Here is a 51,699-nt window from a genome sequence, read left to right as displayed (position 1 = left end):
AAATTTTATAAAAGCTAACGAAAATTATTTTCACAGAAAGTGAAAATTTTATTTTAAAATGTTAATCAGAATGACAGATCAAATCGTCATAAAATACGTGTTACCAAAGAGTAATGTCTACGAAAGAAGATTTCGTTTTAAAAAACTATTCATTTGCGATTAAATTGTGTTTTATCATAAAAATGATTCACATTTTGGAAAAAAAAAATTGTCTACAAATGAATTAAATTTCATCCTACAAAGAACATATTTGATAACAAAATTTTTCGTTTTTAATTGTGCGGTAAATGTACGACAAGCTTGGCTAAGACGTACAAATGTCTGAGCAAGCTTGAAAATATGATTTTAAGGGAAACTTAACACATGCATGTATATGTGCCCATGTTAATTACACATATTATTATGCATAAAAAACATAACTTTGACTCAAAATCAAACATGCAAGGAGCCTAAAATGGTTTTAGTACAATTTGTAAAATTATAAGATGATGATGATGAAGAAAAGCACATGCATGCATGGTGAAAAGGTGAATCAACAACATTCAAAAAGAAATGAAGGAAAGGTAGAAATTCTACCTTCTCTAAGCTATTTTCTTTGAAGTAGATGATGGAACAGAGCACCTCACTTGTGATGTCTCTAAAATCTACACCAAACCAAACTAAAATGGCCCTTGGCGAAAATTTAGAGAGAGAAATAAGGTGAAAGAAAGCTTTTTAGCAAAATGAGTTCTTAACCCCAAAAATGAACTAACTTTGTCTTTACATATTGATGGACTTAATTAGCAATTTATTAATTCTTGCATCACCCCTTACAAAGTTCTCTAGTTACGTAACAGTTGTGCATGTATATATTATATATATACATTAGCTATCCTAATTTTATCTCATAAACATTTTAACTTTTAAAAATGTCACTTTCACATTTATATAACACTTTATATAATGTTACATTTAGTACCCTTCAAAAAGTGCTAGGTAACCCTGGATAGCTAGTTCTCCCTCTGAAACAGTTGATTTATTGGTGTGACCATCTAAGTTCACCTGTGAGTCCTTTCTAGATGATTGAAAAAACATATCTGGAGACATAACAACTTTGGTAAACATTTATCAATGTGTTATAGTCCTTAAACCACAATAAAGACATTCCATCAAACTTATTTTGTGATTGTACATTCCATGTAGATAAAATTTTTCCATTGTCAAATCTTGATCGAGTATAGGTTTATGGTTTGTCAAAAACCTAGTCTAAATACTTCTCCAAATCATTGATCAATATATTTGGAACATGTCATCATGAACATTTTTTGTATGACTTACATTATACTTTAGTTAAAGATTTTGTTTCCAATATTTATTGATGTTCATATAAGAACTCGAAACCAAATAATTCCTGAGTTAGTGGATACTTTGAATCTAATAACTCTGAGTCAACGAATCCCCTCTTGATTATCATTCATTTTCGTATACGAATAATATATGACTAACTTAGCTTTATCATACAAAACATGACTAAATTTGAATTTATATGTCATATGAACTATACATATTTGTATTAGACCTAACAATGATATCTCAGGTTAAATGATTACTTCGTATATTAGTATAACTATACAATAAGCTATTGACTATATTGTAATGTTCATGTGATTTATTATAATTGGTTACATTCAAAAAATAGTTCATTAATTGTTAATTCACATTAATGCCCTAGTGACATGACCGTCATTTTTATCTGCACTAATATCATTTTATGATATTTAATAAAATCATTAAGTATATTTATTATATGATATTATTATCCAATTAATATCACATGCATAAAAAACAATTTGGTAATCTTGTTTTACTTATTAAATAAATTATCTAGACAGTTTACATATATATTTTATATTTAAACCAATAAAAAAAGCATTTTACATATATAAATGAAAGAACACTTTTTTTTATTAATCAATCATAATTACATAGATACAAGATGAAATGTCATGAAATCGATAATAAAAATGGTTCCTAGAGTAGCACTAATAGTAGGTGTCATTTATCGAAGCTATACCTTTTGCCTTCTCCAAGGTTGAATTTGACTTTCTTTCATTTGCAATCAATCTTAGCTCTATATTTCCTGAGGAAATTTGTCCCCATTCTTTTACCATCACTTGTATTCCCTAATTACTTTCTCTCATTATCTAAAGTTTGTCTTATCTCTAATTTGGATAACATGAACACGTTATCTACTACTTATATAATCTCTTTATCAATTTTTGATATCATTATTCTATATTGATCGAAACTGATGCAGGGATTCTATCCTTAGGGGCAAGTGACTCATCTCTAAGGCTACCTCATCACCCTATCTACGAATATCAACCTATGTCACTCATGTTCCTTCACAACAACACTTTTTCTAACACATCCAATTCTTTTCATGTTCCCTGGCAGACAACTCTCTTCTTCACATACACTCTTGGGGTATTTAGGTCTCACGTGCTTCACTGGTCACTCGGAACCATTGTTCTACTAATTTATGTTTTTCACATGATGGGCATTTTCGTCAAGTGCTAAAGTTATGGGGACAGCGGTGGAATTGAAAAGAAAGATTTGAATTTGAAGATTTTAACTTCTGAAATTTTTGCAGAAAAAAACATAAATATGTATCGGACAAGATGACGAAAAACTAGGAATATTAATTTAACATTAAATTAAATTCATACAAATTTCTCAATTCCAAGAACCATTTGAATTCTGCCATCTTCCCATTTTTTGTTATCATCTTCTTCACCTTTATAAAAGTTGATTCATTTTTGTTTCTTAATCTACGTTTGCTTGGTGAAGTTCAACGGACTGAGAGTTTGAAGAGGTGGGTCTTTTTGTTTGTTTATGTTTTGATTTATTTTTTAGCTTAAAGTTAATTCTTTTGAGGTTTTGTTGAGAAATCTTGTTTGTGTGTGTGTGAATGTGTTTTCTTTTAGAGTCCTTTGAGTTCTGGCTGGTAAATTATTGTTTTCCCAGTTTAAATTCTTGCGGCATTTTTTTTTTTAATTTAATTTTATGTTGTTTAGATCAGAATCTAGGCACATTTTGTCTTTTGGCTGCTTGTTTTGCTTTGTTTGGTTTACCGAAAGTAAGAACTTTTGAGTTCTTGTTTTGTTTTCATCTGCACGTTGATTTTGATGCGTTATTTCAGCAAATAAACAATCTTAGATGCCAAATGAGTATTTTTACTTCTCTTAGATTTTTTTTTTCTTAGAAAGTAAAAACCTTATTGAGTTCTGGTTTGAGATTTGTGTTTTGGATTTAACACTGATTTGGAGCTCCTTTGCCTCTTTTTTTGTTTTTTTTTTTTCTAATTTTGCTGGAATTTTCCTCATTTAAAACTGTTTGGTTTCTCGGCAATGTAGAAGGGAAGAATATAGTTTCAGCTCTTATAATTTTAGCTGAATTTGATTGCTTGACTTGAACAGAATTTTAGTTAGTCTTCTTTTCAGTCCTTGGATAATAGGGTATATGGATTACTGTTGAAATTATCTTTAGTTCTCTCTTAATGTTCTTGCTTTTGGTTATCAAATGACCCATTTTCTTGATTGGGTTTAGGTAACCATGGGTAGATGTCTTAGTCCGATACTGCGTCGGGAGTTGGCAAATCTTGACAAAGATGCTGATAGTCGTAAATCAGCAATGAAAGCCCTGAAGTCATATGTTAAAGACCTGGACTCTAAGGCAATTCCTGTCTTTCTTGCCCAAGTCTCTGAAACCAAAGAAAATGGATGTGTGTCCGGGGAATACACAATTTCATTATATGAAATTCTTGCCCGTAATCATGGTGTCAATATAGTTCCTCAGATAGACAGCATTATGGCGACTATTCTCAAGACATTGGCTTCAAGCGCAGGGTCTTTCCCTCTTCAACAGGCGTGCTCAAGGGTGGTTCCAGCAATTGCGAGGTATGGAATGGATCCAACCACCCCGGAGGAGAAAAAGAGGCATATAATTCACTCTCTCTGCCAGCCTCTCTCGGATGCTCTCTTGGGTTCACAAGAGGGCCTGACTGCAGGGGCTGCCCTTTGCTTGAAGGCTCTTGTGGACTCTGATAATTGGCGTTTTTGTTCAGATGAGATGGTGAATAAGGTTTGCCAGAATGTGGCTGCAGCTTTGGAGGAGAATTTAACTCAGACCCATTCACATATGGGCTTGGTTATGGCTCTGGCAGAGCATAATGCAGTAATTGTTGAAGCATATGCGAGATTGCTAATACATTCTGGATTGGGAATTCTAAATGCTGGTGCTGGGGAGGCCAATTCTCAGAAACGGTTGTTGGCTATACAAATGATGAACTTTTTGATGAGAACGTTAGATCACAGGAGTGTATTCTCTGAACTCGAGTTGATAATTGAGGGAATGGAGAAGTGTCAATCTGATCAGATGGCTTATGTTAGAGGGGCTTCTCTTGAAGCCTTGCAAACTGCAAAGAGAATAGCTGCATTTAAAGAGTTGAAGTCTGATAAGGGTTCAGCTTCTGTTGCAGCATCAAATTTTGGGAGAAGAGACCATAACTGTAGGAGAAATGTGTTGCCTGTGGGTTATAGATCTCCAACACCCGTGTCACCTGAATCACAAACCCTTGACTCTTTCGTGGAATATGATTCGATGGTTGAGTCACCAATTTCTGTAACTCAGCAATCTTGTGACACTGAATATGATTGTAGGAGTGTGAGTCGGAAGCTCTGGTCTTTTGAGAATGTAGGAGTGGATGTATCTCTGAAGGATGGTTTGTTTTCGGAGACGGTTTTAGGAAGTCCTATCTATAGTAATACGTATTCTGATCATCATGACCTTTCTGACAATGGAGTAGATTACATGGATAAATTTGTGGGGTTCTATCAGAGAAGCCCTCGAGACAGAGGATCAAGAAGCACTACTCCAAGTCCACAGGTAAAATACTCACACTTGCTTCAGAAACTTTTTACTGGAAATTCTTGCTTTTAATTGTAGCTCAAATATATCACATTGTGTCAACATTGCAATATAGCTATTTGCATATATATATTTGTGTTGTTGATTCTGGATGCTGATATAAACTGCATTTGCCTCTCTCTTTTGTGCTTCAGAGATCTCGCTCTCTCATTAATGTTAAAAATATTAGCTTTTTCACAACTCCTAGGAAGCTCATTCGATCTCTTCAAGATGTTGATGTTAACTCAGACTTCTCTGAGAAACAGTCTAGAAAGTATTTAAGTCCAGCCTCTGTCAAATTTGAGCAGAGCCCTACTCCAAGAAGAAAAGGCTTTTCACGTGAAGTATTCTATGATGACAAACCATATGGGAACTCATGTACTGTAGTTGAGCAAGTTCAACGTGTCTCTGAATCAGTGTCATCAACAGATGATCTTGCTGGTGCTGACATCCAAGTGGCTCAAGAGGTGGTTCCCGAAAATAAAACCGAAATGCATAACTGCTGTTCTAAGAAAACTCATCTGAAGACAGCTTCTAGAATAGTATTGGGCCTATTCTTGTTTCTACTTGTAGTTTTTTCTTTGCTTATGCGAAATGATGATCAGAATCAAGGCAATCATCTTGTACCAACTTAACTCAGCTAGTCATATGGCTGTACCAAAATCTTTAGATGTAATTGAGTTAGGTTTAAATAAGTCAAAACATTTCTGAAAAGAATTCATCATGGCAGTCTTTGGTATTCTGAACAATTTATAGTATTAAATGATCCAACCATGAGTTGGTTGTCTAGCTCTATAGAATTAAAGTTTCTGTTTCTGATGATCCTGTCTCATCCCTTCCACAATTACTTTTTGCAATTTCATTATAGAGATCCCGAAGTTTTGTCTATAACAATGCTTTGGATGTCTTATGCAGGATGCTTTCTTTGTGTTAACTAATGTCAGGATTATCATCTCTCCTGTTTTAGAATTAGTATCTCAATTGCAAATCATACTGCCTTTACTGGTAAGTGTTTCAAACACATGCATTTGCATAAACTCACAAGTAACAGTGTTTATATATCTTCTGAATATATTTTGGAATTTGCAATTTTTAACGCCCTCCGGAAATACCAGGCAGACGATGATACAAGATGGGAAAGACACATGCCTAAACTTTATTTACATATTTGGGTTGTGTAAACTTTATTTGCATATTTGGGTTACTCATTTCCTTAACTTTCAAGCCATATTTAGAGTTTTCTACTTTCAAAATGTTAACAGGTCACTATACTGCAAATATCTTGATTATGGATCCCTTTTATCCCTTTTTATCCAAAGAGAATCTGTCACACAATAAGAGCAAGTTTTTACTATCCTCTATGTTGAATGAAAAGACATTTCCTACCGAGCAGTCGCTTAAAAGGTGGGATTGATGACTTTAAAAGTCCCAAAACTTTGCTCCATCTCATACTTTTAATGACTGTAATAGTCCAAAACGAATATAAAACAAGTAAATAAACTAACAACTAAGCAATACCAGTCAAGTATCAATGGCATCAGAATCAACGTCCTTCAGTCCAGTGAAACGCAGGAATTAGAGAGGCTTTAGAGCCCTTTTCAGGGGCATCATTGATGACCAAACCAATCCTACCTTTGCCCTTGGCAGTGTCAGCTCCAACTGTAAAAAGAACTTCCCGAAAGCCATCATCTTTCCAATAGACTTTAGGCTTATATGAAGTGACACGAACACCAGGAATACTTAACGTCACAGAACTAACACTTTCTTACAGTCAATTCAACCATGGAAATGTTGTTGGAATCCAAGAACTTGATGCCTTTTCGGACAAATTTCTCATCAAGATTCTCAGGAATCAAAAGGGTACTTGCAGGAGCAGAAATTGAAATTGAAGTTGAAGCTTTGATAATGTTCGGTTAGGGAAGAGTGAAAGAAAGACGAGAAGCCATGGGTGGATGATGTTATGCCTGATCCCCAAACTTCTATAAATATTAGTTATTAATAAAAAGCAGAAACCTAATCACCTATAAGTTGAACAGAAAATGACAAACTTAAATTTAAATTTAAATTTTCTATTGATAAATATTCATTTTCAGAATTATTGAGTTTTGAAGGTGTATATAACCCATTCGATATAATAACTTAACCATATATCTTGCAACACGAAACTCCCTGCAAAAACAGTTAACTTAGCATCAAAACTGCAAATGCTCATAAAACTTGCAAGAAATTAGAAACCACACTCTAATGGGTGAACCCAAGGCCCCAGGGTTTAAGAATAAATATAATCTTAAGCCAGATGGGGAAAATATCTAAGATTTAAGGAGGGGTCGGGGAAGAGTTAGTTAAACCAAGAATTAATGCCATATATCCCAGATTATGACCACCATCGACAACAATCTTCACACTAAGTGGCATAAACAAACACTTTTCGTGTTTCTTCCTTGTAACTTCTTGGAGCCAAAATTTCAGAACCTGAATGAAAACCGAATATCCCTGGCCAAATTTCAGTTTCAGAGGGTACAAAGATATAATCAATCATCAATATTACAACTACTCCTCGACCATTCCAGCAGCAGCAGCAGCAGCTTGATCTCTCCTTGGGCCACCAGCTGGTTTAGCCATTATAATCTACAACATAGAATAGCAATGCACAGTCAAGAGAATATTCCTCAGAAGAGGGAAATGAATGCTGCAAACAATATCCAGCTTCAGTTTCATAGCTTATGGTCCCTAATTTTGTAAGCACAACACACAAGCGGCAAATATATACTTATATAAACAATCATGAAGCATCAAGTCCTTATGGTTTTAGACCAGAGTGCAGCACTGGCATTTAATTAGTTGGCTTTTTGAGGATGGATTTCCAATGCTTTTGAACTTCATCTGTTTTATAAGAAACTTCTCAATCCCTACAACAACTTGCAATGATTTTAATCTTGATATACTATTTTTCCTGTGAAATATAATTAAATTGCAAGCGCTAACATGCAAAGCAAGCAATGACGTTTAATCACCCTTACAAGTGTTGTTAGTTTTCCTGAAATCTCATTTGAGCCATCCCCATTAAAAAAATGAAAAGAAGAGTATTTTGACTATAATCCCTCACCTTAAATAAGCTGTTTACAAATCAATACACTACCAGATTTATGAGAATCAACAATTAAGACAAGACACACAAGTCACACAAGTCAACAGAGACAATTAATCAATCAACGACTAATTACCTGGTCTACCCTTAATACAGTGCAGGCAGCATCTGCAGCATATTTGAGAGCAAAGAATCTGTATACGAATGCAAGAAAAAAAGTTGCGGTCATCTCATCTTACAAATCAATTGTTGGTATAAACTATCGACTCCAGCTAAAATCAAAAGATTCCCTACACACTCTTTCACAGATTGAAGAAGCATCTCTAAAACTCATGCATATAAAAAAAAAGCAACATTCCAATTTTGTACATAAATTAGAAAACAATTACAAAAGCAACATACTTGGTCACATAGAGATCCCAAACATTTGTGGTTGAAATATCCTTACAAACACCTTCCTGTAAGTCAATGCCCACTTTGGTATTTCCAGATGCATGTTCAGCATAGAGAGAAGATATGATCTCCATTGCATTTAGTCCAGCATTTTCAGCCAGAGTTCTAGGAATCATCTCAAAACTTTCAGCAAATTTTGCAATAGCATACTGATCCAATCTGCACTACCCATAAAAATTTAATATCAATAGCTACTTCTACTAGTACTTAAACAAAATGATAGCATATATACTAAGAAAATGTTATCATTAACTGCCATACATTATCTCTATTTTTATTATTCTTTTTCTATCTACAACCAAATTGTGGAGGAAAAGACACTCATTGAACATTGCTTGCTCCTTAAATGGTAGGGGTTAAACCACAACTAATACTAATTAAAATCAATAAACAAACTAAACAAAATAATTACCCTGTTTCTTTAAAAGAGAAATCCTTCAGTCTTCTAGCCAACTCGATTTCAGTAGCTGCAGCTCCAGGTACAATGCGACTGTCCCTGCACATTGCCTAAAAAAAAAAAAAGTATCAAATGAGATATCATATCATTTGATTCAATTCTTCTAAAGGGGGGCAACAAGCATTTCAACATGCAAAATATTGACATTGCTTATACAGGCAAACAAACCACATATCAAAATTATGAAATGAAGTCAAGATATTAAACAGGAATCACCTTGTATGTATTCACTCCATCATCAACAGCTCTTTCAAGATCATCTAATATACTATCAGTACTTCCTCGCAAAACCACAGTGGAAACGCAATTTCCACCTTCATCATTTCTCACTATAGTGACCTACATTGATCAAAGAAGTAATAAGCAACATGTTACAAAATAATATATAAATAAATACATGACAAAAAGTGAGTGAGAGACGAAATCTTTCAAGCATACCCTGGAACCGCCAATTTCCTCAACCGAAACAGAATCTACATATCCCAAGTCATCTGGGTTTGGTTGGCTAAGCTTCAACTGTATGAGGAATGAAAAGTTGATTAGGAATCAAATAAACAAGTTTCTTGCATGATCAAATATGTGTGAATTGTATACTTACAATAGCGACAGATCCCGTTGTACGGCAGAATCGTCTCAATTCAAACTTTGAGCTGATTTTCAAAACCATGAGCCTGCAATCAAGAACATTGAAGTTTGAACAACAGGACAGGTTGAGAAGGCCACACAATAAAAACTTAAGGCCCCTAAATGATGGGAGTCTGTAACACAGGGTACATATAGTATTATGGTCCAAATTTGGGCAACAATGTACAAATTAATTAATATGGATCAAGTTAGGAAAATGGAAATAACAGGCTATAGAGACTAAATGTACTTGTAACGTTCACAGAAATGTAATGCCATTTCTCCAACTGCAGCTCCACTAACAATTACTTTGGCACCTGAATCAGCAACAGCTTTGATGAGCTCCTCTACTTTTGCTTCTTCAGTTTTTGCATAATTCTCTAGCTACAAAAGGACACCAAGGTGGAAAAAAGGTTTAGCTTTACAACATGTATAGGATCTTAAAATAAGGTAATATGACATGATAAAGAAAGGGCAGTACCAAAAGAAGACCCTTAGTTAACAAATTATTGCCTTTTGCAATAACTATCAAGAAAGTACTTGCTACTACAAACACAGGAAGGCTAAGAAACCACCAATTTCAGAAACATCTCACTGAATCTTTAAAATAAAACAAAAAAAGAATTCTCTATCATCATCAACCTCCAGATTGCTGATCAGCACCTAATATACCAAAGTTTACAGCGCATCATAGGGATATCCAAGGCACTTATTGACTAAAGATATTTCTTTCAACCACAATTCCTCACTTTGTCAAGATAAATCACAAAGGAAATTAAATACCATCTGTCCTTCCATTCAAAATCACTCATAAATAAATGGTTTCATACTGAGTAAGCCACATGAGAGATTATTTTAAGCATATACAGATACATAATACTTTCAAAGGTGATAAACAAATAGCTATCTGAAAGAGAACTTCATCAAGATTTACCTGTTCAGCATTCTGGATAAGGACAGTTCCTTTAGTTTCAGTAGCAGAGGTATCAACACCGCCAGCAAACACAGCAACCTGAAACCATACAAAATGCAAATACAAAAGCCCTGAGTGACAGAGGATTTCCACTTTACAGACACCTTCAAATTATAACTATTTGTACAGAAAGATCAGGCATATAAAAAAAGCTTAAGTAACAAACCAAGAATACATACATAAAAGTACATAACTAATACAAACAGAATCTTCTTAAATAAGAGTTACAGCGAGGAAAAAAAAACATTAGAAGAGAAATTGAATATTGAACAGAAGCCACTTTAATATCACTTTATAATATAAAAAATTAAAGGTGCATCTAAACATCAATCACTAGAATCTAAGTAAATAAAATTATCACATTTACAAAATCAAGAGAAAGTATGAAACACAAATAACAGACCTAGAAACAATGTAGATTAAAAAATCTGAAAAGAAACAGAAAATTAAGGGCTAACCTTCGCTTTCTCCATTCTCTTAATACTTCCCACAGCATCACTCTTCAAGATCATACCCCGAACAACTGTGCTATTGTGCAAACCTCCCCCCAAAAGTTTTGCAACACGAACATTATCTACATTAAAGTTTGCTGGGTTTTTGGGGCATACTTGGATGCATGCCTACAACAAAAAGAAGTTAATGCACATCTTTCACAAAAGGAGCTAACAAGGTCAAGCAAAAAACAACAAACAAGGTAGGAAAAATAATTACATCAGCAACAAGAGAACACAAAATGTCTTCTAGTCCAAATTGCTTGCTAGCAACAGCAGCTTTCATTCGACAAACAACTTGCTCCTTATCTCTCACATCCATGTTCTCAGAACCTTTCTCCACCAGTTCATCTAAGACTTCAATTGTCTAACAATTAATTAATAAAAAATAAGAAGAGTAAATCAGAATGTTATTCTATATAAGAAAAGCTGGTTATCCAAGCCACTTGAAAAAGCATATGAAAACCTTGTTGATAGCTTTACTATATCCACTGATGATTTCGCTTGGGTGTAACCCCATCCTGATAAGTTCCTCAGCACCCTGAAGAATTTCCCCAGCGAAAGAGATAGCCAGATTAGCTCCATCACCAATTTCTTCTTGTTGAGCCTTGCCAGCTAGGACCAAAATCTTGGCTGCAGGATGCTGAACCTCAAGTTCATTCACAATAGTGGCAGCATCATTTGTAATAAATAGCTTGTCCAAGTGATTTATAACCATCTTATTCATACCTGATGATTAAGTACATAAGAAATTATATAGTTCGAAAGATAAGTTAAATATTTACAGAATTGGCATTTAAGCAAAGATCTGCTATATTAATATAGAAAGACGTCTTTGCAAAGTCAATAGCTGACTACTTTTCCATCATAAATAGATGAAATTTCATTTATTTGCTGATATCAACCCTCCAATAAATAAGCGGTGGAAATTATCATAAACAGATCATCAAAAATCTATATTGTTCAGTTTCCTCAGAGGTCAGCATTATTTCTTCAAAGATCATTCGATTTCATTCTCCATAAAGCTTGTGACTAGATTTTAAAAAGAAAGAGAAAAAATAAAATAAATGTATGTTAGCATTTTAGGGGAAATGATCAATGACTCAAAAATGCTAGTTAGAGTCCCTCTACCTACCACTTAAGTCTATTAAACAATACAGCTTCATAACAGTAATCATAAGACAACTAAGTCATCAATCAGCTCCATCCATACAAATTTGGCATCCAACATTGTGCCTCTTGATCTGAGTTTTTCCAAGACAATAAATTAACAGGAAAGCAATCTAAACCGAATCTTCTTAAGGGAATGAACTCATCCACGAGTTTCCACCATACATTTCTCAGTCACCCCCAAGTGAATTGAGTTTTTTTCAACACAATAAGCACCTACTAGCAATCTAAACCAAATCTTCTTCAAAAGAAAAATACCTAAATCATCACAACCATATGCATCCAAAGTACACTTCTGAAGCCTCCCAATCTTTAATCTATATTTGCAAGTACTTACTTAAAATGGTTAGTAAGATTGATTTATTTCACTTAAAATTATCATCGCGCAACTCATTTCTTCAGCTCTCATAATGGAACTCCTAATTCCCATTTCCCATTTCTGCGCTGACCTAAAAATATGCCATCATCACAAATTTCATAAATTACCAACCAACCAACTGCTAAACTTGAAAATACAATGAAAAACTCCTTATTCAGAATTCGCATCACAACACACAAAAGAAAGGATGAAAAAGAAAAATCCCGCAAAGCAAACACGCATACAGTGAATTCCCATTTGAAAAAACCGGGAGATAAAGAGTCCAAATTGAAGAAAATGTACCATTAGGTCCCAGAGAAGTGCGAGTGATAGTAGAAAGTTGCTTGCAAGCATCGATATTTTTCAGAACAGCTTCGTCGAGACCTGAGAGATGTTTGTGCCCTTCTTTGAGCATAGATTGTACTCCGTACGGTTGCATTGAGAATCCCATTTCCTGAATTTCTTATTGCGTTTTCTGATACAAAGAGAAACCCTAATTCTCGAGACTCTTCCTTCTGTCTCTTCAGAGTGTAGTGACTCTGTGTTTAAACTTGAAAGGAACGCCCTAGAACTTAAATGAGAAACGACGTTGTTTTATATGGGCCTTTAAAAATAGCGAGGAAGGGTCTGGGCGCTCATTTCTTCGTTCAATTATTTATTTCATTTTGAATAATTCAACAGTATGGATTGCTTTGAAGAAAATACATTTAAAGTTTTAAAGTTAATTATATATTTTAAAAAATTATTGTATTGGTTGAATTATTTTCTTGTTTTAGGTTTGAAGTGATTTCAAAATTTGACATTATGTTTCGAATTTAAATATTCGTTATTAACTGAGAGTTTCCCACAATTGATGTGCACATATCATCACGTGATTGAACAATTTTAAATTAAAAACAATATAATTTGCACTTAGTTAGTGCATTTTATAGTGCTACTCATTTTAGTGTTATTATTTATAGCCAAAAATTAACAAAACTAATAAAACATTCAAATTTTCAGACGACAGATTTGAGTTCGAATTTCTGTCACACTTACAAAACCTTTAAAAAATTTGCGTGAAAAAATAAAACACTTAGAAGTGGATTAAACTATGAGTCCCCAAACACTCAACTCTGTAAAATAAAGCAAAAATAATATGTTGAAAATATTGAAGAAACATATATTCTATCATATTCACCATGAAACTACCATCTGGAAGATCTTTCTTTATTATGAGGAAACTTGAATTTATACTAAAATTTAACAACTGAACAACTGAAACAGCAAGAACAAAATGGTTTCCAAATAGAAAAGAAAAAACATACTATGTGATTGTTAGGTTTTGGAGCACTCTTCCTTTCTCACAATAACTATGTATAAGAAAGCTGAGGAGCCTACAACCCTTATGAAACAACAGCTAACTTGTAAATCATGTCATGGAATTAACCAACTCAAATTCTATCCTAATTCAAAGAAACAGTCCAAGGAAACAATTAGCAAGCGCTTGCTACCCCGTTTGGAGAACCTGTCTTGCCACACGATGTAACAGCTGATTTAGAACCTTTGTTAGCTGCGTCTTCAACTGCTGCAACAGATTTGTCCTCTTCTAACTTAGTCATCTTTCCATTTGCCGCCTCCACTGGTGTTGCTGTTGTAACCACTGTGTCCTTTATCGATGCTTCATCTACAGACTTTTGCACGTTATCTTTTACTATTACAACTTTGTCAGGTTTTCCATCTAATACCTGCTCCGGACAATAGAAGTTTTGTAAAGAAAATGAGACACGAAAAATAAAGTCCAATATACAATGCAACTCCAATTTTGCAAAATGGGAAACATTAAAAATGCAAAAGGAAACTCCTAAGAATAACTAGGACATAAATCAATGAACAGGGTTTTTGGTAACTGCTTGCCTCTTTTGGTAACTGGTTTTGCTTGGCTTTTTTCTCCTGCAGAATCTTCTCACGAGATTCATAAAACCCAAAATCATCCAAGATGCATCTCTTGCTCAAATGAGACTTAAAAATTTTCAGAATTTCAATGCCTTGCTCAAAATTAACCTAATAGAAGCCAACGTACATTTACATTTGGGTAAAATAATAGAACAACAAAGTCAGAATAAACTAATAAAATATCAACAAACGATTAAATATGAGTATACATACCTCCTGAGTGTCCCTACTATTAGTAACAGGCTTGTTCTCATTATTTTCAAGTGTTATGTGTCTCAATGAACTATTTGGTATATCCTTAATGATATGCCACTTCAGAGGGAAGCAACCAATCCACTTATCCTGTTGCCAGTACTCCACAGTTTTGTCAAAATCAACAGGACCAGCCATCTCTGCTAAACCAACAAATTGCCCACTGGCATTGACCTGAGACGGAAAAACACTACAACATTCAGTTAAACTGATAAAATTTCAGCACTAGCCAACTTAGCTGAAGAGATGGTACCAAACTACTCGCACTCACAGAAAAAAGGAGAAATACTGGACAGTCACTGGACTTCTCCTTTGCTTCACGATATGCCGCATCAAGCTTTTTATTGCCGTTGGGTGTGCTGGTCCACATATTATATTTAACGCTTTTATGAACATCATCCTCACTGTAGGATTTTATTACATAGAATTTTGCATCTACATAACTCTCAACAGGAAAATCCTCTCCATTGTATTTCTCCTTGTCCAGAACAACAGGTGGACTATCCTTTACCTTGCTCTGAGTAGATGTAAGGTTCTGTCCTTTAACTGCTAGTGTAATGGGATCAAACCCCTCTTGGTTCTTAAAGCCCTTGGCCCTTGGTCCCTTATTCAGTTCATTTAAACCATCCCCATTTTCTTTACCTGAGCCAGATGCACCATAAGTACAGCCCCTAGGTTTGTACTTACTGTCGACAGTATACCATCCACGCCCTCCCATCCATGAATCATAGCCAAAGGATCCAAAACCAGAGCCAGTTCTATATGTGTTTCCATAATGGCCATACATTGTGTTGTTTACAAACAATGGATTCATATAATCATATGTTTCACTGAAGCCTGATGTTGGTCTTGCATGGTGCAGATTCTGTGTTAGTTGTTAAAACAGATGGTCAATAAATTTGTCTCAATACAATTAAAAAAAGTTATAAAAATTTTGTTTTACATATGTATATGAACAGGAAATAACTGTTAATAAAAGAAGCAAGTGTGACATACTATATGTTTACACTAAAGCCAACATAACGACATAGTGGCACTGTCAATGACAGATCAAGCACTAAAATATTCATAATAGTTCTAGGGAGCCCATATTTTACGTGCATAAATAAGCTAGATAGCAACTTTTTTTCTTTCCAAAGGAAAATTTATAAGTAACAAAGACCTTCAGGCTTCAGTTCATGTTTGCCACAGAAAAAGACAAAAATGCCAAGAGTCCATAAACAAACACCCTTAACATACCGTTAGATGTAGTTGAGAATGATGATTCTGATTCCTCCCACCGTTGGAATGAGATGGATTAAACCCAGCATTTGCAGCATGTTTGGACTGAACACCAGATGAAAATACCAAGGAATCATACCAAGCAGTTGGGGAATGAATTCCGTCAAAACTATATCTAGGATCATGATAACTTGAAGGAACTGCTGTTGACAAGCCTCCCCTTCTATAAGAACCATTTGGATCTATATTTGAGTTCTGGTAACTTGGCTTTAGTGGCTTTGACCCATTATTCCCATTAACACTGGAACCGTTTGCTACAGCACCAAAGCTCCCTTTATTTGTTTCAGCCGTCACTGAGGTTGAACCCACACCCTGAGGAGCATAAGGTGGGTAATAAGGACTTGGATACTGATATTGCTGGAGCCCTTGCAATTGACCATCACCTGCTGAGGGATATATTCCACATGGTGAATAACCATAGCCTTGGTGGTACATGTGAGCAGCATTATCACCATAATGACCCTGAAAGTAAACAATGACATATCAGATACGATCCTCAGCCTGAAAAGGTTACAATTTGAATTAACCACAAGCCTAGCATGCATGACAACTAACAACCCCTATAATCAACTAAATACCGATAAAAACATGGGTCATAACTCAACCACTAACTCTATTGACAAGTCCAGAACAGCTTAATGAGGAATTACCTCTCCTTATAAGCCAATAATGAGATTTTTCCCACTTTGTCATTGGAGACAGTGGGAAAAAATTAAGCTTCTGTGCTAATTATTCATTTCTTTCGGACACGTTGAGAATGACTCTAATCTAGATCATATCTCCTTAGAAGTAGAAGCAACTCTAGCAGGATCCTCACAAACAGTAAACATTTGAGTCACTTGGATGATAATGAGTTACATTGACATATCTACTTCAACATGTACTGCTATTGCCGACAAATAAAGGAAACAATAACTGACTTTCACACTTTCTGGAACAAGGTTAAGAAAAAAACTATCCCAAAGGTTGAAAGTAAGAGATTAAGCCACCATCACTTCATCTTGAACCTGAGAATTATGAGTTCACAAACATATTAAAATAAGTACTTGTATCAGCCACGTCAACCTCATCACAAGTTACATATTCAAAGAAGTTGTTCCACTCATTACCCTACCCACCACAATCTGAAGAAGAATGAACACTGTGCAAAAGAATTTACTTTTTGCATAATACCCAAAAAAGATGCAAATTAAGCCTTAATTAAACCAAAAACCTCTTAAATTTCAGAAAGGATACACCTAAAAAACCACAAATCTCCTCAAAATTCGCATCTCTGTAACAGTAAGAACTTGATAGTAAGAACTTGATGATACCCACTGGACAATAGCTTGCATTAAGATTTAGATGATTAGGGGGTTGTAGACAGATTCAAAGACTTGCTGCATTCGTAGCCAAGTCAGTGGAATTAATTGGCCCAGAATTAATAGAAGAAAGCTATAAGAACAAATCAACAGTATAAATAGAGTAGGCAAAATACTTTAAGTGATGATATAAATCCACAGTAGTACCTTGTTAGCATAGTCGCAAGCTTTTGCAGTCTCGTTTGCAGCATCTAATGACAAATTTTGCAGCAAGTCTGCAGTTTCTGTGAAGATATACGTAAAGGAATTCAACTAGTAAAACAAGATTTTGATTATATTAATTTGATAACTTTCACGATTATTCTAATTTATACCTTACTCACACCACCTAAAGCAAACAAAAAACTGGACAATGAAAAATCATATTAAATAAAGCAAAATTAACAGTATAAAATATAACATGCACAAAAATAAAAATATGAACCAAATTCATTAACATGAGAGGCTTGAAACCATCCACTTGATAAATTTATCATTATCTGGCATAAAAAGCATGGCAAAAATCCCACAAAAAAAATACATCAAATACTCTAATAAAGCAAAATTCAATCACTTAATACATTAATGAACAAACAGATACTCTAAAAAATTTAAAAGGAATAAAAATAAATAAACCCCATTTAAAAACCCATCGAAACTTAACAATATATAATACACCACCTAAAACAAACCCTATACCACACCTAAAACAAAATGATTTAAACTTGACATAACACCCAAGACTAACAAGAACACGAATTCTTGTACGCTAAATGAACCCTATCAAAAACTCACATAAACGAAATCTTTAAATACACGAATAAGAGTTCAAAACGCAATCTTTAATCATTTCACACACCAAACAACAAAGGAGACCACACAGAAGCTGAAGCCATGAACAAGCATGTAAGTTTATATATGAAGAAACAAAGCAATACACGGATAAGGGAACCCAGAAAGGATACGATCAGAGGAGGAAGGGACGGTTGCCATGCTCAAATTAATGGCCTTGATTTAGAAAAAGAGAAAGAAACCCTAGAGAGAGATGAAATTAGAAGAGAAGAGGAAGCTTGAAAAACATAGGAGGTAGCCGCCAAAACTCAATTCTTGGGTTTAAGAGACGGGCAATTTTCATTTATTTATTATATTTATTTACTAATTTTAATTACAAAATTTTGCTATTATTTTTGTTAGTGATTCAAACAGTTCCACGAGATACAAATTCAAGATATTTTTATTTTTATTTTTTTTTTGAAATAAATATAAAAAAATCTTGTTTTTGTATTAGATTTACTAGGTTTTCTAGCTTCTTCTTTTGGAGGGTTAACTTATGTCATTTTCATCATGGGATATTCATTGGACAGTTTAAAATAGGGTTTGGATATTGAACTTATGCCGCCTTCATTTATGAAAAAATACAAAATGCAATTACTTGTAATTATAGTATGGTTTGGGATACTATCAGCTACTTCATGATTGGAATATAAGTAAAGGAACAGCAATTAATTTTCATTGGGGTATTAATATTATAGTTTTTCAAATTATAAGTCTAACCATTTCGTTAAATTTACTTCACTCACTCTTGGTTAGTGATGAACATTGGATTTATATCACACTAAATCATGAGCGTTTATTAGAATAATAGTATGATCAATTGATTACAAATGTTAGAAATCTGATTAGAGATAAATCGGGCTTTTGGCTTATCCTTTTTTATTAAAAAAGAGAATTCTCTAATATTAATACGCATAGAGATAATTAGAAACGTTAGAAATCTGATTAGAGATAAATCTGGCTTTTGGCTTATCCCAAAAAAAGAGAATTCTCTAATATCAATAGGCATAGAGATAATTAAAATCCTCACATTTAAGGATAAGTCATTTTTCTTGACTTATCTTTTCACCTTTGTATTACTTAAAACCTTATATATTTAATTATTTTTTACAAGTTTTTAATTATTATAATATATCATAATATTTTATAAATATTCAATTATTTTTTTAACGAGAATGAGATAGAAAAAATGTGAGAAATTTTCTTAGCCAAGTTGAGAGGGAAAGGGGAGATAAATTTTTCCAAAAGAAAGGATAGAGACAAAGATCCCCCATCATACCCATGTTGGGGATAGGTCGAGATAGATAAATGTTTTCCTATGGTAATGGAGACAGAGATTAAAGTATTCAACCCCTATCCGCCCTGTTATCATCTCTAGTCTGCTGCCTAACGGAATTTTCAGAAGTTTGATGCACTGGCTGGAACCATACATGGACAAACATGGCGTTGCAACATTTAATCATCTTTCCACAGCATTATTTTTCATGAGTAACTACATAACATCACTTTAATAAGATTTATTTTTTGGTTATTCAGACATTTCTTACTTGCTTTGAAAACCCAAGTTCTAAAGTGGAGCTCCAGCTGACCCATTTTCAAACTCAAGTCCGCCCAGCCTTACAATCTTTGATAACAAGAAACAATAACCTTTGACTACATAGGTGCCCCATGAGGGGCTCCTTAAAGCCACAATCAGTAAATTTTTACCAGTATTTGCATTGTCAATGACCCTGTAAGCCATCCCGCTTATAGAATTAGTATAACAGGAAATTCCAAATAGACTCACCAGAATGAGAATCTTCCTTGAAACGATGATAAATTCTATTTTCTTTTCTGATAATATGATTTAGGAAACTGTTCCGATTATAATTAGTTCACAGCTACCTCTCTCAAAACTTTAGCAGCATCTTCTGGGAAAACAGGATTTATGTAGCACCCTGTTCCGATTTCAAACCCGGCAACACCAATTAATTTAGGAACTATCTGTAGATACCAGTGACTGTATGGTAATTGAGCCTCAGTGACCTCAAGTGGAGAACTGTGGATCATGAAATTGAAAGGTGGGTTATTCAATTGCATAGACATCTTCCTAAGCATGAGTTTCAGTAATCCTCCAAGATCAGTGGCCTGCAGAATTCACATAAGGATAGGCGTAAGTATGAAATCATGCAAACGAAGTGCGAAACAAGGGTGAAAATAACAATCGGGATACAAAGCTAATTTGCATACAATTCAAAGACACAAAATCATCCAGCATATATTATTAGCAGCATCAAAACAAAGTTTCTAAAGCAAAGAAGCACACTTTTATATGCTAAAGTTTCCAAAGCACCTATTTCAAATTATATTCCTCTTGCTATAATAATTATAAAGGCCACAACCTTATGTGATAATATCCTCAAGCACACATTAATTGGAGCTAGCTCTCTATGAACCATTATGCTTAAAATTGATAGTATAGCCATGCAGCCAAACCTTTTAGAATCAATATTCAGACATCACATTAACTACATTACTGAAACAAAACGTTAATGCAAATAAGAAAACAAGATTTTCTTCACCTCCTACTTATTCAACATTAATCAAGTCATGGCTTGGAAAGCTCTTAATATGCCTTCCCATCCACGCACAACTTCAGCCAGACATTGCAGTATGATCACTGCCAACAAGAGCAAACTCATCCGCAAACAAAACTTCCAAGGTTTTATGAAAAAGTGCAACAATGCAATTTCCTCTAGCATTCTGACTCTAGGGACACTTTTTTGGAACAACAAATGCTTCACTTTTTTACCAAAAGACAAATCATACTATTTGTTTCATACTGAAATAAAGAAAATAAGAATTGTCTAAATGAGATCAGAAACCACAGTAACGTTCGTTTCAAATGACAACATGAGAACTGACAATCATCTCAATCAGAAGCAAAATCCATTAACTGGTACAGCAACATGAACAAAAATATAAGAAGCCTATAACTTACTTTCTCACTATCTAGGTCGTGGAAATGTGAAGAGTGATATCGAGGAATAATCCATATCTCGAAAGGAAAAGTAGCAGCAAAAGGAGCAATTGAAGTGAAATAAGAAGTTTCATCAATTAGGAGGTCTTTTGGCTGAACTTCACAAAGGCCACATTTTCCTGTCTGATCAAAATACTCCTTCAGACTGTAAAGTCGTGCAGAGACAGTAGGAGGAACAACTGGAAGAGCCAATATCTGACTGTGAGAATGACTCAAGGATGCTCCAGCTGATGGACCATGATTTTTAAATACCTAATGCATAAAACAAACATCAGTTGGAATTCCCTTACACAAAGCAACATAAATATACAAGCATGAAAGAAAACCAACAACTTCTAAGCCACCAGAAGTTTGATATTCTGCTCATAACAGTCTGTTAGTTAGTAATAATGCTCTCTAAAAATATTACAACCTTTAAAAAAATAATAATAAAAAACCAGAAAAACGGATGACATAGTCAGGTATGAGACTCAAGCACAAAGCTGGCCTTGTACACTTGAAAAATAAGCACATAAACCTGCTTCCCTTGAAAACACAGTTCTCCATGTGAGCAATTATAACCTAGTCCACTATGACTGACAAACTTCTTAGTGAATATAGCCTTTATTTGCAGCTTCCCACATAACCAAGAATTCACCTAGCTAGGCTCTTCTTGAGTTGTGGCTGAAATTAGTTAGTAGAGGTAAGGTCGCTTGAGGGCAAATGTGAGAACCTATTTACTGGATTACTTTACATGCCTATGGTACCACACTAACTTAAGAGTTTAAGATAATCTTAAGGTGCTTCTCATTTGAATATTAATGTCACTAAAGAAGTTGTAGGCATAGGAAAAGCCAAAATCCAATATGTTTACTACACACCACATCTACACAATGAATTTAGTAAAGAAGATGAGTTGTGAACAGTGTCAAACCATCCATCTTCTGTATAAAGTAAGTTAGACAACTCCTCCTTAACTTTGAAGTGCTCATATAAAACATCTGAAAAACATCTCTCAACAACCGTTAAGCAATAGTGTTGCCATCATTTGGATGATAAATCCTGCATGTATGCAATCGAATGCCTCATCATATTACCAGTCTTGACCACTTACACAATGTAAACCTATGGGTCCACCCTTGACTACTGGTCTACTACATCATCAACAAACCAAGAATTTTGCTTTTACAATAAATTTTTTGAGAAATCCTACGCTAAAATGGTAAAAATATCATTTTACAAATTTGCTTACGATAAAGCATTGTAAACCGAGACTGAACAATGTCATGATCTTCACATCATAAAATGAAACCAAACTCAGTCAAAACCCTGCATTTCATAATGAGCCAACACTGAACCCTAATCAACATGCATACAGAAAAAACATGAATAACATGCAATCCAGAAACAACTTCTAAAATAAAACAATAAGATTCCAAACTAAAATATGAACCAAACTGATTCCTATCCAATAATTTTTATAAAATTGAAATATCTTAAACTTTAAGTAGAAAAGAAAATAACAAACCTGAACATATTTGATCAAATCACGTTCTTTAATCTGTTCAATTCTCTTCTTATACGCAAGCAAAACCTCACCAACCTCTGTCGGATCCAGATCCAACAAATTAACCGAGTGAACCGGAGCCTCAATCACAACATCGTGGAAGCCAAATCCGGGTACGACCCGACCCGGAAATCCCCCACTTATTTCGCCATCTTTTTCACCATCAATGTCTCTACTGAGCGCGGGGTACAGATTCTGAATGACCCGGATCTTCCAGTCGACATTCAGGTTGGACGGGACCCTGAATATCTCGGGAGCACAGTGATGCTCGTTGCCGATACAGAAAGGGCATGGGGAGCTGGAGTTAGAGTTCTGGTTTTCTGAGAATTTAGATTTGAAGTCGGAGGGTCGCTTGGCTCGGGCAGGTGAGAATATGACCCATCGGTTATTAATCGGATCCTTTCGGAGTTCGGGGCTCCTAGTTTCAGTTAGTGAAGATGATGACGATGCCATTATGCCTTTTGTCGCTTTGGTGCTTTAATGGGTTGGTGGTGATGACTGTAATATGTTTGACGAGAATTATATCATCACGTCAAGGCTGTGTTTGGTCCCCGAGAAAACGAAAGAAAATGTTTCCCCGTTTTACTTTTTGCCCTTTAAGCTACTTCTAGTGACGTCCTCCAAGGCTTATTTTTAGAAGGAAAAACACCCAACCAACCCCAACCCCAACCCCACACACCCCAACACAACCCCCCCGCGCCCGCGCCCCCACAAAAGCTAAACCTGAAATCCTTCAAATGTTTAGTCATTTTCCATTCAAATTCATCTCTAAAAATCGGTTACAATGGGTTATAAGATTAATTATAACTAATTTAATCATTTATTTTAGTGTTTATTGTTTCGTTTAGATTTTCAAATTTTAATAATGAATATCACATTTTCAGTTTGAAATTTAGTTGTTAGTTGACGAAAATAGATTATTAATTAAAAAAGGCAAAGAGGGTGTCATATCCTATTGATTATAAGGAACGGGCAGAGGGGTTGTTAATCGTGCACCACTTTAAGATGTAATTAAAAATGAAAGGATATAAAGACATAAGCAAACAAGTTTGGAGAAAGCTTAGTGAGGCATTTTTGCGTTGGGCTATTTATAGATATTATGGACAATAGGTTTAGTGTTTTTCTCATCTATTTTGTACTCTTTTGGCAAATCAATTATAAAGGCCTATTAATGAAGTTTTGGTTTTGATTAAACAAAGATGACCTCTATTTAGTCTGTTAGAATTTGTCACAATGACTAAAGTGAGGTTTAATTACTAGACTGATCATGTGTTAGTTTCAAAGTAAATTGGTTGAAGGCGACATAATAGGTGCAATTTAAAAATTTATGGGGATTTGCATTTTGTGAGATTTGCACTTTGTTTTTTTACTCAAAGCCATGGATGAATAATGACGAACACATTGTCAAGATTGTGATAGTCTATCTTCTTCACTATAGCCTTATGAAATAAGATGATAAGAAAGTGGTTTTAGATCGTTTTCTCATATTAACAGATGATTTGGTAGTTGTTACCCATGAGGCATTTCAGTATGAAATTTGACAATATATTCCATGAGGCATATCATACAAAAGAAGCCCATAAGTATCCACCATTTGTAGAAGTTTGTTCGATACTTAATTATGTGCTCATAGGTTTTTCTCCAATGTTCCAGCTAAACATTTAATGTTATTATAATATTTTTTTAATTATTCTATCATTGTATATATGATTAGCAATATCAATTTTCATTCTATAAGTCAAAATTTACGAGATCTTACAAAATATAGGAGATAGTGTTAGATCTTTGGATTGAAACGGGTGATTTTAAAAACTAGGCTGGGCCAGTTGGTCCAACCAATCAAATTGCCACTTGGTAAGCAAAATGCAATTAGGCTACTCAAACCATCCCGGTTTGCAATTTGACCCGATGAAAATCTTAGTCAAACATGCCTGTTGACATCAACCCAAAAAAAAAAAAATCAATTTTTTTAAAACTGTGAAAACTTGAGTCTTAATCTTTACATGAGATGAGAAGAACCATGTTTAATCTACCTGTTGTGTTTTATAAAGAAAGTATAAATTTTTTTTATTTCAACTTGAATCCATCAGCTCACCTATCAATCAAATTTATTTTTATATTTATTTTTATATTATATATTTAATGATGAAATATCCAAAAAAATAATATTTATTTAAATAGTAACTCATTTACCCATAAGTTATGATTCCTCCTCTACACCCAACACCCAGACTTCTATTTGCCTCTTATCCGACTTTCTATTTGGTATTCAACATTTATCTTTGGTTCCAAGAGATGCTTGCCGATTTTAACTGATTAAGAGCAATTTGATTGGAGTATGACATCATTAGAGTCAGGCTTATCGAATATTTAATAGCAACTGACGACTCACAATCATGACATGTTTCTCGCAAAGGTAAATGAAACATGTCTTATCGATGTCATGTTTGTTTATGTGTTATACTTGAATATAATGAACAATTGTTGATATCGATATTACTATCAATACACTATTTTAAAACAATCTATATCAACATGGGATTTTTCCAATCTTTGTACGATTGTCGTATGAAGAAAAAATGATATCAAATTTATCCCTATACAAGTATGTATGATACTTTGATTTTCATGTAATATTTTGTAGTTATTATGACTTCTTTGGACAATGACACTTACGCGGTTTAACTCATGGAACATTAGAAAATAAAATATTTTAATTGTTTTTTGTCATCACGAGTTTGAGCTTTTTAAATTCCCTATTGTGTCTCTTGTATTTCTATTTATTGTTTCCTATTCTCTAGAGTCATTCGCTCTCATTCCCATTTCCCGTCTATAATAACTTTACTAAAACTCGACATTTTCCTGTTTGACGCTAAATTGAAATTAATTACCTCTTTAAGCCATCCTGATACCAACCTTGGTACCCACTTAGAACATTGGCACCTCACATAAACCTTGGTTCACTATTACTTGGAATGTCTTGCATTTATTTATATTTAAATTGAAAATTTTCACATTTAACCAAATAAATCTTTACTAATTCAAAAAAAAAAGAGTTTATTTATTAATTAATTTGACAACTTACACATACACAAGGTTTAAAATTTATACTTACCAACCACTTGTATTCCTTACCTAACCTGAAGTCAGAATAAAATAAAGTTAATTTTTATTTTTATTTGTAAATATACCAAATAAAAATTATATGGGCCATGGCTACTTGGAGTTTATTGAACTTTGAAGAGTTGTTGGGACCTGCTACTATTTTATTCAATGAAGTTTATTACTAATAATAAAATTAATTAATTAATTTCCATTAATCCAATTTAATAAATAAAATATTAAAAAAATGAAAATCAAACTAGTTTAATTAATTATGAAATGGGAACAACTCCCCCGAGAGCCTCCCTGAACGTTGAGCAATTGACTTGGAATTGCTAAAATAATTTTTTGTATTTAAGTTTTCTAATTTTTTTTTCAAAATTTTAAAATATTTAATTTGATAAAGTATTTTAATTAATTCCCATAGAAAATAATTCATTTTTTATACAAGACTATATGAGTCACATACCTGTCTTTCAGTCGGGATAAGAGGACAAGTATGACAAATTTACGAGATTATGTGATTTCATATAGTATTTAAGTGGGATATAATAATTGAGATATGAAATGTGTTGTTTATATCATGTTAACAATAAATATATTACAAAATAAATTTTAAAATGAAATATATTACAAACAAAAAGTGTAAGATGTATAAAAGTTTTATAGTCGGATGTAAAAAAGAGATCAAACCATTTATACAAATTAGTCGAAAGTTGAAACTGCTATTTTAATGAGTCAACGAGACTTAAAACTTGTGAACTTCAAGTTAATAAATGACGTACATGTAAACTTACCTTACTTAAGAGTGAAGTTGAAGCGTCGCATAAGGTGTTTTTACGTAAAAATTTATACTCGTGACACATCAAATGATACTATTTAACTTAATTGTATTATATTATTACATTTATAATTAAAATTTAAATGCATGAAATTAATTAAAAAATGCTTAACATAGAAAAATTAATAATTTTTTCCTTTATATCTAAAATTATTATTTTCTTTATCAAATAAAGCCATTTCCAAGTCAAATAAAAGGAGCTAAATATAGTAATGGTTGTTGAAAAACTAATTAAATTGACTCATCAAAACAACAAATTAGGGCAAACCAAGATCATGAATTATAATTTAGGTTTAAAAATTTCCCTTTTAATTAAGGATTTCTTCAATTCAACCCCTACACAACCTATATATTTTAAAGTTTACATTTTTTTTCATCATGCAAAAAAAAAAAAAAAGAAATCAAAATTTCATAGTTTATTAAATAACCCATGTAAATTGTAATAAATAATTTAAAATTATGCTATATTATTATTCACCATACACCTACTAGCCAACTATAGGAATGCCATGGGATTATGCTTAGAATAATATAAAAAGTTCCCCAACTATGAATCAACTTAATCAATACTTTATACAAAGATTACAACTAATTAATCAAAATTATAATTTGATTTTAGGTTCAAGGGAGGTTGGGCAGAGAAGATTTTTTTGTATGAGAATCAAATCATGTATAAAAAACGTAAATTTTCATATTATACGTTATATATTATATTATATTCTAAAATATACATTCTATAAAATAAAATAATAAAAAATTAATAAAAATAATTAATTAATTAATATAATATCATTTTATAAAATATTATAAATACTTTTAAAAATGTTTATATATACTTTTATTGTATTGTTATTTTCTTTAAAAATATATATTATATCGTATAATATATTTATTATATCATATCAATTTAATATATTTTAAGATATATATTATTTTTTATTTATATTATATCATATTATAAGATATTATTATGTTTTTGAAAGATTAATTTGAGAAATATGAAAATAAAAAATATAAAAAATAGAAAGGAGGTGTTTGAAAGCTGTTTTTTGAAAGGATTTTTGGTTATTACAAGGCCACATTTGCATGTCCCATGTTCACTCTTATAATAAATACAACACCAAACAGACCAAAAGATAACCAAAGCCTTTTTTATTTTTATCCTTTTTTCCCTCTCCAAACGCCACCACCACCACCATCATCATCATCTTAATTCTCATCTCATCTACACACAAACCTAAGAAACAAAACAGCTTTTATTTGCACACAGAAACTCAAACTAAAAATCTAACCTTTTCCTTCTTTAACTTTGTTGCATTAGATTTAGATTAGATTAGATTAGATATCAGATAACAACATAAAACGACAACATCATCAACAACAGCAACGGCACATTGACACATTCCTTTCGTTTCAGATACAATATAACTCTAAGCCAAGAGGTTTTTTGACCCAGATCATATTTTGGTTTTGTTTTTGAGTTTGAATGATTTATAGCTCGATATAATCGAAAGCGATATAGCAAAGTTTTTATTTTTATTCTTATTTTTGTTTTTGGTTTGAGATGATGGTTTGAATGCAGTAAGTGAAGAAGAAGAACAAGATCTAAGCACGATCGGTGGACTTTTATTTTGATCGCTTCCGGGGATCGATCTGTAAGTATTTTTTGTTTTGATTTTTGTGTTTGTTTTCGGAAGATTGTCTGTAACTATAAGTTTACTTGTTTGTTTGATGATCGGTTTGTTTCTTCTCTCTCTTTGTATTTGGATGATCGGATTGTTTTGTTTCTGATGGTTTCATCTGATTTGGAGCATGAAATATATGTAAAATTTCTAACTTTTTGAAAAAAAATTTTGCTTTTAAAAAAAAAAAATAAATATAAGCATCGTCGGTGTTAATTTATTGATAGTTTGCGTTGTTTTTCCATTTTTTGTTGTTCTATATTGGATACTAATTTATGTATCATAATATATGTATGTGTATCTGTGTATAAACATAGATGTTTCTGCGTATGTGTATTTTGGTTGAAAAGTTTTCATTTTGTGAATGAGGAATAAAGTGATATGTCAATAATGGAATGTACAATGGTTGAGATTATTGCATATACTTAGCTACATTCACTTATGAAGACTGGGCTTTTGGCAAAAAATGGAATTTGTGAAGAATATTTGTTAAAAACAGCATGTTTTATCTCTGGGTACTGCTTTTTAAGTACGCAACTTTCCTATGTGATAACAACTGAATGAATCTTCTGAGCTTTTTGATTTGCTTTTTGAACATTTATGCGCTGACCTTGTTACTTTTGTTGCCATTTGAAGTTCTACGTTGTTGTGATAAAATAAGTTGAATAATGTGATGTATAAAGGGGTTATGGGAATTTTTCTTAATAGGGTTACTCCATGAATGGTAAGTTTAGTTTTTGGGTAATGATGTAGATTTATTATGCAATGCTGTTTATGAGCATGATATTTTTTTTCAAAACATCATCTTTTTTTTGTTTGTTTGGACCTGTTTCAATGGGTAATATTTTCACTTTTATGCTTATAACATAATCTATTTTCTACTTTGTTAGTCAATTTATTATCCATTCTGTAAAAGTTCTATTTTTTTTGAATGACAGAGTATGTGTTGAAATTAATGCAGGGAACTGAGTGGATGTGATTTGCATGGGTTGACGATGCCAGAGTTGAGAAGTGGAGCCCGCAGATCCAAACGCCTTGATGATCTTCAGCCTCCTCCACAGCCAGCTGATCAAGTGGAGAATTGGTTATTGCCTGCCCAGAACAGGACAAGAAGGAGAGTTGGTGGTGGTAGAGGAAGGGGTAATGCTGCAGTTGTAGCAAAACCAGGAGTACCCGTGAGGCCTACGGCTGCTGGTAGAGGTAGGGGCATTAGGTTGATTGATCTAGACCCAGAACCTTGTGAGGTTCTTCCAGAGGCTGCAGCTTTGGGGGCTGCTGAACCGGCATATAATCTGGTGGAGGTGGTTGCAGATAAAGATATTGCAATGGAAGGTGGGAGTGCAGATAAGATAATGGGAGTTGAAGAAGAAGCAAGCACAGCTCCTGTTCCTGAGAGGGTACTGTTCATTCGCTTGTTCTCTTTGGGGTTTGTATATTGGAAAGAGTCACACATGGATTGCAGTTGATGTCGAGCCAGTCATTTTAATAAATAACAAAATTGTTACTCCTATTCTATCCTTTGACAGTTATTTTTAAGAAAAATGATAATTTGTCTAGGTCAAGAGTCAGGATTTAGCTCCAGTTATGCCAATAGTCGGTTTTGTTCAAACATTTATGAATATGTTCTTATGTCATTGTACATATGATTTTCTGTATTGGTATTATTAACACTTAAAATATTTGCGTGTATCTACTTGTTCAATATTAGGAGCCTCTTGATGGAATTAATGAAGATGTTTTTTAATGAGAAGTGCAGGTACAAGTGGGTAATTCTCCTGTATATAAGACTGAGAGGAAGCTGGGCAAGGGTGGTTTTGGTCAAGTTTTTGTAGGCAGAAGGGTACATGGTGGCAGCGATAGAACTGGACCTGATGCAATTGAGGTTCGATTGAAGATTTTATGCCCATTTGTATGGATATTAATTACCAAAAACTTTCGAACATGTCACTTAAGGATATTTTTCTAACAGGTCGCCTTGAAGTTTGAGCACCGAAATAGCAAAGGTTGCAATTATGGGCCACCTTATGAGTGGCAGGTGTACAAGTAAGGACTGACTTTAATGTGTGAATTGACTTACTGAGGTTTTATTTGTTCGCAGCTCTTGAATTTATTAACTGATTCTATCCTATATCTTTCTCTCCCTCTCCCTCTCCCTCTTCCACTCCCTTTTTATTATTTTCTTATTGGGAATTTGGAAGTACTTTGAATGGATGCTATGGGATTCCCTGGGTACATTACAAGGGTAAGCTAGGAGATTTTTACATCCTGGTAAGGATTGATTCAGAGCTCTTTACAATTATATTTCCGTATCTAATTGTATTCTAATTGGAATTAAATAAACGTACCAGGTCATGGACATGCTTGGGCCCAGTCTATGGGATGTTTGGAATTCTCTAGGACAATCGTAAGAAATAGATTCTCGCCTTCTCTCTCTGCACACAGCAACCATTTAAATATTAATTCATGCATGCATGCTCCCATGCTAGTTTTTGGCGTGGTTAATTTGTTAGTACCTGTCACAGGATGCCGTCAGATATGGTGGCCTGCATTGCAGTGGAGGCTATATCAATTCTTGAAAAGCTTCACATGAAGGGGTATGTTTGATCTAATTCATTCTTTAATGTTTACATATTACATTTATCTTCTTTTTAGTGCTTCTGACATCATTACGATATTTTACTTTGCTCAAACTAGGTTTGTTCATGGAGATGTAAAGCCAGAGAACTTTTTACTTGGTCAGCCTGGAACAGCTGATGATAAGAAGCTTTACCTTATTGATCTTGGTTTGGGTATGCTATTCTATTCTTCTTAAGTTTTCCATTGCAATTTGAGAATTTTCTTTTCTTCCGCATAGTTTAAACTCTTCGGTGTAATTGCTATTCTTCTCAATATTAATATCTGCTTCGTTATTTGTTTTGTTTCAGCATCTAGATGGAAGGATGCATCATCTGGCCTACATGTGGATTATGATCAAAGGCCTGATGTGTTCAGGTGTGTAGGTTTTAGGTTCTTTTAATATTTCCCTTTTCAAGCTAAATCTTTGTGGTCTGAAATGCCTTTTCTTATTATTTATGTATTTTTCTTCTGTCAGGGGAACAATAAGGTATGCCAGTGTACATGCTCATCTAGGTCGAACTGGAAGTCGAAGGGATGATCTTGAGTCATTGGCTTATACATTGATATTTCTTATAAAGGGGAGATTACCATGGCAGGGTTATCAAGTGAGTTTGTGTTATTATGTTAATTTGTTAATATCAAGCTTTTTATTAACTTGTTTGTTTGTTTTGAAATACACAGGGGGATAACAAAAGTTTCCTTGTCAGCAAGAAAAAGATGGCCACTTCTCCAGAGTTGATGTGTTGCTTATGCCCTCCTCCATTCAAACAATTTCTTGAAGCTGTTACAAATATGAAGTTTGATGAGGAGCCCAACTATGCAAAGTTGATATCATTTTTTGATAGCTTGATTGAGCCATGTACATTAAAAAGGCCAATCAGAATTGATGGAGCGCTTAAGGTGACAATTACTTTTCCGACTTACCTCCCTTGCCTCCTGTTTTGATGTTGTATAGAATGTTCCCAATTGTTAACTTGCCATGTTTTCGTTTGCATAATTAGGCTGGGCAGAAGCGTGGAAGATTCCTTATAAATCTGGAAGAGGACGAGCAACCTAAGAAAAAAGTACGATTAGGTAGCCCTGCTACCCAGTGGATTTCAGTTTACAATGCACGTCGTCCTATGAAGCAGAGGTGAATTCACATTCTCATATAATTTTATATTTGTTTTTTTACTTCTGACTGTATTATGAGTACTCCAAAATTTTATATTTCCTTTATTCACGGAGCACTATAACCTTTTTAGTTGAGATGGTCTTTTCACTCAAAGTGGATCTGGGTGACAAATCTTATTGCATGGCAGTCCATAGATGCCCTGCCAAAAATCTATTGTATAATGACTTGTATGATGGAGATTAATTGTGAATATTTTTTTAGATCTTACATGTATATGTTGTGGCCAATTTCGGCAAGTAGTGGTTACCTCTTTTTTGTACCTCACAGGAAAAAGACTTACTGAATCAATGCATTTTGCCTTGGCATTTATGCCAAGATATTTCTTTTAAAAACATAAAGTGATATATGACGGTATATTGGAGTTATGTGTCTTTAATGTTGAATATTTCTGCTTAACTTTGGCAAGTGTCAGTTTCATCTTTAAAGCTGAAGTTTTGTGACTGAATCTAGTTTTAAGGACCAACCTAGATGTGACCATATTGCTGAGGTGATAATGAGAATATTTTGCTATCTACCAGGGCCTTGAAGTGTTTGTTGAAATACCTTGGTGAATTATACAAATTTAAAGTAGAAGGTAGTATTAGGTTAATCCAGGGGCTATCTTTCTTCAGTGGGGATTTTAGTGAAACTTTATTGCACAGCATGCTGTTTATTGTCTCAAATAGAATGTGTGATTTTATCGTGTTCTTTTTAACATGGTGGGGACCTTGTAATGTATAAGGAAGTTGTGCTTCATGTAAAAAATGACTTAATGCTTTAAGTTGAAATTATTAAAATTATATTTGGATAAAAATTTAAGAGGATCCTGGGTCTTCCATGATTAAATCTTTGATATATGCTTTGCATGGGAATGATATCAACCTGTTTGCAACTTTTTTAACTTGGATGTAACAAGAGTTGATTTTGGATCACATAATGGTTGTATTGGAATCATCTTAGTTTTCTTCTTTAGCTTCTGACACAGATCCACAAATTATTCAAGTAAAATATATTGTTTTTTTTTTTTCTCTGTTTAGCACTAAGTGATCCTTTTTACTTGTAGATATCATTATAATGTCGCAGACTCAAGGCTGCGTCAACATGTAGACAAGGGTAATGAAGATGGGTTATATATTAGCTGTGTAGCCTCCTCAGCTAATCTCTGGGCCCTGATCATGGATGCGGGAACTGGTTTCACTCATCAGGTTTATGAATTGTCAACTGTTTTTCTTCACAAGGTTAGCATTTTATAACCATTAATTGCTGCTGCCTTCTGTAAGGTATTTATTTATGACTTGAAATATTGACAATCTGTATCATTGGTTGGATTCTCATCAGGATTGGATTATGGAACAGTGGGAAAAAAATTACTATATTAGTTCCATTGCTGGTGCAAGTAATGGAAGTTCTTTGGTGGTTATGTCCAAAGGTTGGCAACAATCTACCCTGACTTATATGCTATATGTGAATGTCTCTGCTTGTGTTATGTTTATCTATCCATCTTTTTTATATTTTATCTTTTGTGTATGCAAGTATTTTTGTTTATTATTAGATGATGACATTAGGGAAACTAAGTTTTCCTTGAAGCTGTGCACTATCCATCACCAAGATGTGTATGATTGAGATCATGCAGTTAAAAGAATTGGAAGTTAACCATAAGAATAAAACTATGTGTACAAACAAATTGTACAAACTTATTCATACAAACTGAGGTGACAACTTGTGATTGGATGTTGTGATTGTTTATTTTTTCTTTTATGTCAAAATCACTCAATCAAATGCTACTACCTTAGATTGTGTGAATAAGTTTGCATAATTTGTTTGTACATGTGGTATTATATTAACCATAAATGATTAGGATCTTCACATATTAGGTGCACATTGATTGCACAACACCTCTACTTGGCTTCATTTTGGCCATGTCATAATTTTTGTATTAGTAATGGCACTCTATTAGCATTTGAAGGTACATTTCTTACCTCCTTTACCTTATCTTTCTACACTAAGCTTGATTATCATAAGTTTTTCCAAAAAGAGGCAAAAGATTATTTATAGCATATGTTTCAGAAGCTTAGAACCAGACAGGGTATTGTGCCAAGGCCCTTGTTGGCTTTTAGATTGGGCTGCAGGCTTGCTCAACCAGCCTGCCTTTTGTTGCAAACTACTAGTACATAAATTCCAAATGGATACAAGTTTATAGATAGCTATGTTGTAATAATTCTGTTATTATTTCTGTCGGTCCGAAATACACACACACACAATACACATGCTTTTTGTTCTTTGTAATGGGTTAAAAATTTTGTTACCATTATTGTTGTTATTTTGGGGAATATTTGATGAAATGGTATGGTAATGATGTCTTCTATAATTTTTAGGAACTCCTTACACCCAGCAGTCATACAAAGTGAGTGAATCTTTTCCTTTTAAATGGATAAATAAGAAATGGAAAGAAGGTTTTCATGTTACCTCCATGACCACTGCTGGAAGTCGCTGGGGAGTGGTAATGTCCCGGAACTCTGGATTTTCTGACCAGGTATAAGCTCCATTTAGATTTTGCATCTCTACTTTTTCTGCATTTGGCAAATGCACAGTCCTTATCTTTTCCCCTTACCATTGTTTAGCTTATATCTCCTCTCTTCTACTTGATATTATTTATACAAGGTGGTGGAGCTGGACTTTCTGTACCCAAGTGAAGGAATACACCGGCGATGGGAAAATGGTTACAGGATAACATCTATGGCTGCCACAACTGATCAAGCAGCCTTCATTCTAAGTGTGCCAAGACGGAAAATGGTGGATGAAACTCAAGAAACTCTGCGTACCTCTGCCTTTCCAAGCACCCATGTAAAGGTAGGTATCCATGGTTTTAATTCTGTCCACACACCTTGGTATAGTTTAAATTTCTTTTAAGCTGCTCATTATCTGTAGAAATCAATGGGTGGTGAGCATGAGCCAATCAGAGATTTAAGTGTTGATCTTAACACCATTACCCAGACCTTGTTTTCTTTGCTGATGCTATTATGTTTTGCAGGAAAAATGGGCCAAAAATCTCTACATTGCATCAATTTGTTATGGACGGACTGTTTGCTAATCTGTGGAGTGTTTATGTGGTATATCTCCAAAATTTAGAAGTTCAAATTTTGAAAGCTGAGGGTAATTTCATATTTAATTGCGGAACAGGTGGGTTAGCTTTCTCCTGGAAGATAAAAGGACATTCACAATTCTCATTTAGAATCCGCCCATTCGAATGTAAAAACCTGAAGAGAAACAGAAACCAGCAAAAAAAAAAAAAAAAACTATACAAATGAGAGTTGGAAAGCATATGCCCTGAACTAACATGAGTATTGTGGGCGACAGTTTGTTTGAATTATACATGTGATAACGTGGCCATTGCTGCCTATCTTTTCTCTTTAAGTGTTGTTGTGTATTGTCACAAATAGAGTACAAGTAAAATGCACAATAGTTCATATATATTGCACCGCAGAAGGTAAAGATAATACCTATTTGCACACACGGATTTGAGTTTTTGTATTGTGCATGTCTTAGCCTTGTAAGATGATCACTAGTAATTCAAGTTCCAGGCTGCATGAGCTTTGGTAAGCGTTGAACATGTTGTGTCGTTCAGAATGAATTGGATAGTTTGGCCTTTAGGTGCATGAAGATTGATTGCTTGTATATTTCATTCAAAACTGACAATATTAAAAAGGATCTTCATCAGATCTTCATCTGTCCATCCTCGACTGTTTCAACAGTCAAATAATATGCCAAAATGGCTGAGGCAGGATATTTTTTTTTTATTTTCCCAATTTATCTGGGTGATAACTATCAAGGGTTGCTTGTTGGACTCAAACAATGAGACTACATCATTAAATGTTTGCATAAGCATGTAACATCATTCTAAATAATGCAGGTAACATGATCACGTGGGAGGGTTCTGGGTTTATGGTATGATGTTCACTTGTTTGTTGGATGTATATCTTTTAAGGATGTATGAACAATAAAACTAATTATTAGGATGTATGAAGAATAAAATTATATGCATAAATAATTTGTACAAATTTATTCATTCAAAATGAGGTGATAGGTTGTGATCGGGTAATGTGATTATTCATTTTTTCTTACTTTAAAATTATTCTTTCAAATGTTATCATATTAAGTTGTATAAATAAGATGGATAATTTATTTGTATATATATAGTATTTTACGAATGACTTTTTCTGTACAACAAGATTCCTTTATCATCTCCCAGGTAGATTTATAGCAATTAGTTGACTTAAAGTGGAGAATATAATATTTGAAGTAAGAACTCGAATGTTCACCCGGTGAACGATCATGTTAAACAATCTTCTCTCTTCCTTTTGATCAATTCAAAGATTGTTGGCAGTCATTTTCCTTGAAAATGTAGTCAAATTCAGCTGTGATATCTCTATCTAAACATATGTGGAATTTCCCTTGATAATGACCATTTTGAAGTACTTGATTGTCAACCCATTGAGTTGAACAAGAAATTACTCTAGCTTAGGTGTTGATTTTCTGTACCAAAGTCGGTTGATTTTTTTAGGTTAACGTCACATGTCACAAGCATATGATACAAAGAAATAGACTTTTATCTGTTTATGTCTTCATTTAAACATGAAGCAAATGGGTAGAAACTTTCCTGAAAATGACGAGACAACGACTCATTCAGCTCCAGGGAACAAAATGAAAAATATCCTTAGTAAAAAGAAATTGTAATTTTCCATGTCTCTCCCACCTTCATTTTAGGTTCTCGTGAAGTTCAATCCTTCAGGGTGACACCTCTTATTAACAGTACCCCTTGAAGCTGCTTAAGCATTACAGGCAAAACACTGAAACTCTCATAACTCACTGCTTGCAACACTGTTGTTTTTAGATATCTTGCACAATTCTTGTCTTTGTTGTCGCCAAGATCAGAAAGCAGCTTTCCTGGTGTTCAAAGGATAGGTAGTTGGAGACTTAGAAGGCAACAGTTTTATAAAGATCTCACTAGGAATCTTAGAGAGATGGAGTTCTACAGATTGTTTGTCTATGGAAACGAGTGTGAACACCATTGTTTCACATGAGAACACTCGTGTTGCCTGGCATGTCTGCCAATTCTGTACAAAGTGAAATTCCAGAATTGGTTTTTCTAATTTATCCCCACTGGTGTACCTTGACATGAGGCAGAATGGCTTCAATGTTTCTATTCCTCATCAGTTTTTACATCTGACGCATCTAGAGTACCTTGATCTCAGTAATAATTTGACTGAGGGGACAAGTAAAGATGTCCTTGGCCTTAAGAGTTTGAAGCAGTTGCCTTAGTTGAAAATTCCATCTGCAGAGAGATTCCCACATGGATTGGAAGCATAAACTGTCACTTCTCCTGAACAAGTTTTCAGGAGGGATACCATTGTCAGTATTGCAACTGAGGACGCTAGAAATACTGCACCTATAAAACAGTGCACTGCCTGGAGAGATTTTGATTGATACTGGAACATTGGTGAACATTTCATCTCTGAAATTAAACAAGAACTTACTCAAATCATGAGCAAGTTGGAAGATGGCTATTTGATCTTCAGGAGATGGACTTGCACCTTGGAGGAAACATACTTACATAGTAGAACAAGAATGTCACTCTGGTTCCAAAGTGTACACTTCTTGAGTTATCATTGAGATCCTGCAATTTTACAGGGCAAATTCCTGCTTGGCTTTCCAGTCAAACAACAATTCGCTGGAAGGTGATGATATATTAAACCTCAGTAGTTTCTGAATCCTAGATCTCTCCGGAAATCTTCCTGGAATGATTGATACTCGTAATACATTATCCACACTATGAAATATTTGCCATTCCGGTTGAAATCAATGACCTTAGTAGTAATATGGAAGAAGTCAAAACTAGTCCTCTCTAACCATAACTTGTAGCTCTACTCTTTCATTCTTCGACCTATCAATGAGTCAATTATTTAAATAAATACCGTTCAATCACATAATAATATATTATCAATACACTCAATTATGTATTAAAAAAAGTAAGTACACATAATTTATTAATATTATTATTAGAAGTTAACTATATGTATTATATGCATATTCTTTACACATTTTTTATTTGTACTATATTTTTTAAAATCATTTTAGATTAATTAATTGTTTTGTGTTATAAGTATTTAAGGATGAACTGGATTTGGGTCTAGAAAAAATTTTATTCACAAACAAAAATCTAGGATAAAATAGATATAATAATTTTGATCTAAATTTAGGATTTTTGACCTTATCGACCTTAATAAGAAGAAGATTCTCTGATATAAAAGGAAAAAAGGACAGAGCCAGAGATACATGTATCTCCTTCTTGCTCCCCGTCCCTATCTTTGTTCTATTTCTTTATGTTTTTATTATGCGTATTAAATGGTTAACATATATTATTTGTAACATATGAAATAAATTAGTTTTAATTTTAATTAATTTTTTAATTTAACATATTTATATTATGTTTAATAAATATAGAGAATCATTGCCATCTTTGTAATAGAACAAGAATTAAAATCCTTATAAAGACAAAGATAGGAAATAAAGTATCTGACCATGTCCCTTCCTGTTGCCATCCCCAGGATGAAGTTGCGCAAAAAAATGTTTAACTTATTAAAAAAATTAATAAAAATAAAGATATTACATATTCAATATTAAAACTAATAAACAATACTACAAAATAAATTAACAAGGTATTTATAAAAACTTACAGGGAGAATATGGTCATTTAGTCAGCAATGGGGCAATTGAAAACCCTAAGCTAAAACCCTAACTCAAAGCCCTTTGAACCCAAACAGACATCCATTGACGTCTCTTCTCTTCAAATTAACGAAAACCCACAACCACCATGAGACCCCCGAGAGGTGGAGGCAGTTTTAGGGGCGGAAGAGGCGGTGGTCGTTTTGGTGGAAGTGGAAGGGGCGGTGGCCGCGGTGGTGGCGGCCGTGGAGGCCGCGGTGGTGGTGGATTCCGTGACGAAGGACCTCCTACTGAAGTTGTTGGTTTGTGTATTTTCTTTCTTCTGTTTTATTTTCAGTTTGGTTTATGAGAAAACAGAAGGAAATTCACTCTTTCTGTTGTTTTAAGGTTAGTAAACAGGGAGAAAAAAACGAGTGGTTCATTGGGTAAAACTTAAAAAGAAATGGTTAGTAAGGTATGAATATGTTACCGGAACAATATCTTATGGTAACTTGTTACCTAAAGCCATCCAATTAATGTTGTTATTGTTCATTTGGATATTTTTGTTTTGAAAAGGCTAAAAGTGATGCAATTTCTTAATGGAATAGGCGAAGAGCTATTTAATTACTTTATAAAATGTTGAAGCAGTGGCATTCTACGTCTGGTGCCTTTTTAGTCCTCAGCAATGACTTAAATTGTGCATATATGTAATTTTGTTGGGCTATTTGTCATATGCAGAGGTGTCTACATTTCTTCACGCGTGTGAAGGTGATGCAGTTACTAAGCTCACAAATGAAAAAATACCATTCTTTAATGCTCCAATCTATTTGCAAAACAAAACTCAGATAGGAAAAGTTGATGAAATTTGTGGTCCGATCAACGAATCCGTGAGTAATCTTGTCCTAATGTTGACAGTTGGTCTCTTTTTTTGTTTTGTTTCTGAGTTTTAATTTGGTTTCCTCTACTTTAATTCCAGTATTTTTCAATTAAAATGATGGAAGGCATTGTTGCAACTTCATATAACCAGGGAGATAAGTTCTATATTGACCCAAGCAAGCTTTTGCCTCTTGCAAGATTTCTTCCACAACCAAAGTATGTTTCCTTGATTATCATTTCACTCAAGTGTTTGTTTGACTTAGTTGAGTTAGGAAACCAGTGTACTCTTCTACAACCCTTGTGTGACATTATTGCTAATTGTTGCTTAGCGTGTATAATGTGACAGTTATTTGTAGGAAGTTAGACTACTTATTTATTGGGGGATAATGTTTACTTATCTGGAAAAAAATGTTTTCTTCACCTAAAGATAGGACTTAAATCTGATATGGGAATGTGAGTAGTCGATTTTTTATTTTTGACTCTCTGGAATTACCATGGAATGTTGGCCTTTACATGTTTTTACCAAGAAAGTCATGGCTGCTTCATAGCACATGCTTTCTTGTGGTACTTCTGATGTCATTTGTACAATTTTAGGAATTAAATACATCAATGATTAGTAAGCTGAAGCAGTTCCTACACAAACTAGTTTGTTCATATTTTTGTGTAACTTGGCTGAAATGTTTCCATGCTTATTTTATCATATTATATGGTCTGTCATTAGAGTTTAATCAAAGTTTCTTTGTGTATCAAATAATGCTGGAATGTACTAATGCTACAGGGGACAGCCACAGGCTGCTGGAAGAGGTGGCCGTGGTGGAGGCAGAGGTGGCCGCGGTGTTTTTAGAGGTGGTGCTCGTGGAAGGGGTGCTCCAAGAGGTGGCAGAGGTGGTGGTCGTGGTGGTAGCTTTAGGGGCAGAGGAAGGTTTTAGAACATTGTGTAGTGCTACTAGTACTTCTGTACCTTTGTGTGTTCTTCTTAAGATGCAATGGGCTCACAACAATCAGAATCTGAATTGTGATTTTAATGCTGACTGATGGTTTTTAATGACCCAATTTTCTTTTATGTTTATATTATTACCAGCCAGTACAGAGTTCATGTCCCATGGTGAACTGAATTGATCTTCAATTGGCTTAAATAAGAAACCATGTTAGTGGATTGAAATACATATAGGGATTCAGAATTGTGCCAATGGTAATGGAAATATCTTCTCTCTTCAATTGCAAACCAATTTTGTCTCAAGTGATTCCAAGATTCAGTGCTGGGTATTAGATCACAGTCTGGACTTTCAATGATTTAATGCCCTTTTTTCTGAAGAATTTAAAGTTTTATTCGGTTGAGGCTCCTTACCAAGTTGAATATTACATTTTTTAAACTGCAAATCCACCAATAAAACTGGTAGAGTAAGTAATTTTTTTATGAATTCGAATCTTGTCGTGATGTCTTTTAGAGCATCTGAAATAAATTAACTGATTCATTCTGGACTGTGAACAGGAATCTTCTTTTATTCTGTTTTTATTTGGTTCTATTCTGGCTGAAATTTTTAAAGATATTATTCATGTGCATACAAACCATTAAGATAAGAACCTTCATTCCATCTTTGATTCTTATGATTGGAAACTGTTTCCAGGCTGGACAAGCCATAAAATTACGGAGAACTAGTAAAACTTGAGGTGTAATTGACACTAGGGAAGACATAATAGCAAAACCTTAGTCAGAAGTTCTCCAAAACTGCAGGAGAACCCCGAATAAGAGCTCTTATTCAAAGCCTCAAATCTCTAATTCAAAATATCTTTTATTTTTTATTTTTTTATTTCTCAAGCTTCCCACCCCCTAAGAACAGTGGCTCGCGCAACACGGTTAACTCCAAGTGTGAAGGCTCCCATACGTAGTTCACAGTTGTGGGTTTGGCACATCTCCTTCACATCTTTGAACCCTTTTGTCATGTAAGTCTTTAGCTCATGGTTTACTTTCTCCTCATCCCACATGAAGCCTTGGATGTTCTGCATTGCACAAAACCGAAAAATATATTATCATTCATCCCTTTTTGCACCAAGCTGACTTATTGCTTCAAGGTTTGCAGATGAGGATTAATTCTGATACCTGCACCCATTCGAAGTAACTGACGGTAACTCCTCCAGAATTTGCATATATATCTGGAAGTATAACCACACCTTTCTTTGACAAGATCTGTAGAAAAAGCAGAATAATGTTGTTGGTTCTAGAATTCTATACTTGCTAAGTCTCTTCAAACTTCAAGCAAGCATTGATGACTAACCTCATCACCCTCTGGATCAGTTGGATGGTTAGCAGCTTCAATAATAAATTTGGCTTTGATTTCATTTGCATTGTCCCTTCATCAGAGCAAAGAACAAAATCTAGATATGATTTACTTCATTCAGCTACTAACAGAAAAAAAATTAAGAACTCACAATTTGAAGGTACCCTCACTAGCAGTGAGCTAAAGAGTTATTGATGAGGAAACCAAACCTATTAATAACACCCCCAAGGGCTGCTGGGATAAGAATGTCACAGTCTTCAGCCAATACTGAGTTAGCATCTATTGGATCTCCGCCATGGAATCCTTTGACACCATGGTGTTCCTTGGCATGCTTGAGTAGGCTTGGAATGTCGATACCATTGATGTTCTTGATGGCTCCAGTGATGTCGCTTACAGCAACAATTTTTCCACCTTTTTCACTGATTAGTTGAGCAGCCCAGGAACCCACATTTCCAAAACCCTGAGATGAAATATATCCATAACTAAGAGATTTTGAGTGTGATGAAAATGAACAATATTTAAATATTTCAAACTTTCCCCCATTATTGTTAATGTTACCTTTGAGCTTAAACATTAATCAAGCTTAAAGCAATAAATTAAGAACCTGTATAGCAAATCGTTGTCCAGCAATGCCCTTCCCATGCTCATTAAGCAGTGCCTCAGTAGCAAAGAGCACTCCTCGTCCTGTTGCAGCATCTCTGCCTAGAGATCCCCCAAGATCCTAGTTTGAAGAACATTGCAATTTTAAAATTATGGAGGAAAAAAGTGGCAAAAAAAATGTAAAAGTGCCAATAATCATGAGCAGAATGACTATAACCACCTGCCAATCAGTACATTTTTATATGGCATAGTGCAAGGAAGTGCCCTAGAGTAAACTGACAATCACAATTGCAATACAGGGTTTTATCTTCAATAGATGCAGTACTTACAATAGGTTTTCCGGTCACAACTGCAGGAGAATGGCCGTGAAATTTAGAATATTCATCCAGTATCCATGCCATAGTCTGTTTAACCACACAAGAAGGAAGTTTTAAGTGTCAATATCAGGACTCAATCCACCTTCAACACAAAATAACAAACATTTCATTTCATCTCTTTCTTGCATAACATGAAGAAGAAATAAACCATATACCCATTCCTATGCTGTGAGGAATCTCATACCTGAGGACCTGTTCCCATATCAGGCGCCGGAACATCCGTGTGAATTCCAATCAGATCATGAATCTTTTGTGTGAAAACCCGTGTCAGTCGTTCTAACTCAGATACACTCAGTTCGCCAGGACTACATCCAATCCCGCCTTTAGCACCCCCATATGGAATATTTGCTACTGCTGTCTTCCATGTCATGAGTTGTGCTAAAGCATTCACCTCATCTGGGTCAACCTACACTATCCACAAAATCATCAGAACTGGAGCTGGAAATCAGCTGCAAAATATGTTGATATATCATTAATTTTAAGGCAAAAGTTAACAGAATCTGGATTAACAATTTCTTCAACCTTTCTAGATTTCTTTTTCTTTTATAGAGATTTTTCATTAGAACTACATGAATAAGAGAAATTTAAGAATTATATATGACACTAGCAATATGCCAAATATGCTATTTAAGGCTTGACTTGTTTAAAAGGATTCCAGAACACAAGAATGAAACAAACCTCTGGATGATATCTGATTCCTCCTTTCATGGGTCCTCTAGCGTTGTCATGCTGAACCCTAAACCCAACAAAAGAAGCTAATGTGCCATTGTCTTTGGGTATGGTACACTCAACCTGCAAATTAGCAAATAAAAATTCTTCGGATGAGCAGACTTGGCTAAAAGCACAAGACAAACTATCAATGTGAAAATTATTGGCCACAAAGCAAAGCCTGAAGGATTAGTGTAGAGCATGTGCTTTTAAAAAAAACAAGAACAGGCTGTAATCTGAATCTATGTCACTGGTTGGAAGCAAAGATATTGAACTTTAATCACCTTGATCTCTCTGAAAGGAATAAGTAAACTTTTCTCGAGCTTAGAGTCTAATCCCAGCAGCCTTGCTGCGAGCTTAAAGTTTCTGTTGGTTGCTACTAATGCATTCATGGTTGTCCTTAGAACTCCCCAAAAAACTAAAAATCAAATTCAAGATTTCTTATAATGTATCCAAGATGATGAAGATTTCGATAGGGAAAAATAAATTATATATGCGAAAGGCAAGAAGTCAGTCTCATATAATATTGTTGTAATGTTATAGCCAAATACTATCACTTGTATTATATATATACAAATTGATCATATGCAAATTTCAAAGCAAGGAGTTATTTGTTTAAACCAAACCCTCCATGGTTCCATGCAACATCAGCAATAATGCAAGCTTATCTACAAACTCATGTCCCACATTGGGGACTATGTTATGAATGATTAATTAGCACGCTTAATATTATAATGAACACTTGAATTTAACAATGTATTAATAATTAAATATTTAGACTTAGCTGTCCACTACAGCTTCCGTTCTCCACACCACATGATTAACCCTAAATTAAGCAAGACTTGCAGAGTCAATTTGTAGCAAGTACTTCAATTTCCTGATGCTATAGACCCTACTGTTCTGCATTAACACAATATTGCCCATTTTCCACACTAACAGTCTGACCACACTACTTCAGTCAGCATTTTTTCTTCAGTTTTTATACTAGCCTATCATTTCTTAGCTACTGCATGACATTTTTGAAGATCGATGCTCTTAAACCAAGTTTTTTTAAATCTATGCATAGCTTAAGCTTAATTTGCTTAGGCATTCACCATAACAAACTTTCCCATATCCAACCACCAACCATCATATTCTTGATTTCCTGAAAAGGTAACATGTGTATGGTGTTCCTTTTAGCAATCCTAGGCTAGGTTGTAAAGGTGAACTAAAATTTTTGCATTCAGTAAATCCATGTTGCTATTATCAGATAAATCGAGAAACATGGGCTACATGATTCATGATCCTGATACATGGGCTACATTACTCATGCTCATGGCACACCTGAAATATGACTAAATCAAGTTTTGACTAAACCTCTTGGCTGAGAATGCCTTCTGGGGAGCCTGAACATCATATTTTAGAAGTTCAACTGGCAGATTAATATCAACTAATCAGAAATGTGATCTGTATTCAAGTCCAGATTTCAAAAGATGATAACCATTATGTGGTGAGTCGGCCGAAGGATAAGATCCAGAACTAAAGAAATCACAATATTTATTTTTCTAGTTGCTTGACCAAACTATAAGTCATCAATCTGTGTAGTATATGATGAGGTCAAATTCCAATAAATGCAACTAATTTACAATGCTGAACACAATTCCTGGAAAAAGGATGTGCATTTGGTGCCCATTATTATATCGTCAGGCAAAGCAATGGGCAATAGCCAGGAACCTTCAAAGAGAATCCTAATCTCAAAGAGATCTACTTAACAACATATCGTTTTTGACAATTATTAAGCACATAATCAAGATAAAAACTTCTTGCTTTTAAGTAAAGAGCTGTTATGTGAGTGCGTGCCATCACACACTAGCAACCAAAAGCATAAAAGGAGGAAATATTGGCAGTGGCGTGTGATAAAAAAAGCATAGCATCACTTCAGAGTAAATTAATGGAATAAAAAAAGTAAAAAAAATAAATTAGCAATCATTCACAGGGAAACAAAGCCTGATAATTTTTGTTCCTAGCTGATTAGCAGCAACAATGGCCTTAAAACTAGCGGCCTTCTTCTGTAACCAGCTCAAAGATGGTGAAAAATTGTGATACATATACCAAACAATATAAATCAGAAATATCTCCAAAAATAATACAAATTTAGAGAGAAGCAGCTTTCAGAAATCTTACGTAGTATAAAAGAAGATTACTTGAATTGTTGAACCCAAAACTAGAACTTGAACTTGATGATTACAGCTGCAAGCAAGGGCTGTAATTGAACCACAGTTTAACAAATTGACACATAAATAGCAAAACTAAATGCAGAATAAGAATCCAGTTCCAAATAATCCACCAGCCCACAACCCCAAAAAAAAAAAAAATCCTCAGATCTTCGTGCAAGCAAACTCTAAAAGACTCTGCATAAGTAATAAACAGACAACCTGCATATCAACATCAAATAAGAATATATGCTTACCAACCAGACAGCATAAAATGAGAAGAGAGAGAGAAGAAGAGCATAATCAGGCGTAGTAAGCAGAACGTTAGTGACGCAAATTGGTTTACTGAAACGCGAATCCTACACGAAACCCATTTGCAAACAAACCCGTCACGCCTTAAAAACCTAAACTTTTTAAGTTTTTGAGGTAAAATGCAAATGCTGAATTCAATGCTTTGATTTTGTGCCATGAATGAGGCCTATTTATAATGTGATTTCGATGAATTCAGAGGCGTTAATGGGAATTAACGTGAACATCACTTTGTTTAGGATGAAGACAAGTTAATGATCAAACTGAAAACAGCTTTTGTGTTGTTCCAGGCCGCTAGGATGCTGTCTTGTCCAGTTAGTTCCTCAAGATCTTTTTTTTTAACAGTTAGATGAAACTGTAACTGCGGAATCACCGATCTTCTTGCTGGTTGAAAATTAAAATCAAACCATTAACAAGTACGCAAATAAATAAATATATTTATATAATATAATATTTTATTTACTTATTATATATTCAAAATAAATAAACATAATTTTATCGTGCATATCCCTTTCTCTTTGTCAATTTTGGAAAGTGAACACTTCTGATCAATATTAAAAGAAATCAAAAGCTAACAGGGCATTTTCATTTGATAAATAAATATATAACAGGATCTCATCATGCATGCATCAAGCCAATATGATATATATTTATATAATTAAATTATAGGAGATGTTAAAATAAATAAAGAAGCCAATTAAAGGATGTTCCTTACAATAAGTAGAAACAGTGTTAGATTCTTAGACGTAATTAATGTGATCTCATGATCAACTTAGAGGCAGTTGATTATATTAAATAAATGAGAGGGAGAGGCCATATATTCCACATTTGTTTATTTTAGCATCCACAAATAAATATCATACCCCACATTGCTCTAATGCTACTTTTAATCAAATGTGTGGGATATGATAATACATCTTAAAATAAAGGCCAAAAGACTTATTCCCACCCAAGGGTTAGTGCATCCCCAAACTTCCATCCGTTAAGTTTCAAAAATTCAAATATCTACTCATCAATTATTAAAGTTAATAAAATTTGTTAGTTTTAAGAGTTTAATTATCATTTGACTTGAAATATTAAAAAATAAAATAAAATTTTATTTCATTTTTTCACTTTAGTTTTAAAAACTAATAATTTTCTCCCATCCTAAATTTTGAAAAATTACATTTCCCCCGTTAGGGTTTTTTTTTTCAGCTTTTTCGGCCATCTTCTCCATTGTTGACCGCTTCTTCAGCCCACCTAGCTTCTTCTCTGATGCTCTCTCTCCCTCTCGACTCATTTCATTGAACGAATGGTAGCCAAAGCCCAGTCTAACAAGAATGCGTTTCAGTCTCTCTTGATCGTGTCAATTTGTCTTATGTTGCAATCGGTTGATTTTGTTCCAAATCTCTTTACAGGCTAAACGAAGAGTCCAAAACCGATTATGTATGGTTTCGTCTTCATTCGATCTTGTCTTTCATTCAAAATCGACCTGTCATTCACCAATCGTTCAAAATCGGTTTTGGATGGGTGGGCTTCGACCGCCTTTTGTTCGATGAGATGCTCCGAGAGGGAGAAAGAGCACCAAATAAGAAGATGGGTGGGTTGAAGAAATGGTCGACGACATAGAAAATTGTCAAAAAAACTAAAAAATAAATAAAACCCTAAGAGGGGAAGTATAACTTTTCAAAACTTAGAATGAGAGGAAATTATTGGTTTCTAAAACTAAGGTGAAAAAATGAGGTAAAAATTTATTTTTTTAATATTACAAGTTAAATGACTATTAAATTTTTGAAACTAACGAATTTTGTTAATTTTAATAATTAATAGATGAATAGTTAAATTTTCAAAACTTAGTTGGTGAGGTTGGGGGTTGTACCAAACCTTTGGTGGGAATAAGTCTTTTGGCCTAAAATAAATATTAACATGATAGGTTTCTTTCAAGGATTCTTGGCAGTTTCAAAATCTTACACTAAAATAATAAATGAACAACAATTATCAATGGATGAAGACAAATTAAGATACCCCACCCCACCATTAATATCTCAAATCCAATTCCCTCCTTGGTTATTGCCTTAACACAAAATTTCAAATGACCATCATTTTGATTGTGGGAAACAAGGTGTGGAGAAAGCATTAATTTTATCCAAAACAAGCCAAGGCAAATTCACAGGAGTTTGCATCTCCTTGTTGGACCATTGTTGTGTTTTTAAATCTATAAATAAATTTGTACCATATGGGTTTGGTAACACCTAATCGATTTTAAATTTGAGAAATAAATGAACATAAATATTGTGATCCAAAAGACTCCAATGGATAGTTTAGATAGTAAAAATATGGAATTCTCAGGATAGAGAGTTTGTGTTCGAGATTTGTTGACAACATACCAAGATTAGTCATTGGATTAGAGTTTCATTTATTTGATATAATTGTTCAACTCTGAAAAAACAGTCAAACTCAAATGAGATTTCTCGTCTAAAAAAACAAAAAAACGAATATTATGGTCTAAATTGATTATCTAAGTTTTGTTGTGGTATATAAGAAGATTTAACAATCCATGGTGTTTCTGTTTCTTACATAAAGTTGCTTATAATAATAATAATCAACAAAGTTAGGCTTGGCTTTCTTTCTTTTTCAATTTCCTTTTATCTTCCACTTTAGCTTTTTAAAGCTAGAGTCCTTGTAATAGTTATTAATAGACATTAAAACATAATTTTTTTTACAATTTTTTTTAAATTCCATATTATTTTTCATCTTTTATTGTTGAACAAGATCACCTAATGAGATTAATTTCCTTTTAAAAAAATATTTATAATATATTATAATATTAATTTGACCTTTCTATATTTCATTGTTATCCTCAACCTCTTGCATTTTATTGTTAGCTCTGCCCATAATAAAGTTTATATATAAATCATGAAATTTTATTATTAAATTATTAGAATAGAGTCTTATTTAAAAAAAAAAATTAATTGGTCTCTAACCACTTTTTGGGAAACCTACAAAATAGGAAAACAGGAAGAAGATAGGGAATCTTCATGGAGGAAGAACATTGGTGAATATTGATAAGGTTTGCCTCTTCCCTATTATAATTGAGTAAAGCCCCCACTCACTTATTTAGAAATTTAAAGAAATAAGTAGTGAAGGATGCTTCGAATTAAAACTATTAGTACCTATTTTGAACATATAAATAGATATATATTTAATATGTGTCATTTATGATTGAATAATTTTAAATTAAAAATAAAATAATATTTAATTATCTGATAATACATATAAATATATATTAATTTGTATACTAAAAATAGACATAAATATTATTACTCAACATCAAATAAAAGAAACAAAACACTAAGACTTCAGTTTGGTGTTGTCTTCCTTTAATTTCCACAAGTAATGTTTTTGGTTACAACTTCTCATCATGTCAAATCCCAAATTAAACTTTTTTTTTCTTTTACAAATTTGAAAAATTAAAAGGCCTATGACTTTTATTCCCACCCAAGGTTTGATGTAAACTCAAATTTATATTTGTTAATTTTTTAAAATTCAAATACTCACATATTTATTAAAATTTGCTATTATTATTAGGAATGACATTATTATTTAAAAATTTTATTTAAACTTATATTTTAGACTTATCATTAAGTTTTAAAATATTTATTTATGCCCTATAATCTTATATTTTCCAAGTTAAAAAAACTAACTATTCCCCCCAAGTTTAAGGTAGCAAACTCTCATATTTTTCTCATATACAATTGCCCCCTTACCCTAACTTTCTAAAAAATTTCAATTTCAACTCTCCACTCTCCTCCAATTTCCAGATCTCATCTCTGGCGACTATTCATCGTTTTTTACCAATGACTCTCTCCCTCTCCTAGTCACTCTCTCTTCTCTTTTAGATTGCCTTCATTAAAGACAAAGATAAAATCGTCTTTATCATTAAAAACAATAGAAAATTTTGGCACACACACACACACACACACACACACACACATATATATATATATATATATATATGGGAAATTGAAATTTTTAACCTTATTTTTTACCGTGTATACATATATGTCACTCGTTCTAAAGCTTAAACAAATATACCACAACAGTAATCTACTTTCCCAAAATACCCATATTTAATCTTTCATACAAAGATTTTCTCTTTCTTTGCAACTTTCTCTCTCAACTGAGGAAGAAATCCTTGTAACATGAAAAAGATAAAATAAAATATTAATAAAAGAAGACATGTGATTGAACAATAAAACCCATGAGAAATCTATTATAAAAGATTCAACTGAAAAAAATAAAATAAGTATGATATATTCATGTTTAACTGAAAAAAAAAAACTTCAGTTGTATGATTTTGTTTCAGTTGAAAAACTTAGTTTTTTTTATTTAATTAAAAAAACTGAAAAATAAAAAAAAAGTTAAAAAGGGTTGGCGCCTTACAAAATAAATAAAGGGTTGGCGTTTTTTAATTTTCCCTAACCCCTTATTTTTACGCTGACCCCCCTTCCAAATCTTTCCAGCCAAAATCAGTTTTTTGACAATTTTTTTATTTTTAAAATTATTGCACTAATAATTCTCTGCAAGTCAATTTATTCCCTGTGAGATTCTTCTACAATAAAAATTATTCTCTCATGCTTCTGCATTAAAAATTATTCTCTCATGCTTCTGCATTAAAAATTATTCTCTCATGCTTCTACAAATTTTTCCCTGCAAGATTCTGCAATTCATTTTTGTTTTGATTCTTCATATATATATATATATATATATATATATATATATATATATATATATATATTGATGTATTCTTTGCATATTCAACATCAAGTACACATAAATATAAATTTTGTTTCAAATATTGATATTAAATATTTATACATTTTCTCTCTCTACAGTGCATTAAAAATAAGTAGCACTGAAAACTTAGTTTTGATTTCTCAAAATTGAAGATAAGGGCAATTTAGACATTCTATCTTATAAAGTGGTATAAATGTATACGTGAGCCCAAATGAGAGTAAAAATTTCAATTTCCTTATATATATATATATATATATATATATATATATATATATATATATATATATATATATATGCTCAAAACAATAAATAAATTTGAAAATTTGTAAATATATTGTTGGTAGTAAACAATATAAAATTGTTTGCCAATAATTTCCAGAAAGAAAAAATATATATTTATAATTTAAAAATAAAATATAAATTTTAACTAGATGTACACAGTATTTGAACATCTATTATGAAATCTAAAATTTGTTAAGTTTAATTATTTATTAGTTGTGCACAATTTTGAATTTTGGTTAGATAAATAAGAGGATAAATGACATGTGATTCTAAAATTCTAATAGAGTCTCTAGGAAAACACTTTTTATTTAGGCCAGTTTAGGCCCTAGGTCTATTTCAAGCCTATTTCCTATTTGTTGTGTAACTTTAAAAACTTACAAAAATACTTTTATAATCCTGTACAAGTTTCAAAACTTGACAAATACATCCCTAATTA

General features: G+C 33.5%; 7 protein-coding genes across 16 annotated transcripts; 3 read left to right on the top strand and 4 right to left on the bottom strand.

Moving 5' to 3' along the window:
* Positions 1–2,682: 2,682 nt before the first annotated feature.
* On the top strand, positions 2,683–5,736 carry LOC123220543 (protein SINE1-like). Its single transcript, XM_044642792.1, has 3 exons — positions 2,683–2,854; positions 3,589–4,926; positions 5,103–5,736. Exons 2-3 carry the CDS (start codon positions 3,595–3,597, stop codon positions 5,580–5,582), a joined length of 1,812 nt encoding a protein of 603 aa, XP_044498727.1. The 5' UTR covers positions 2,683–2,854; positions 3,589–3,594; the 3' UTR covers positions 5,583–5,736.
* Positions 5,737–7,133: 1,397 nt separating this feature from the next.
* On the bottom strand, positions 7,134–13,136 carry LOC123221710 (T-complex protein 1 subunit theta). Its single transcript, XM_044644612.1, has 13 exons — positions 12,865–13,136; positions 11,500–11,762; positions 11,254–11,400; positions 11,001–11,162; positions 10,504–10,581; positions 9,820–9,953; positions 9,544–9,616; positions 9,384–9,461; positions 9,162–9,284; positions 8,901–8,995; positions 8,438–8,647; positions 8,172–8,229; positions 7,134–7,575 (listed from the first exon to the last, which is right to left on the bottom strand). Exons 1-13 carry the CDS (start codon positions 13,010–13,012, stop codon positions 7,498–7,500), a joined length of 1,647 nt encoding a protein of 548 aa, XP_044500547.1. The 5' UTR covers positions 13,013–13,136; the 3' UTR covers positions 7,134–7,497.
* A 620-nt stretch (positions 13,137–13,756) lies between these two features.
* On the bottom strand, positions 13,757–18,495 carry LOC123221288 (YTH domain-containing protein ECT1-like). Of its 3 annotated transcripts, none has more exons than XM_044644092.1 (7): positions 18,335–18,495; positions 17,538–17,614; positions 15,988–16,491; positions 15,020–15,613; positions 14,710–14,922; positions 14,458–14,604; positions 13,757–14,288 (listed from the first exon to the last, which is right to left on the bottom strand). In XM_044644092.1, the coding sequence occupies exons 1-7, from the start codon at positions 18,360–18,362 to the stop codon at positions 14,037–14,039; spliced, it is 1,815 nt and encodes a 604-aa protein (XP_044500027.1). In that variant the 5' UTR covers positions 18,363–18,495; the 3' UTR covers positions 13,757–14,036. The 3 variants fall into 3 exon arrangements, with proteins under 3 accessions (XP_044500027.1, XP_044500029.1, XP_044500028.1); XM_044644094.1 differs by lacking the exons at positions 17,538–17,614; positions 18,335–18,495 and adding exons at positions 16,680–16,960; positions 17,266–17,408; XM_044644093.1 differs by lacking the exons at positions 17,538–17,614; positions 18,335–18,495 and adding an exon at positions 16,680–17,197.
* Positions 18,496–19,687: 1,192 nt separating this feature from the next.
* On the bottom strand, positions 19,688–23,396 carry LOC123220090 (ADP-glucose phosphorylase). Its single transcript, XM_044642101.1, has 3 exons — positions 22,730–23,396; positions 21,184–21,474; positions 19,688–20,330 (listed from the first exon to the last, which is right to left on the bottom strand). Exons 1-3 carry the CDS (start codon positions 23,219–23,221, stop codon positions 20,073–20,075), a joined length of 1,041 nt encoding a protein of 346 aa, XP_044498036.1. The 5' UTR covers positions 23,222–23,396; the 3' UTR covers positions 19,688–20,072.
* Positions 23,397–27,839: 4,443 nt separating this feature from the next.
* On the top strand, positions 27,840–35,633 carry LOC123221314 (casein kinase 1-like protein HD16). Of its 2 annotated transcripts, none has more exons than XM_044644126.1 (18): positions 27,840–28,153; positions 28,294–28,366; positions 29,355–29,790; positions 30,150–30,275; positions 30,363–30,436; positions 30,592–30,661; positions 30,742–30,797; positions 30,916–30,987; positions 31,088–31,182; positions 31,318–31,384; positions 31,485–31,614; positions 31,691–31,909; positions 32,011–32,141; positions 33,226–33,400; positions 33,501–33,591; positions 34,538–34,695; positions 34,824–35,012; positions 35,194–35,633. In XM_044644126.1, exons 3-18 carry the CDS (start codon positions 29,389–29,391, stop codon positions 35,251–35,253), a joined length of 2,115 nt encoding a protein of 704 aa, XP_044500061.1. In that variant the 5' UTR covers positions 27,840–28,153; positions 28,294–28,366; positions 29,355–29,388; the 3' UTR covers positions 35,254–35,633. The 2 variants fall into 2 exon arrangements, with proteins under 2 accessions (XP_044500061.1, XP_044500062.1); XM_044644127.1 differs by having other exon boundaries at positions 28,276–28,366.
* A 3,290-nt stretch (positions 35,634–38,923) lies between these two features.
* On the top strand, positions 38,924–40,809 carry LOC123221316 (putative H/ACA ribonucleoprotein complex subunit 1-like protein 1). The gene is made up of 4 exons (XM_044644136.1): positions 38,924–39,187; positions 39,603–39,751; positions 39,841–39,956; positions 40,519–40,809. The coding sequence occupies exons 1-4, from the start codon at positions 39,034–39,036 to the stop codon at positions 40,667–40,669; spliced, it is 570 nt and encodes a 189-aa protein (XP_044500071.1). The 5' UTR covers positions 38,924–39,033; the 3' UTR covers positions 40,670–40,809.
* Positions 40,810–41,269: 460 nt separating this feature from the next.
* Positions 41,270–46,417, bottom strand: LOC123221315 (glutamate dehydrogenase 1-like). 7 transcript variants are annotated; one of them, XM_044644132.1, is made up of 11 exons: positions 46,154–46,333; positions 45,888–45,946; positions 43,989–44,122; positions 43,675–43,788; positions 43,181–43,402; positions 42,949–43,023; positions 42,624–42,740; positions 42,229–42,479; positions 42,017–42,092; positions 41,842–41,928; positions 41,270–41,741 (listed from the first exon to the last, which is right to left on the bottom strand). In XM_044644132.1, exons 3-11 carry the CDS (start codon positions 44,094–44,096, stop codon positions 41,556–41,558), a joined length of 1,236 nt encoding a protein of 411 aa, XP_044500067.1. In that variant the 5' UTR covers positions 44,097–44,122; positions 45,888–45,946; positions 46,154–46,333; the 3' UTR covers positions 41,270–41,555. The 7 variants fall into 7 exon arrangements, with proteins under 7 accessions (XP_044500067.1, XP_044500065.1, XP_044500066.1 ...); XM_044644130.1 differs by having other exon boundaries at positions 45,868–45,947; positions 46,156–46,329; XM_044644131.1 differs by having other exon boundaries at positions 45,868–45,934; positions 46,156–46,259.
* Between the last annotated feature and the right edge of the window lie 5,282 nt (positions 46,418–51,699).

Source organism: Mangifera indica, chromosome 7, assembly GCF_011075055.1.
Source record: "Mangifera indica cultivar Alphonso chromosome 7, CATAS_Mindica_2.1, whole genome shotgun sequence".
Taxonomy (NCBI): Eukaryota; Viridiplantae; Streptophyta; class Magnoliopsida; order Sapindales; family Anacardiaceae; genus Mangifera; species Mangifera indica.
This window is presented reverse-complemented; position numbering and strand designations above follow the sequence as displayed.

What these genes read in the sequence shown, in the direction of transcription:
- LOC123220543 (XM_044642792.1), top strand. Translation starts at nt 3,595, where the DNA reads ATGGGTAGATGTCTTAGTCCGATACTGCGTCGGGAGTTGGCAAATCTT. An exon ending in GCACTACTCCAAGTCCACAG is followed by an intron (nt 4,927 to 5,102) that starts GTAAAATACTCA and finishes TTTGTGCTTCAG; the next exon opens with AGATCTCGCTCTCTCATTAA.
- LOC123221710 (XM_044644612.1), bottom strand. Translation starts at nt 13,012, where the DNA reads ATGGGATTCTCAATGCAACCGTACGGAGTACAATCTATGCTCAAAGAA. An exon ending in AGGAAATTGGCGGTTCCAGG is followed by an intron (nt 9,285 to 9,383) that starts GTATGCTTGAAA and finishes TGATCAATGTAG; the next exon opens with GTCACTATAGTGAGAAATGA. An exon ending in CTGTATTAAGGGTAGACCAG is followed by an intron (nt 7,576 to 8,171) that starts GTAATTAGTCGT and finishes TCTATGTTGTAG; the next exon opens with ATTATAATGGCTAAACCAGC.
- LOC123221288 (XM_044644092.1), bottom strand. Translation starts at nt 18,362, where the DNA reads ATGGCAACCGTCCCTTCCTCCTCTGATC. An exon ending in ATTCTCAACTACATCTAACG is followed by an intron (nt 15,614 to 15,987) that starts GTATGTTAAGGG and finishes CAACTAACACAG; the next exon opens with AATCTGCACCATGCAAGACC. An exon ending in AAAACCAGTTACCAAAAGAG is followed by an intron (nt 14,289 to 14,457) that starts GCAAGCAGTTAC and finishes TGTCCGGAGCAG; the next exon opens with GTATTAGATGGAAAACCTGA.
- LOC123220090 (XM_044642101.1), bottom strand. Translation starts at nt 23,221, where the DNA reads ATGGCATCGTCATCATCTTCACTAACTGAAACTAGGAGCCCCGAACTC. An exon ending in ATTTGATCAAATATGTTCAG is followed by an intron (nt 21,475 to 22,729) that starts GTTTGTTATTTT and finishes TTTATGCATTAG; the next exon opens with GTATTTAAAAATCATGGTCC. An exon ending in ACGACCTAGATAGTGAGAAA is followed by an intron (nt 20,331 to 21,183) that starts GTAAGTTATAGG and finishes TGAATTCTGCAG; the next exon opens with GCCACTGATCTTGGAGGATT.
- LOC123221314 (XM_044644126.1), top strand. Translation starts at nt 29,389, where the DNA reads ATGCCAGAGTTGAGAAGTGGAGCCCGCAGATCCAAACGCCTTGATGAT. An exon ending in CAGCTCCTGTTCCTGAGAGG is followed by an intron (nt 29,791 to 30,149) that starts GTACTGTTCATT and finishes TGAGAAGTGCAG; the next exon opens with GTACAAGTGGGTAATTCTCC. An exon ending in GAATTGATGGAGCGCTTAAG is followed by an intron (nt 31,910 to 32,010) that starts GTGACAATTACT and finishes TTGCATAATTAG; the next exon opens with GCTGGGCAGAAGCGTGGAAG.
- LOC123221316 (XM_044644136.1), top strand. Translation starts at nt 39,034, where the DNA reads ATGAGACCCCCGAGAGGTGGAGGCAGTTTTAGGGGCGGAAGAGGCGGT. An exon ending in ACCTCCTACTGAAGTTGTTG is followed by an intron (nt 39,188 to 39,602) that starts GTTTGTGTATTT and finishes TGTCATATGCAG; the next exon opens with AGGTGTCTACATTTCTTCAC. An exon ending in AGATTTCTTCCACAACCAAA is followed by an intron (nt 39,957 to 40,518) that starts GTATGTTTCCTT and finishes CTAATGCTACAG; the next exon opens with GGGACAGCCACAGGCTGCTG.
- LOC123221315 (XM_044644128.1), bottom strand. Translation starts at nt 46,365, where the DNA reads ATGGCACAAAATCAAAGCATTGAATTCAGCATTTGCATTTTACCTCAA. An exon ending in TTTTGGGTTCAACAATTCAA is followed by an intron (nt 43,789 to 45,887) that starts GTAATCTTCTTT and finishes GCTAATTTGCAG; the next exon opens with GTTGAGTGTACCATACCCAA. An exon ending in CTGATCCAGAGGGTGATGAG is followed by an intron (nt 41,929 to 42,016) that starts GTTAGTCATCAA and finishes CTTTTTCTACAG; the next exon opens with ATCTTGTCAAAGAAAGGTGT.